This window comes from Cucumis melo, chromosome 12 (assembly GCF_025177605.1).
Source record: "Cucumis melo cultivar AY chromosome 12, USDA_Cmelo_AY_1.0, whole genome shotgun sequence".
In the NCBI taxonomy this organism is placed as follows: Eukaryota; Viridiplantae; Streptophyta; class Magnoliopsida; order Cucurbitales; family Cucurbitaceae; genus Cucumis; species Cucumis melo.
This window is the reverse complement of record NC_066868.1, coordinates 18,943,968-19,016,056: the sequence shown is the minus strand read 5'-3', so window position 1 is coordinate 19,016,056 and position 72,089 is coordinate 18,943,968. Positions and strand designations below refer to the sequence as shown.

At 35.9% G+C, this 72,089-nt stretch overlaps 2 protein-coding genes across 5 annotated transcripts; both read left to right on the top strand.

Moving 5' to 3' along the window:
- The first annotated feature begins 19,970 nt into the window (after positions 1-19,970).
- Positions 19,971-59,623, top strand: LOC103498281 (uncharacterized). Of its 4 annotated transcripts, none has more exons than XR_007816286.1 (17): positions 19,982-20,344; positions 20,554-20,598; positions 20,683-20,723; positions 20,811-20,892; positions 29,725-29,769; positions 30,577-30,633; positions 38,082-38,141; positions 38,231-38,358; positions 39,298-39,562; positions 39,650-39,716; positions 41,099-41,169; positions 41,249-41,338; positions 41,665-41,773; positions 44,122-44,213; positions 52,283-52,340; positions 52,802-52,872; positions 53,511-53,620. XR_007816286.1 is itself a non-coding variant. In XM_008460836.3 (16 exons), exons 1-16 carry the CDS (start codon positions 20,216-20,218, stop codon positions 59,319-59,321), a joined length of 1,482 nt encoding a protein of 493 aa, XP_008459058.1. In that variant the 5' UTR covers positions 19,971-20,215; the 3' UTR covers positions 59,322-59,623. The 4 variants fall into 4 exon arrangements, 1 of the variants encoding a protein (XP_008459058.1); XR_007816287.1 differs by having other exon boundaries at positions 52,665-52,872; XM_008460836.3 differs by lacking the exons at positions 52,283-52,340; positions 52,802-52,872 and adding an exon at positions 59,227-59,623 and having other exon boundaries at positions 19,971-20,344; positions 53,511-53,616.
- Positions 59,624-62,408: 2,785 nt separating this feature from the next.
- On the top strand, positions 62,409-70,442 carry LOC103498280 (exocyst complex component EXO84C). The gene is made up of 7 exons (XM_008460835.3): positions 62,409-62,990; positions 64,119-64,213; positions 65,299-66,337; positions 67,291-67,812; positions 68,606-68,794; positions 69,561-69,697; positions 69,837-70,442. The coding sequence occupies exons 1-7, from the start codon at positions 62,895-62,897 to the stop codon at positions 70,078-70,080; spliced, it is 2,322 nt and encodes a 773-aa protein (XP_008459057.1). The 5' UTR covers positions 62,409-62,894; the 3' UTR covers positions 70,081-70,442.
- The last annotated feature ends 1,647 nt before the right edge of the window (positions 70,443-72,089 follow it).

Genomic DNA, 72,089 nt, shown 5'->3' with positions numbered 1-72,089 from the left:
AGCATGCTCCTTAAAAATTAGATAGAATTATAGAGAAGAACATTGAAAAGGAAGAACTTAAATTCATTGACAACTCTGGTTCTACATCACCAAATTTGGAGACACTATCACTTGGAAACCTCTACATTCTCAGCAAGGTTTTGGTTGGTGGAAACCAAATTTGTAGCCCGTACCTTACCTCCCTCCTAGAAGAGGGAGTTAGAGAAATTATGGGATATGTGGAAAACCACACATATTCTCTAAATAACTCCCTTACTTAAGGGACTTCTTAATTTAACTTAATCAAAATAAATTAAAATAAAATGTTTTTTAAAAAATATAACAAAGCGGAAAAATATTTACCTATATAGAACAATTTCGAAAACGAAAAAAACCTATAATGAAAAATACAAAAAATGGCTAATCAACCCTGCTATCAACCACACGCATAATATATTTTGTTCACAATTGTTTTTCAAGATTCTATGTACACGATCGTTTAGATTTGGTACACGATCATTTAGATTTGGACCCAAATCTAAACGATTTTTTCAAAATTCTTTAGTACACGATCATTTAGATTTGACTTAACGATTTTTTCAAGATTTTTTTGGTACATGATCGTTTATTTTTTTTGTACACCCAAATCTAAACGAATTTTTAAAGATTTTTTGGTATGCGATCGTTTAGATTTGGGTATATATTTACTACACGATCGTTTAGATTTGGGTATATATTTAGTTAAATATGATAACGATGTTTTCAAGATCTTTTATATTTACTACACGATCTTGAACAACCAGATAACAGTTCGAAAAAAAATTTAAAAAATAGGTATTTTACATTTGATACACGATCTTGAACCAAATAACAATTTGAAAAAAAAAAAAGAAAAAAGAGGAAGAGAAGAAAGACGATGGAAAAAATCGCACATGGGAAGAAGAGAAAAAAAAACGATAAAAGAAAATGACAAATATGGAATATTTAAAAAAATGACCAATTTCATTGGTGTTTTTCATTTTGTTACACATACCGTAAATATTTTACCCGTTTGTTATGTTATGAAAATTTCCCTTAAATAATTAATTAAATTAATTTAAATAATTAAATTAAAAATTAATTAAATCATATTTAACTAATATTTTGTTTAAATCATATTTAAATGAATATCTCTCACGTATCTTATAGTTTTAATTTAATTAACTAAACTATTAATTAATTCTCCAATTTAATATTTAATTTAATACAAATTTAAATTATATTCAAATACAAATTTCTCTCATAAAATATAGTTTTAATGTGTATCATATACACGTTAAACTTTAACTTATAGTTTTAATATCAATCAAGTTCACATTAAATTAATATTTGAACTCATTCAAATATTTTATTCTCTCATAAATTAATTTTGAATCATATCCAAAATTAAATTTATATAATAAAATTTAATTAAAATATAAACTTTATATTATATTGTATCATCATACATTATATTAATTCCCAAAGTAAAGTTGAACATCGTAAATTACAACCAATATCAATAAATCTCATTACCTTTTACGAGCTAGGAAAGGGACCTTATGGACACTCCACTAAATACTCCATACAGAAGCTACAACTAATTGGTTAAACTCATTAACCACATTAATCAATATTTGTTAACTGTGTGTACGCTTCACTAAAGACTTACAACTGAACTCTTCCCACTGTAGATATATTTCTGTGTGCACGGATAGAGACCATTAACAATAAGTTAGTATTTCACAAGTGTTCATAAAACCAACTTGACCAAATTACCATTTTACCTCTAGGTTACTGACTACCAGTACTCCTCTAGTGAACAACATGTTTATGATTCAACTAATAAATATAAACCCCTCTCGTACCATAAAGAGGGTAGGACCCTTTGTTCAAGTCTCGAAGACACCATTTAAGGGAACACTCATCTACTTACCCTAAAGTTGGGAATAAGTGAATTCCATCTTGTGTGATTATGTTCCTAGCTCCTCACTCGATCTTGTTCCTAAAATTATAAGCATATTGAGTCATGGTCACTCTCACTTGTACAAATCAAAAGACAATCACTCATGAGCAGGAGTTCATAATACATTGAGGATTAAGACTAAGTTACCTAATTAATCATAATGAAATAGAAACCTAACTAGTTAACGGAGTTACGTCTAGTGGTTACTATTTTGTGGTCCGATCTTATGCAAACTCGTTGCATAGGATACCCTCACTCGCATCTCACCTACATGAACACGTTGGATCATTGCGTTTGTATCAAATACAAAGTGAGTCGTATCCATAATGTTACCAAGATAAGGTACCTAGCCTTATCCCTATACTAGCAAAAATTGATCTTAGCTATATTGTTCTTCGAGATGAATTGATATGTATATCATAATGAAATTAAAAGTAATCGTAACAACATTTACAAGATGATATGAATGTCTATAAAAAAGCACAATGTAGTTTTAGTTACAAATTCATAAATGTTGCATGTAATTTACTATTCATTGTCTGCAAGTCGAGCTCAACATGTAGTCCGATTGTGACCAATAGCCTTGCAACGGGAACAACGATGAGTGTTTTTTTTTTTTAATTTCACCATTTAATGGGCTTCAAACCGTTTAACGATGACCAACCTAACCAGCTATTCGTGGGTGTAGGATTACTTTATTGACGAATCCTTCTGTAGTCTTTTATTCCAAATCATTGCAGATCTGAAAGATATGTTCGACATAACTGACCAACTAAGAAGTGTCAGTGTATGGACCGGAGCATAAGGTGTGTAGGTTGATGTTTCTGACCCTACAATTAACCAGAGCATAGGAACACGGGATTTCATAGTACCCAAACTCTCCGCACATGCAAGTTCTCTCGTGTAAATTAACTCAAGGATTTAGATGACCATCTACAATCTCCAACTCATGGGGATCAATTAGACGCTCTACGTATATTTTGAACTTCATATCAACAGGTTTCATTAGTGACTCCCTAAGGTCAGACAATACTGATTCTCCCATTGACGCAATTTCTTTACGCTCGGAGAACCATTCTTGGTGCATACATCTAACGTGGTCCAAGAAATAAGTGATGGGCAATACACGTGCGTCTTTTAACACTGCATTGATGCACTATGTGATATGAGTCGCCATTTGATGGGAAAAAATGTGTGCAAAAATTAATGCTCAACAAGGTTGTTTTTGAAGGGATAAAAACCCTTTACATAGCGGAAGAATTAATAGAGACCATAACTCAATTTAATTGGAACCTACAAAATACCAATACATTGGCAAAAGAAATTAAAAAAACTAATTTCTAAGGCTAAGCATGCTTTCAAGAAAATACAGAGAATAAGTACTTGCGCTCGTTGACGACTCTGAATCTACCAAACACCAATTTGGAGCACCTCCACTTGGAAACCTTCTTATTCTCTGGTTGAGATGGTTTGTGGGAACCAAATTGGATTGAGAGAATTTTTTTTCAGAGAGAAAATTTTTCTAAAGAGAATGCGATGTACGAACAAATTCACAAAACTCGCTTCTATTTTGTTACGCATAGAATTCCCTCTTCTTCAAACAGAAGAAGTGGGAAGTTGAGAGAATAAATGGGAATGTGGAAAAACCACCCACGTCCCTTATTAATTTAATATTTATTAAATTAATATATATTAAACTAATTAATTAATTTAAAAATATTAATTAAATATATTTAAATCATATTTAAATGAATATCTCTCGCATAACCTATAGTTTTAATTTAATTAAATCAAATTAAACTAAACTATTAATTAATTCTCCAATTAATTAATTTATAAATTAAATATCTTATATTTAATTTAATCCAAAATTTGAATCATATTCAAATATAAATTTCTCTCATAACCTATAGTTTTAATATGTATCACGTACACATTAAATTTTAACCTATAGTTTTAATATGAATCTAATTCACATTAAACTAATATTTGATTTAGTGTTCCCTTAAATAGTGTCTCCGAGACTTGAACAAAGGGCCCAACCCTTTGTTCTCTCATAATTTAATTTTGAATCATATCCAAAATTAAATTTATATAATAAAGTTTAATTAAAATATAAACTTTATATTATATTGTATTAATATACATTATATTAATTCCCAAAGTAAATTTGAACATTTCATATTACAACCAATATAAATAAATCTCATTACTCTTTATGAGCTAGGAAGGGGACCTAATGGATCTACATATCAGAAGCTACAACGATATGAGATTAATTAGTTAAACTCATTAACCACATTAATCAATATTCGTTAACTGTGCGTACACTCTACTAAAGACTTAAAGCTGAACTCTTCTCACTGTAGATATATTTCTGTGTCCACGGATATAGACCAATACCAGTAAGTTAGTCCTTCACAAGTGTTCGTACCACCAGCTGAGTCAAATTACCGTTTTACTCCTAGGTTACTTCTAGTCCTTAAATATCAGTGCTCCTGTAATAAACAACTTGTTTTTTGTCCAACCACTAAACAGAAACCCCTCTCGTGCCATTGAGAGGGTAGGACCCTTTGTTCAAGTCCCAGAGATACTATTTAAGGGAACACTTATCTACTTACCCTAAAGGTGGGAAAAAGTGAATTCCATCTTGTGTGATTATGTTCTCAGCTCCCCACTCGGTCTTGCCCCCAAAATGATAAGCATATTGAGTCGGAAATCTGGCCACTTTCACCCGTACAAATCAAAGGACAATCCCTCGCAAACAGGAGTTCATAATACACTCAGGATTAAGATTAAGTTACCTAGGTTATCCTAATGAAATAGAAACCCAACTAGTTAACGGAGTTACATCTAGTGATTATTGTTTCGTGGTCCGGTCTTATGCAAACTCATTGTATAGGATACCCTCACTCGCATGTCGCATACATGAACGCATTGGATCAATGTGTTTGTATCAAATACAAAGTGAGCCGTATCCATCGTGTTAACAAGATTAGGTACCCAACCTTAACCATATATTATAGACCCTTTAAGTTGATCTTGAACATTGATCCCCGTATGTCTCTACATATTGTTCAAAACCCATCAAACAACTTAGGATGTTAGTTTATTGGATTTAGGTTATGAAGACAAAACTAATAATATAATCAATAATTATTGAAATTATAATAATAAAACACTTTATTAATAACGGTCAATGGATTATATTTACTATCTACGAGTTTTAGGACATAAAACCCAACAGTTTTATGACAAGAAATTGCAACTAAATGAAATTTATACTAACAAGAGTGAATTATTGTTACAAACAAATAAGATTGAAAAATAGGGAATTCTTACCGTTTTCGCCTAAAACAATTATTTATAATTATCCATACTCAATGTGTTTTATCGTAGTATATGTTGGAATTTATGTCCTAAAACTCGTAGTTTGTAGTTAAAACTATATTCTATTCAATAAAGTGGTTATTATGATTTATTAGTGAAGATAGAATACAATAATCTTAAATCCAATTAACTAAAGGTCCCGAGGCTATCTATTGTACACTTGATCTTTATGTAGAGACATAAACATGAATCAATTAGTTTGAGTTTATAGACCAAACGGTCTATAGTGTATGAATAAGGTTGGACGCCTTATTCTGGAAACGCTATGGATGCGGCTCGCTTTGTAATTAGTACAAACGTAGTGATCCTAAATCGTTCATGTAGAGACATAGAAGTGGGGGCATCCTATGTAAAAAGTTTACATAAGACTGAAACTAAGAAATAGTCACTTTTAAGTTATAACACCGTTGACTATATAACTAACTATTTCCATTACGATGAGCTAGGTAACTTAATCTTAATCATGAGCTAACTATGAACTTCTGCTCGAACGATATTATCTTTAGATCTGCATGGGTGAGGAAAATTCAATGTCGCTGGCCCAACAAGCCTCCCATTTCAGGGGTAAGACCAGGTGGATGACTAGGGATATAGGGTGTAGGATGGAATTCGCTCTTACCCGCTTAAAGGTTAATAGATAGGTTGGTTACTTAAGGACTGAATCCAATTCTTGAACAAGGGATCTTGCCCTCTCATTGGCTTGAGAGAGATTCGGTTTATAGGTTGGACCTTAAACCAAATGTTCAGTAGTGGATCAGTAAAACTTAAGAAATAATATGTAGTCTCGGGGGTAAAACGATATTTTAACTGAATCGAGGTTACGAACTAAAACGGTATTTTGACCCAGTCGAGGTTACGAACAACCTGTGAATGATTAACTTACTGATCACGGTTATCCCAAATGGACACAAATATATCTATAGTGAGGGGAGTGCAACTATCGGACTCTAGTGAAATGACCTGTTAGTTAACGATTGTTGATTAGCTCGGTCTAAAAGGGTTTAGCCAGTTAATCTCGGATCGTTGGAGCCCACGATCTATAGGTCGATTAGGTTCCCCTGTTAGTTCATACGGATTTAACTTAGAATAATATGTTGGAACAATTCGAATTGTTCGAATTAGGTAGAGAGAGAAACTGACGAATATATGTGATATATGCATCGATTATAGAGCTTTAAGTTTAAATATGATTTAAATATTAAAAATATGAATACAGGTTCATATTCAAAGCTCAGAATTGATGAAAAAGGTCAAAGTTGTTTTGACTTTGAGAAGTTAAACTTTGACCAGCTTTATATTCAAATGTGATTTGAATTTTAGAAAAATGAACGCGAATTCATGCTCAGGAGGTCGGAATTAGTCAAAACGGACAAAATGGTAAAAAGTCAAAATGTCAAAATGTTGACTTTTGACTTAAAAAAGTCAAAGTTTGATTTTGACTAGAATGGTCAAATGACCATTTTGCCCCTTGACTAAAGTTAGTGGAAAAATCCATTGTTGGATAATCCAACTAACTCTTAGTGAGCTATGTGGAAGTTTACGGTGATGACACCAAGCCCACTAAGAGAGATAATGTAATGGTGATTAATTCCACTAAATGTTAGTGGAATGCTAGCTGTTGAGATTTGATAAACTAATTACATGCAAATAAACTAATTACATGCAATTTTGCATGTAATTAGTCTATTTAAGGGGCATATTTCAACATGGAAAAAGATTTTTGCAACTTTTGTAATTTTGAATTACAAACAAACCTATGCTCTCAAATCTCAAATTTGTTTTTCCACCTCCAATTTCCATCTCTTTCTCTAATTCTTTCACTTAACGGGTCCTACAACTCGATTATTAGTTCGGAGAATAGCGTGTTAACACTAATGGTGGTTCCAGTTCGTGATCGTGATTAGAGAAGTCGGGAGAAGCTACAAAAGTATGGTTTTTTTCTAAACCCTAATCAGTGTAATTAGGGCCTTTTGTCTTAAGCATGTTAACATCTAAATTAGTTTAGATGCAACTACGGTAAATTTTTGATCCTTAATTTCGTTGTGTTAGTATGCTATCCATCAGTATATGGAGTAAGGGTCGGACCCAAAGGAGTGCTCGATGGATACCAAACTTTCTTGAAATCAAGACTAATGAAAAAATTGTTAGTAGACAGCAGAAATTATCAAAAGGTGATACTAGAATTTAAAGAACAATTGTTGGACAAAAATCAAGAGAAAATTCAAGGAAATTTTATTCAACTCAACAAAGCTAGATTTAAACTTCTCAAAGAAAGAAAAGAGTCAAGACATTGGATTTGGGTGCAATCTCTATCATGGGGTAAGAAAACAAACAAAGAAAAGTTGAGATAAAATGATTCTTGGTCAAATTGTTTAAGAGTTCAACTTGCTTAAATTATCCAACAATTTATACAAGATTCTAGATCTTTAATGATGAGAAATGGACAATTATGCATTTGTGGAACTTGCTTCTTTAAACACACAATTATTCACAAAATTAATAGGAAATGAATCTTTTCACAAGAATATGAATTGGAAAAATTTAACAATCACAAAATTCAAATTAAATGTTAGAATAATACAAGGAATCAAGTGTGAGATTCTTGGAAAGTAATTTTGCAATCAATTCTTGGCTTCATTTTCACAAAAATTTTACATTGCATACTTGAAAGAAATGGTAAATTGAATTCAATCAATTAAAGTTGGCCAATAACGTGATGAGATCAAATTCAACTATGCATAAAAATGAAACAATTCTAACAAGATCTCAAATCAAACTCATGTTTCAAGAATTGTCATTAAAATTTTAGCAAGAATTGTGAAGGCAATTCGACAAAACTCAACATTAATTTCTCAAAGAAATGTATATTGCATACAAAGAGGCACAAGATGCTTCAAGAATCAAATTAAATCAATTAGTTTGCAAACAAAAATATAGAAAAATTGAATCAAAATTCTTGAAAGAAATTAAAGGAATTTCTACAACAATTCCTGACAAAATTGATGAAAATCCCTCAAAAGATTAAATATTCCAATACCCCTTACCTCATAAAGAGTTTACCCATCCATTTGGATAAAGAAATCTACTGGATTTTAAAAGAAAAACTGTAGAATGCAAAAGAATTTCTAAGTAAAATTTATTTATTGAGAGAATTTTGACACATTTGAGAATTATAGTGAAAAATGAAGTTGAATTATTTGAAAATTGGAGGGAAAATATGGTATTTGTATAAGAGAAATGAAATAACCACTTGGGAAGCTTTAAACTATCACCTTGGAAATGCCCGCATGCGGATGAAAGGTGGAAAAACGGAGCTTTACGAAAAGTTGCAAAATATTTACAATTTTGCCATTGTAGAAACTCGTCAAAAAATATTTTGCAGGGGTGAAGGTTCGAACGCACAACGTTGAGGACACACGCAACACAAATGAGCAACACATGGTAGGCAGAAGATAATCACGGGGATGAAAACTTTTGGATTGAAAATGCGAAATTATTTTTGCAGTGGGTGAGGCTCGAAGCTTGATAATGGGGTGGGGTGCATGGATGGATGGATGACCCACGTCATGGTAAGTTTATTATATTTATGAAAATGGCATTCGAGAAAATGCTGAGGAATTCATTTTACAGCTTTTGAGTTTCAAACACGCGACGTGGGACTCGAAATTGCGAAAACGATTGTGTGGTTGGGATTCAAACTTGTGAGCTTGAAGTTGCATACGGATGGATGGACGACACATGGCAGCAGACAATGCAATCTTTTGGAATTTCTTCCATTTAATTACCATTTTGTCCTCGAACTTCATTTTGCTTGTTTTCCTTCGTTTGAACTCTGTTTAAGGTTATTTTTGTTGCGTTGGGTTAGTTATGGAGCCTAGTTTTATAATTTGCTTTAAAATATAAAGGAAACAAATATATGCATGCTATGGTAAAGAAATTAGACATATAAAATAGGGTTAAGTTTTGCCCCCAACACCATCTAATCGTATTGCATTCCACTTGGATATACATAGGCCTACCTTGACAACCCTACTTTTGTAAGACACCTTTGAACCCTTTTATATGAAGCCAACTTGTTCTAGTAATACTAAAATATAGACTCCTGATATGCTTTGACTGCTAACATAAAATTCATACACACGTCATTGTTGAAGAACTTCGTCATCAAGTTCATGCTCAGATGATGGATACAAATTGCATGAAAATTATCTAAATAGACTAACATAATGAATTTGACAATACTTTTGCGGTGGTCAGATACAAACACTAGTCCATTCACATGGCCAATAGTTGTTTCTAATCTTCTCAAGAACCACATCCATGATTCATCATTCTCTTTATCACCTAACCCAAAAACTACAAGATATATTTGTTTATTAGCATCGATAGACATCACTACAAGCATGATATCCTTATACTTTCCCTTACAATTTGCAGAATCAACCATGTACTAGCCGATGCAGTTTAAAAAAACTTCAATAGATGCTTCAAGTGCCATATACACGTACTTAAAATAACCATTAGATTCAGTCTTCTAATCATATTGAGTATGAGGGTTAGAATTCTGAAACCCTTTTTCCATAACGAGCTAACAAACTGTGAGACGATTCTCTTCGGGACCCTCTTATCATGGACAATGCAGCTTCTCGAGTCCTCCACGACGTCTCAGGAGTAGTGTCTACCTCATACTCCTTTAAAAAAATCTTGAATTAATTACTTCAGTTTATAACCCTGACTAACATCTTGGTACTTCGATTGAATTAATTAGGCTATAACTCAACTCTTAGCTTGCTTATGATCTTGTTTTATAACATCTTTTGGCATGTGTGAGTATTAACATACTTAGAAACCCTAAACATATCATAATCCCTAATTCTAATAGCTGTGAGTTTTCACAAACAACCTGAACTAACACATCTTAGGACATATAACTTCTTGTTCGATTTATCGACACAGTATTGGAAATACTTTGACTGAATTACAAACAGTTTCTTCGGTAAATCTTTCTTACTTAAAAATAAATAATCAACCTGAAAATCTTCAAGATATTATTCAGCCCGAGATGACAATGGTGTGAGCCATCAATTTTTCAATACGCTTCCGCTTTTCAACACTTACTAATTGTTCGTCGTCACTGTACATTGAACCCTCCAACTGACCATCACAAGTTGGGTTACTAGATCTCATTTCTTAACTTGATTCTACGCTAAATATACATTCTACATCAGTTACCATCGGTATATGATCATTTATCAATTCAGTATGACGTGCAAGATGAGTACGAACATTCGCTTTAGATACCTCAAATGCCTCCATATTTACGTCAACATAATTGGATGACATCTTCATGCCAAATGCATTGTCATTATCGTTAAAATCATCGTCTAATGACTCTACATGTACCATGCTAACCAATTCTTTTGTATCGTCTTCGAGCTTTAACGGACACATGTTAGTGGTCAATGGACTCAAATCTTGGACGTCATTCAAGACACCATTATACACGAGGATTAGTTGAAGATTGTGCTCATGTGATGACATTTTGGTTTATTATGTGGATAAGAAAGTCACGTAGAGCATTCGAGAATCGTGCTATAGACACTACGTGATGACTAGCTTTGCGCTAAGTTCAATAAGTGCGAGTTTTGGTTAGATCGATTAGTGTTCTTAGGACACGTGTTCATAAAAAAAGGGGTTAGTATGGCTCTGCAGAAGCCGAAGTCATTGTGAGTTAGGAGAAATCGACTAGTACGATCGAAGTATGTAATTTCCTCGGTTTAGCAAGATAATATAGTTGGTTTGTTGAGGATTTCTCTAGAATAACATTATATACCCTTGTCATCATTGACTAGAAAAAGCGCCAAGTTCGTTTGGTTAGAAAAGTGTGAACAAAGTTTTCAAGAGTTGAAGAAGAGGTTAGTCACAACATCCATGATCTTGACACTTGGGAAAAGATTTCACGGTGTATTGTGATGCTTCAAGACAAAGTCTAGGGTGTGTGCTTATGTAAGAAGAAAAGGTAATAGCTTATGCTTCGAGATAGTTGAAAAAGCATGAGTGTAATTACCCTACTCACAACCTTGAGTTAGTGACAGTAGTTTTGGTTGTGAAAATATGGAGACATTATCTATTTGGTGAGAAGTGCCATATTTTCATAAACCAAAAGAGTTTGAGATATATTTTTTATTAGAAGGAACTTAACTTGAGGCAAAGAAGATGGCTAGAGCTGATTAAGGATTGCGATTGCACCATTAAATACCACCTAGGTAAGACTAATGTCGTGGAAGATTCTTTAAGTAAGAAGTCTGGACTTTTGAAGAGTGCCTTGTGTGGTGTTCGAGTAGCTTTGCTATGAGAGCTAAAGAGTTCTAAGGTAGTGGTCTCTGCAAAGAATTCAGGGAGCTTGTTAGCTTAGTTTCATGTTAGATCTTCTCTAGTGGCTGAGATTATGAGGAGACAGTTAGAAGACGACCAACTTTATAAAAGGCTTGGAAAGTCCAAGAGGCTAAGTTTCCATTGAGGTCAGATGGAGCTATAATTAAGAAGGGCAGACTTTTTTTTTCCAAGTGTTAGAGAGTTGAAGGATGCTATTTTAGAGGAAACTCACAATTCAACATATGTTATGCATCCAGACAGTACCAAGATGTATAGGACTTTGAAGAAAACATGTTGGTGGCCTAGAATGATGCGAGAGAAAGCTATACTAGAGTATGTTGATAGATGTCTGATCTGTCAGTAAGTTAAGCCAGTATGATAGAGGCTAGGAGGACTACTCAATCCACTATCAGTGCTAGAGTGGAAGTGGGATCACATAACCACGAGTTTTCTCTTTTGATTTACCTCATTCCTCTAGTGAACACAATGGCGTTTGGGTGATCATTGATAAACTCATAAAGACAACCCAGTTTATACCAATCAGAGCGACGATTACGTTAGATCAGCTAGCTAAGCTTTGTGTCGATAAGATAGTGATTCAAATGCCAGTCTCCATAGTTTCATATAAAGATTCGAGGTTTACCTCTAAGTTTTGGCCTAGTTTGCAGAATGCTTTGGGGACTAAGTTGAAGTTCAGTATTGCTTTTCACCCCCAAACAGATGGTCAGTGAGAGAGGACCATCGAGACTCTAGAAGACATGTTGAGGGCGTGTATCTTTTAGTTTGAAGGAAGTTGAGATATCCACTTATCACTTATGGAGTTTGCCTACAACAACAACTAACATTCTAGTATTATAATGACAAAAAAGTTGTGGAGTTAGCCGATATTCTTGAATGTAAGACTTTAAAATGCGTTTAAGGGAGGGGAAAGAGTTATGGGGTGGATTATAATAATTCTAGGATTATGATAATACTAGTGTTATGATAATATGTATTTGGAAGAAAAGTTATTATTGGTAGTGTTATGGTAATATGTGTTTGGGGGAATGAATATGAAAGGTAGTGTTATGATAGTATGTGTTTGAGGGAGAGATTATGATAGTAGTGTTATAATACTATGTGTTTGGGGAAAGAGTTATGATTATAGTAATTTAAAAAACAATAAATAGAATTTGAATTGGGTTATTTGGCTAGGGTAATGTAGGGTCGTAAGAAAAGAAAAGAGAGGACAAGATAGGGTTATTTGGGGATTAGGATAACCCTAATCCCTATTTATCATAACCCTTGGGCTAAACACGATTTGGCCCAATTTCCTAACCCTTTTCTCCCTAAAACCCCACCCCAAACACTCCCTTAGAGACTAGAATATGCTACCAACTGAGATGATTATTCTTTTGTCTTCTGTTCTTTGTTGACGTCTCCCAATTCCCAATTTTCAACATTTCTTATTGAAACTCTTTGATGTACGTACATTATCAAAATTAAACAATTGAAAAGAATAATGAAGCAATGTTCTATGTTTTTTTCCAACAAAAAAAGCATGAACATGTTATCTGTCTTCATGATGGACATGACGAAGAAAAAGACAAAAATTGACTCCCACTAGGTATCGTATACAAGCAAAAAAAAAAAAAAAAACCGACGGTAATTGTGATGGGTCTAATTAATAATTTAACTAGGAAAATGGCTAATTTTGGAGTCGTTGTTGATGCTTCCGTTATTGTATTATTAGTGGTATTGGTGTAGCTATTATTGTTGGGATAGGTTCTGTCGATAATGGAGGAGGCTGCGAAGACGAGTGCGACGATGAAATTGGGATCAACAATGATAACAATCGTTGCAACACTCAACATGTTAGCAAAAGAAGCACCACAAGGTATGGTAGACCTTATCACTTTTGACGCTTTGTGTGGTAGACCTTGTAGAACTTCGGTGTGTTGGAATGAAGGGTAATGTTAGTTAGTCGGCCTATAGATGGTGCAAGCTTCAATTATGAATGTTAATTTGATTAGAGAGAATCTTAAGATAGCTCAAGATAGACAAAAAAGCTATGCAGATAAGAGGTGAAAGGACCTTGAGTTTGAAGTAGAAGATCAAGTCTTCTTGAAGCTATCTTCTTGGAGGGGTTTCCTTCGTTTTGGTAAGAAGGGTAAGCTAAGCCCTAGATATATTGGTCCTTATGTGATAGTAGGACGAGTTGGGCCAGCAACTTGCAGTCTTGAGTTGCTCGGATAGATGATTTGTTCCATATCCATGCTAAGAAAGTATAATTCGAATCCTTCTCATGTTTTGTAAGAGCAGCTAGTAGAGTTGATAGAAGATCTGAGTTATGAGGAAAAGTTTGTTCAGATTCTCGATAGGAAAGAGCAATTGCTAAGAAACAAGATCATCCCATTAGTGAAGGTCCTTTAGAGACATCATGGGGTGGAAGAAGCAACTTGAGAAATAGAAGATAAGACAAGGAGCAAGTATCCCTCACTCTTCATGTAAGCATTTAAATTTCGAGGACGAAATATTCAAAAGGAGAGGTGAGTTGTAATACCCATATCGTTTTATCCCATTTGCTTGCAAATTTAAGAAGAGGCTAAGAGTTTTACTCAAGAGTCTCAGGCTAAGTCAAGGATCTCGGGATAGCATCTCGAAGCGATTTGAAACAAAGTAAGTACCTAAAGTGGAATCTCAAGAAAAAGGTGCTAAGACTTGGTTCTATTCAACCGAGAGGAAAGATAGTAAGCATTAAAGTGAGAAGGATGAGATAAAAAAACAGAGAGTTAATCCTAGAGCTAAGGTAAGAGCATCTCGGTGCTTGCCGATCGAGTTTAAAGATAGAAAGTTTAGGAGATATGTTCTCGAACCATCTTGAGATCGTAAAAGTAGAAAAGAAGAATATTAGGGTTCTTGAGCATGGTTTCGAGCATGTTTGGTCAAGAAGACTACAAATCTTGAAGGATCTCGGATCGTTCTCGATTGAGATCATTAAAGGAGGAACGAAACAGATAGATTTTCAGAATTTTTAAATTCCCAAAGACATTCACTTCTCTCATTTTACACCATTTTCACTTTAAGAGAAAGACAGAGAGAAGGGTTTATAGAAGTTGAGCTTTCTCGAGAGCTTAGGGAGCTAAGCAAAAAGGATTGTTCGGCCAAGTTTCATTATGAGTTTCTTGTCAAGAAGCTACCCAAGATTTGGAGTTTTCAACGAGTTTTCTCGTCTCTTAGGCTAAAAGTAGGTAGTATGGGAGGAGGCGAGACAATTTCTTTTAATAAACAAGGTTTCATCAACACTTCCTCTAGCATATCCATTTGTTGTAAAGAAGGCTACTAACTGATCATATCAAGCTCGTGGACCTTGTTTGAGACCACACAAGGCTTTATGAAGTTCTTAGGCATGATTTGGATGTGAGGATCAATAAATCCCTTTAGTTGAGCAACAAAAAAACTTCCTTATTCAAGTAGCCATTTCAAGAAGGCACTTATAACATCCATTTGAAACAACTTGAATTTTAGAAGACAAGAAGACCCAATAGTAATCGTATAGCCTCTAGTCGAGCAACAGAAGTAAACGTCTCATCAAAGTCCATTCCTTCAATTTGTGCATACCCTTGAGCAGCTAGTCTTGCCTTGTTACGAGTAACAATACCATCTTCATTTGTCTTGTTTTTGAACACATACTTTATTCCTATGATATTTGCATTCGTAGGACGAGGAACGAGAGACCACACTTTATTTATTTCAAATTGAATTAGTTTTTCTTACATTGCACTAATCCAAAATTTATCTTTTAAGGCTTTAGACACATTAGTTGGTTCAATAGAGGGAGTGAATTCACTATATTCTTGGCAAAGTAAATTTTATCTTTCTTTCGAGTGGTCACTTTTGAATTCATATTACCAATGGTGTTACTCTGAGGATGATTATTTTGAACTCTGATAGATGGAGAAGGATCAGCTACATGAACCTCGTCATTGTAAGCAACACTGCAATTAGGACTACTTATGGCCACAGAGTCATCGCTAATCTTGTTGGAATCGTGACCAACAGTAGCATCATTTTCTACACCAGAAGCTTCATTAAGAGAAGAAATTATAAAGGTAAAAACATGCTTATTGACCTTGTCATATGGAAAGAGAATGTCTTCCTCATCATCAACACTAGGGCTTGTTTTAGAGTGATCATTCGCAACAACGACTCCATGAATTTCTTTGTTTGATTGTTAAACTCGATTAGATCTGCTATTTGATGAATACCCCAGAAAATAAAAACATGCCTTCATTTAACTTACAATCTTATTTTCTATTCTCGGCTCGCGATCTGAAAGAATAAAACAAGGACTACTAAACACATGAAAATACTTTATATTTTTTTTCCTAACTTTCTATAGTTGATAGTTTGTAACAATTGGCCTCGATCGTAGTGACACCTTATTATGTATATGACATGTTATATTCAGAGCATCAACTCAATACTGAATAGAGATTATTCTTTTTGCATAAAGCATAACTCAAGCCATCTCCAAAAGTGTTTTATTCTTTCTTTCAACCACTTCATTTTGCTGAGAAGTGATAAGGATAAAAAATTCATGAAGAATTCTCTTTGAAGAATAAAATTCCTCAAATAAAGCATTATCAAACTCTTTTCCATGATCAGTACAAATATGAACGATGTTTTTCTTTTGCTCTTGTTGAATCTAGAGATACAGAGTTTGACACCTTCTAAAGGTTTCAAACTTTTCCCTTATAAATTGCATCCAAGTAAACCTTGAAAATTCATCAACATAGACAAACACATATTTTTTTTCTCCTAAGCTTTCAACTTGCATTGGCCTCAACAAAACCATATGAAGTAGCTCCAAAACTCTGTTGGTTTTACAATGACTAACTCTTTTGTGAGATGCTTTGATTTGCTTGCCAATCTGACATTCACCATAAAAACTATCTACTTCAACATGCAAAGGTGGTATTCCGAGTATGGCTTCCTTAGAAATAGCCTTCTAGATTGAGCGCAAATTGATATGCCTCAAACATCTTTGCCATACCTCAACCATGCCTTGTTCATTTCACCAAGCATTTATTCTTAGAGAAGCTTAATTGATAACCTTGATCACAAAGCTGACTGACTCTGATTAGATTTACAAACAAGCTTTCAACTAATCTGATATCATGTAGAAGAGGAAGACGTGTTTGTATTATATGACCTTTTCTAAAGACAATTCCTTTCACTCCATCTTCAAAAGTTACATGACTTAAGTTGCATTCTTTTAGGTCAGATGTAAAAACCATAACACGTGTTATATCATGTGAACACCCACTAGCAAAGTACCAGAACACCCACTAGCAAAGTACCAATCATCTTTAGAAGATGAGTGGGTATAGGTAAGAGCAACATTACATTGGACATTGTCTTGAGGTTGACTTTTAGCACGACATACAGATTTTGATGCAGATGATGTGTGATCAAACCGATACTTTGGTCTCGCTCTACATTCAACTAGTATAATCTGACTTCTACCATGAAGCTTAAAACAAAAAGGACAAATATGATCGGGCTTACAACAGAAATGACACACTCATCATTAAAAAAATTATGGATCCTGGAGTTTGACATTGAATCCAACATTATTCTGTTTGAAGTAGGAACAAACACAATTCAAGTTGGTGCAACAACACCTTCTTTTTCCTTTTCATTATTAAACCCAACTCCTTGTCTATCTCCAGGTAGTTTATAAGAATTCATAATTCTACTTAGATCATTTGTATTTGAATTGAACATACGAACAAATTTAGACATAAAGTAAAGTTATGATCTTGAGGCCTTTAGTTCTTTCTTAAAATCAGATATGATTTGAAGCAAACAATGATTATCTACAATTAAGTTCAGAATCTTGTCTTTCTGTTGATCAAGTATTAAAAGATCTGCTTGCCACTTCTCAAGAAGATCTTCACCTTTTAATTGTATATCATGAGATGAATCTGCAATATCAACCTTGTCAAACTCCACTTCTTCATTAGTCTTGACATTTGATCCCTCTCCTTCTTCTATCGATAAACAATTGACTAACTCTCAGATTTTATCATCTTAATCAATGCTAGTTTCTAAATCCTCATATGACGGTGTTACTGCAAAGCCTTTCTTTTGTCTTCTTAGAAAGTTAGGTCACTGCTTGATAATGACCAAAACCATCACACTCCCTACATGTAGATTCGTTCATTTTTATTATAAAAGCTCTCAACATTTCTGTGACTTTCTCTTCTTCCCTTTGGCAGTAAAGAACTCCTCGTCATATTAGCATTGTTATAGCTATTAACATCTAGAGAAAAAGAAGTTCCATAATTTTTAGGACATTTATTTAAGTGTTTTACAACTCTAGTAAATTTTTTTATGAGAAAAGTAAGAGACTCAACTAAACTTTCATTAGCATTCTTGTCTGTATAGTAATGAGATCATTCACAGGCTATACTTTGTAATGCTAGTTCTTTATCTTTCAGATCAGTTCTCTCATCCAAAGTTAATTCAAATGTCTGTAGAAAATAAAAAAGCTCATCCAATTTCATTTTGGAGATGCCATTGGCTTCTTCTATAGATGTAACCTTCATGTTGAAACGTTTGGGCAAAGATTGAAGCACGTTTCTCACAAGTTTTTCATTAGACAATTTCTTACCAAGATAAAAAGATTGGTTTGCAATGTCAAGAAATTACTCATTATAATCAACAATAGATTGATCCTCCATCATTTTTAGGGATTCAAATTGAGAAGTTAAGATTTGGAGATGAGACATTTTTACTTTGGCGGTCCCTTCATAGGGAACTTCTAAGATCTTCTAGGCCTCTTTTGTTCAAATACAAGTGCTTAAAAGTTCTAAAATATTCTTGTCAACTACATTAAATAAAGTATTTAGAGCATGAAAATTTTTAAGAGCAACTTCATCTTCAACATCTGTTCAATCCTTTTCTGGTTTTAGAGATTCAACATCTTCCTCATTAGTTATAGAACGGTGAGACCATCTGAAATACAAAAACTTTCCAAGTCTTGCTATTAATAGATTTGAAAAGAAAAAAAAAATCAGTCTAGCTTTCTAATATGCATAGTTTGTTTCATCTAACACATGAGGTCTAGTAGCCGATCCACTTTCTCTAATTGCATCCATAATCGATACACACATACCTACTCTAATACTAATTGAAAAAACAATTGGGGTTGACTAATAGAACAATGTTGGATCTAATGTTATAACAAGACATTTCACATAGTAAAGATAGAGTAAAGGGATAATAACATCAGACACTTGGTAACCCAGTTCAGTGTAATGCACCAATGTCTAGGGAGACTACACACAATTGAAAATATATGTTCACTAGAGTATGAATGGATTACAAGTATACAACTTATCTTTTGATAGACTATCTTGAAATGCAACAAGATTACTCTAAAAGACTAGTTAGACTCCTCCTAAGTAATAGATACTTGGTTGATCATCCTTGCAAAAATCATGCTCCCCTGATGAATTAACTCTAGTAATATAGTCTGATTAGGTTTCCCTAAGTGTTATATTTCTCAATTAATGTTGAACAACATGTTCGTAGTTAACGGTCATCATGAACACGAGCATCAATCTTTCTTCACAACCCATAAACTTCTTTCACAGACACAAAGAACATTCAACTGCAACACACTTGCTAAATCAAAATAACCATAAAATAATAAGAGAAGATTTTACCACCAACTAAAAGCATTAACAGAGACGAATTAAATAAGAGAAAAAATTTTTTCAAACCCACTCCTTTTGTCTACCTTTTTTTTTTTGGAAAATTGCATTAAATGACAAAAAGAATTTTAGAAAAAAGCAGCTCATGACATCTATTTTTTGCATATTGCAAATATGAAGTCTATTAGAAGGCTATCCGCTTCTAAATTTGTCTTTTTGCAATTTAGAAAAGAGACGTTCACAAAAATAGCAAAAAAATTTATGATAATAGGATATATGTCACTATATTTTTTAAATTGCAAAAGTAACAAATTTAAAATCGAATAGACTTCTGATAGCCTTTCATTTTTAATAGTATAACGCTCTCTGATAACACTACGATATATCTAATTACTTGTCATATTTGTAATATGCAAAAAGTGGTGTTTTTTCTAAATTGTTTTTTGTTATCTCGTGGACCCTATTATCATAATTCTTTTTTGTTATTATTGGGAATGCCTTTATTTTATTTATTATTAAAACAACAATATTGTTCTCACCTATCCGGTGTCACACACTACAAAATTTTAACCTTCAGTTTGTTCTTATGAAACAAATAAAGTCCCGGCAAAGACGAGGGAGGGGGAGCCGCAAGAACATTCGAGCTTCTTCTTGAAAACTTTTTGCGCCTCCATAACATAACAGCACCCGAAGAGCCGAAGCCCCCCGGCCGTCGAACTCATAGAAACCGAAGTAAACCCTCCCGCCACCAAGACGAGTGGAGGAATCCCTCCGGTTGATAGTGATGGCCGCAAAAGATGCAGAGGAAGTCTTGGACGTGCAGTCGGTCGTTGAAGCTGTAGTTGCAAATGAAGACGCTGCTGACGTTCCTAGCTACGAAGTAGAAAGCCTCTGCATGCGTTGCGGTGAAAACGTACTCACTTCATTCTCTGCTCTTCATCTTCTACAATTACGAATTTCTCTCTCTGTTTTCCGCCGCATTTTTATTTGTGACTGCCTGGTTTTTAGTTAGGAGACGCAAGTTTGAGAATCTTCTACTTCATTACATTAAAACTGAAGATGTTTGTGAGTTTTAGTGTCGTTTTGATGTTCAGTTATTGTTTCTCTGCATTGCATTTGCAGGGGATAACAAGATTTTTGTTAACTTTAATTCCGCACTTCAGAAAGGTAATATTCTAATTTTTACACCGTTTTCAATTAGTCATTAGTTTTCTTTCGTGAAGCCTTAATGAGCCATGAATCTTGCTACAGATTTTGTTGTCAGCCTTTGAATGTCCACATTGTGGTGAGAGGTAATTACTTATGAAATTCTCTCCGGGAATATGGTGGATTCATCATTATCTGATAATTGATTTTGAATTGCCTTGGATTTCTTTCAGGAACAATGAAGTTCAGTTTGCTGGTGAGATCCAGCCACGAGGCTGTTGCTACTGTTTGGAGGTTCATGCAAGCGACCAGAAGGTTATTTTGATGAAACTAAATCATGTTTGAGATTTATTTGCTTTTCACTTTATATGTTCCCTTGACAAGAAGCAGCTACAGCCTGATAGTTTAAGCATTAATGATATATGTATATGTATGTACGTAGGTATGCATATATATCAATGGTTTCTTCTGGTTGTTATTTTGGTTCATAAGATTTTTTTAAAGTGATATTCTAATCCTAAAGTATTTGGCTCACAAGGTTAAGGATTTTGATCTACCGGTCTATCACTGTGTCTATAATATTCTCACTAAAGTCCTAGTTGACTGTTTGAAAAGACTGCTCCTGTCAGTGATTTCTGAGTTGCAAGGGGGTTTTTTTGTGGGGTGATAGATTTTGAACCATACCCTTATAGCTAATGAAGCGAATGAAGATTATAGAATAAAAAAGGAGTGATTTTTATAATAGATTTTGAGAAAAGTTTATGATTATGTGGATTGGAATTTTCTAGGTAAGGTTTTGGATAAGAAGGGCTTTGGGTATAAGTGGAAAATGTGGTATATGGATTTTTTTTCAGCATTAACGAAAGCCCTAGGGGTAAAGTTTTAGCCACAGAGGTCTTGGGCAAGGTGATTCTTTATCCCCCTTTTGTTCTTACTTATGGTGGATGCTCTAAGCTGGATTGCTTCTAAATGTCTTGATGATAAAATCCTTTAGCCCTTCGAGTTTGGAGAAGAGAGGGTGACTTTTTCCAGCCTTAATTTGCGGTTGACACTCTGCTTTTTTCTTTCCCAGCGTTGTTTGAAGGGATATTGAGGCTGAGGATTAAAAGAATGCTAGATAATGGGCTCATTTGCGATGATAAAAACTAGAAGGTGGCCTGTTATGGTGGGTTGTAAAGTTGATTCTCTTCTTATCTTGGTTTGACTCCCAAATCTTTAATTTTTTGAGGTCTCGTGGTGGGTAAAGTTAGGGAAAAACTTGTCTCTTGGATAAAAGGCTTCTTTGTGGAAGCAGGAATGTTGATTCGTTCAACAATTTATTTTGGGAAGGGATTGAAGAAGGAAGAGGGAAAAAGACGTGCTTGGTCAGATATGAGATCATTGGGAAGCCGATTACCTAGGGGTTAGAAATTGGAAATCTAAGGTATTGTCAAAGCTTTGTTAGCCAGATGGCTTTGGCCCTTGTTTCTGGAGGATTGGGGTGGGGGATAAGCCCCTATATTCTATGTTTCTTTGTCTCTAGCAGTTGTCTTCTTTTAAAAATTGGTTGGTGTCTTCCGACTGGAAATCTTTTCTGCAATCACCTTTGGGTGCTTGGGGTCTCTCCATATTTCATTTACCAATGAATTTCTTATCTAGAAAAAGATTGGTTGGTGTCTTATTTTCTTGTTTGGTTGGCTAGATCCTCTCTCTCTATCTCTTCTTCCAAGGTTTAGTTGTTCTTTATCCTACATTGAAGCGACAGAATGTCGTGGCTCTTTTGTTTTGATTTGAGTAGTAGGATATGTTGGTGTGTAGTCCTAATCCTCCAGAGGGATTCGCATGTAAATTGAATCTTTTTTTTTTCTTTTCTTTTCATGATTTGGTAGGTTTAGGGTTTAGGGGTTTAGACCTTTCTCCCGTAGGTGAGTTGGGTTTTCTTTTCTTCTTCTTCTTTTTCTTTTTTCCTTGGAGAATGATCTTGAAAAAAGTGAAGTTTTATCCTAGCAAGATTTACGAGGCTGTGTTAACTCGACGGATCGACTTGCATGGAAATGCCTTTTGCTAATTAGGTCGTTTTGTGTAATTTTTTTTGGAAAGAATACTTGGACTATATTTTTTGGAGATCCATTTCGAACAACTTCTTTAACATGTTTGAGTTTTTACCTATTCGACATTGGGACACCAATGATATGTTCGGTGAGTTCCTCCTCTATTCACCCCTTAGAGACAAGGGTGGTTTTTTATTTGTAGTTGGGGTGTGTGCTATTTTATGGTATCTTTGGGGTGAATGGAATAACAAAGTGTTTAGAGGGTTGGGAAAGGATCCTAGTGATGTGTTAGGAACCCAAAAAGAACACTAAGAACCCAACTTAAATGGCAAGAAAAACAGAGTATTCTCTGTATGTTTATTTATTTATATTGCCAAAATACAGTCATAAGCTTTAACCATGAAAGAACTTTCAAAGATAAGAAATAACAAATAACATACCAACATGTAGCCAACTCTAGGGTAACCTTGGCTGCAGCAGCCGCCCTCCCAAGTTTCTTATCAAAATAAAATCTACCTACCCAATCCCAAAAGGTGCTATATATAAGCTTTTTCTCTCCCTGGGTCCCACACGCACGATCCCTCACTTTTTCCCTTTTTCCTCATTCCTGTCCAGCTGAATTACTTTTCTGTCCCTCCTCTTATATGTATGCAATATGGGAGGTCTTACAATACCCCTCGGTTCCACATTCACCTTGTCCTCAAGGTGGAAAGAAGGAAATTGTTGGTTCATTTGATAAACCGATTCCCACGTAGCATCACTCTCCGGTAGGCCTTACCATTTGATTAACCATTCGTTAGCCCCTAACTCCTTATTCCAACGGATCCCAAGGACATTTTCTGGCCATAGCTGTAATTCAAAATTTTCTGTCAACATGGGGTGCTAGTGCTGGACTACTTGCTGTGCCCCTAGCTTGGGTTTGAGCTGCGAAATATGGAAGACATTGTGTATTGCTGCCTCTGGGGGAATGTCCAGCCGGTAAGCCACTGCTCCCATTTCTTCAATGATCTTATAAGGCCCATAATATCTTGGAGCCAATTTTTCTGATTTCTTCCGTGCCAAGGAGCGTTGTCTATAAGGTTTAAGTTTGAGATACACCTCCTCTCCCACCTTTAGCTTAAGTTCCCTTCTCTTTATATCAACAAACTTCTTCATGCGGTTTTGAGCTAAGATTAAATTTTCCTTTAAGGCATTAAGAGCTGAATCACGTTCTTTCAACATTAATTCCACTTCATTGTTAGTGGTTTTCTTATCCCCGTAGGATAGCAAAGGGGGCGGGGAACGACCATAAACTGCCTCAAAAGGAGTAATTTTTGTAGATGCGTGGAAGGTAGTGTTGTACCATAATTCAACCCACGGTATGAACTGATCCCACTTGTGCGGCTGCTCATTACAAAAACATCTCAAGTAAGTCTCTAAGCATTGATTCACTCTTTCAGTTTGTCCATCCGTCTGTGGGTGGAATGCTGTACTTCTTTTCAGTAAGGTCCCCATGGATGCGAATAGTTCCCTCCAAAAATTGCTGAGGAAGATCTTGTCTCTATCAGATATGATAGAGTTTGGAGTCCCATGTCGTCTAACTATCTTGTCAATGAAGGTTAGAGCTACCTGTTTCGCCGAGAAGGGGTGTTTAAGAGTGATGAAGTAGGCGTACTTAGTTAAGCGGTCCACCACTACCATGATTACATTCATGCCACCTGCCTTAGGTAATCCTTCAATAAAGTCCATCGTCCAATCTTCCAAGATTTTGTCTGGAATGGGTAGAGGTTGAAGAACACCAGCCGGTTTAGTAGCTTCATATTTGTTCCGCTGACAGACTTCACACTGATCCACATACCTTTTGATATCATTCTTCATCCCCTGCCAATAAAGTTCCCCACTCATCCTCTTGTACGTTCGTAGGAACCCAGAATGGCCTCCTAGCACTGAATCATGAAAGGTGTGCAGCAATCTAGGAATGAGGGAAGAAGTCCGTGGTAGTACAAGTCTTCCTTTGTAGAGTAATCTACCATTCTTCCACTCGAATTTTCCTCCCACTTCCTGTTCCTTCTTCAGCTTTGCCACAATTTTCTGGAGCTCTTCATCTTTGTCAACTTCCTCACACACAACACTGATGTCGACAATACCAGAAGTTGTCATCTCATGAAGCTCTATCCTCGGTTCAACTCTTGAGAGAGCATCTGCTGCTTTGTTGAGCAAGCCCGGTTGGTAGAGTATTTCAAAATCATACCCTAGGAGTTTGGTTAGCCATTTCTGGAATTGGGGCTGCACTTCCCTTTGTTCTAACAGAAACTTCAAAGCCTTCTGATCCGATAGGATAGAAAAACTTCCTTCCCAATAGATAATGCCTCCACCTTTGTACAGACAATACCACAGCCATCAATTCTCTTTCATATATCGACTTTGCCTGGGCCCTTTGCGAAAGCTTCTGATTATAAAAGGCTATGGGATGCCCTCTTTGTGATAAAACTGCTCCCAAGCCGCTGCCTGAAGCGTCAGTTTCTATGGTAAAGGGCAGACTCCAATCTGGTAGTGCCAAGACCAGTATAGTTGTCATCGCCACCTTCAGCTTAACGAATGCTGTTTCAGCTTCCTCATTCCATTTAAAGGCATTCTTCTGGAGTAGCTTAGTGAGGGGGGTCGCAATGTTGCTGTAACCCTTAACAAACTGTCGGTAATAACCAGTCAGCCCCAGAAATCCTCTTAGTTCTGTCACATCTGAAGGTCTTGGCCAATTTACCATACTTCTAATTTTGTCATCATCCGCCTCTACCCCTGCCTTGGATATTTGGTGTCCCAAATATTGGATTCTAGAATGAGCAAATACACATTTCTTGTGATTGGCATAAAGTTGATTATCCCTTAGCACAGCAAAAACCATTCCTAGGTGTTTCTCATGTTCAGTTATGTCACTGCTATATACTAAGATATCGTCAAAAAATACCAAAACACATCGTCTAAGGAAGGGTTTGAAAACCTGATTCATCAATGATTGAAACGTTGCTGGTGCATTTGTGAGACCGAAAGGCATCACCAAGAATTCATAATGGCCTTCATGGGTGCGGAACGCTGTCTTTTCTATATCCTCCTCCTTCATTCTAATTTGGTGGTAACCCGATTTGAGGTCCAATTTAGAGAATACCGCAGCTCCATATAGTTCATCCAATAGTTCTTCAATCACCGGGATGGGAAACTTATTTGAAACTGTAGCTTGATTCAACTTCCGGTAATCAACACAAAACCGCCACCCCCCATCTTTCTTTTTAACCAGTAGGACAGGGCTGGAATACGGGCTTCAGCTTGGACGGATGATTCCATCTTGCAGCATTTCAGCCACTAAATTCTCTATCTCCCCTTTTTGGACATGTCCATATTTATACGGTCTTACATTGATCGGCCTTTGGTTGGGCAGTGTCAAGATCCTGCGGTCGATATCTCTTTTTGGAGGGAGGCCCTTTGGTGTAGTAAAGATATCGGTGTACTGTTGTAGTAAGAACCGAATCATAGGGATATCAGCTTCATCTCCTTTCTCTTTCTTATCGGTCTTGTAGATTTCCTCAGCTTCTACTTCCATGTTTGCCCATTCCAACAGAAATCCTTGATCATCCTCTTGCCATGTCTTTTCTAATGTCCTTAACGAACATTCTGCCTTGACGAGGGAAGGATCTCCTTTCAATATGATCTGTCTACCTTCGTTCCAAAAGCTCATCGTCAAGGAAGGCCAGTGGATCTTCATAGTACCTGTGGTGTCCAGCCACTGCATTCCTAAGACTGCATCGACCGAGCCCAATTCTACCGCCAGGAAATCTGCTATGATGGTAATTTCTTCAAGTTTTACTTCCACTCTTCGGCATATCCCTTTTCCCTTACAGTGTGTTCCATTTCCAATGGTGTAACCGAACTGAGTGTGTTGTTCCAATCCCAGATTTAAGTCTACTGCTAAGGATTGATGGATAAAATTATGGGTTGCCCCGCTATCAATTAGTATCACTATCTCCTTCTGCCTTATCCATCCCTTAAGTTTCATCGTTCCCTTTGAGGAAAAACGAGTCATGGTCTTAAGTTCAATTGCAATATCTTCGGTGAGTTCCAAAGTTTTTAGCTCTACGGTTCCCTCGGTTACTTCCTCATGGCTGTCTCCTTCATTCTCTTCTTCTTCATTCATGATGAAGAACATTAGTTCTCTTTTCTCCTTGGTTTTGCATCGGTGTCCAGGAGAATACTTGTCATTGCATCTGAAACACAATCCACGGTCTAGTCTTGCTCTAAATTCTGCATCCGACAGCCTCTTCATCGGTGGTTCCCCTTTCTTGAAGTTACCTTTAATAGTTATGGTGATTTGTTTCATTTGGAAATCGGTCTTCCGTGGTGGTGGCTTGTCCGCATCTCCCAGCTTCTTGACTTTAGATGATCCTCCTTCCTCCCACTCTGTCATTCCTAGTTCCATCTTAGACAATTTTAATGCTAGATTTCGGTCATTCACTAGCTGTGCTTCCTTCATACAATCCTCCAGTGTTTGAGGATGTCTACTGATGACCTCTGCTTGTAGGGAAGGTTCCAAACCGGTAACAAACGCATCAACCAACACACTTTCTGCCATGTAGGGTAGTGGGGCTGAATAGGTCACGAATTTTTTGACATACTCATTATAGGATCCGTCTTGTTGAATTCTAATCAATCTTGCTCCTAAACTCTTTTGTCCCGAGTCTGAAAAAACTCAAACATCCTACTCTTCAGATCTTCCCATGACTCCACCTTCTTCCTGTTGTGACTCCAGCGGTACCAATCCACTTCGTCCTGGCCAAAACTTACCACAGCTACCTTGACTTTTTCACTCTCAGGCAGATTGTTTATCTCAAAAAAATGTTCAGCCCTGTACACCCATGACTCAGGGTTTTCTCCAAGGAACATCGGCATCTCCAGTTTTTTGTACTTGCTCCGGTCAGTTACTGTTCCATTGGTCTCAGTCATCGGTTCGGTCTCGTCCATCTTTCCCTTTAACTTCATCACTGAACCGTCTGATGTGGTACCTGATTCTTTTTTTTTTTTTGTAACTATGATTTTCCTTCATTTCGTCAGCCAATCGTTCTACAGCCTTCTTCATTTCAAGCAGCATATCTTTCAAACTCAGGAGTTCCTTTTCAGTTCCCTCGACTCTTTCTTCCATCTGTCGTTGAGCCATTTGTCTCGTGATCACCCCCAGTTTCTAGAGGCTCTGATACCAATTTGTTAGGTTACCCAAAAAGAACACTAAGAACCCAACTTAAATGGCAAGAAAAACAGAGTATTCTCTGTATGTTTATTTATTTATATTGCCAAAATACAGTCATAAGCTTTAACCATGAAAGAACTTTCAAAGATAAGAAATAACAAGTAACATACCAACATGTAGCCTACTCTAGGGTAACCTTGGCTGCAGCAGCCGCCCTCCCAAGTTTCTTATCAAAATAAAACCTACCTACCCAATCCCAAAAGGTGCTATATATAAGCTTTTTCCCACATTCTCTCTCCCTGGGTCCCACACGCACGATCCCTCACTTTTTCCCTTTTTCCTCATTCCTGTCCAGCTGAATTACTTTTCTGTCCCTCCTCTTATATGTATGCAATATGGGAGGTCTTACATGATGCTTAGTAGGTTTCAATTTCAAAGGCACTAATGACGTAGTCTCAATATCTAACTAAGAGGTCATGGGTTCAATCCATGGTTCTGCCTACCTAGGAATTAATTTCCTACGAGTTTCCTTAACTCCCAAATGTTGACAGTCAAGGTGCATGTAAGCTGCCCTGGACACTCACAGATATCAAAAATAAAAAGTTTCGAAGGCACTAATCACTATCTTGCATGGCTGAACTTCCTCTAGTTGGGCTTCCTTTTTTTATTTTATTTATTTATTTATATTTTCAGTGAGAATTGTTCTTTTATTTGGGGGTGGGGTGGGGGATCTTCTTGACATAACAAAGTACCTTCTCAATCTCAACTACTTGTAAATGTTCGGTTCCATTAATCACAAAATGGATTCTGATTATCTGACTGGTAAGAGTTGTTATATTCTTCTATTTATCACCCCCTTTCTGGTCCTTTTTATTTTTTCCAGTGTATCGTGCGAGTATCAAATAAGTCTTGTGGATTTGCTTGGCACGTCGTAGAAATCAGTTTTCTATGATGGAGAAGGTTCTTTAGAATCCTCCCTTTTGAGAAACGGGAAAGCTTTTGTTTACGTTCACCATCATTGTTATAATGTTATCTTCTGTGTTGTTGTCTTGGATTTGAGAGAAATATGTTAAGCCACCAATACTTTTCAAATATAACCGGAGAAATAAGGGGAAGTGGGCACGTGAGATGAAGGAGGGAAATGCGGGATTAGGGGAACTGAATGGTGGGCCAAGCAGTTAGTTAGGATTGGGGGGAGTTTTAATAGGGAAGATTCAGAGAGAAAAGGGGGGGAATTTGGTGGAGTAAAATCAGGACTAACTCACTCCTTGAGAGATAGGAGGGGTAGTATCAGGCTCCGTCGTTTTGATTTATGGTTTTTTGTAATTATTTTTCTGTTTTTGGATTTGTTTTTGATTGCTGCTTGAAAGTCTTGTGTTCTGGTTAGGGCAGGATTGCTATCCTAGTAGTGTGCTTTGATTTTTCTTTTCATTTCCTATTGTAATTAAGTTTGAATATCAATAAAGTAGAGTCACCATACTGGTGTTCTATCAAAATAGTTGCATTTTTAGAGGGTTGACGGTTGAGAGATCTTAGGAAGAGTGGTAAGATGACATTACATTTGGCACCTCTTCATAGGGGTTAGCCACTTGGGCCTTTTGGAATTATCAAGGATATCTTTTTTAGCTATTTTGGATTGGCTGTATTTTATTTCCCTCAACTTTTTTGTGCCCTTGTATACTATTTCAGTTCTGTCGACAAATTCTTGGTTTCTTTTCCAAACAATTTGGCAGAAATATTCTGAGTGTTGATAATACCTTTTTCTCAATCTTAGGCTTTCTTTTCTTAATCCTTGCTTATTTAGGAGAGTTATGGCTTTTCAATTTTGGATATTATGCTCCATGTTCTAACTTGCACGTTTTCGTGAGTTTACTTAGAGGTCTAATTCGGTCATTATTTATGCAGATGCTCAATCGACAAGTGGTTAAATCTGAATCTGCCATTATTAAGGTACTGCATGCAGAGCTATACCTATCAATGTTGTTACAATGAATTGAAAATGAAATTGATTTTCTTAAGCTGTCTAACTTGCCTGTGCTGGCCACCGTTAAGTAGATATTGCATTCAGCATTCTTTGGACATGTTTCAATTTTTAGGAAAGAAAACCTAATCTTTCAGTAATTTTGTAAAACAACTTTATCTTGTTATAAAATCTGATAAACTTTTCAGAAAGTTATTTCTTGTTTTAATATTTCCACTTTTCTTTTATGTATTAGCTTGTTACATCTATATTCTGTAATTAGTTTATGTTTTAAAGAAGATTTTTTTTTGAGGTCTCTTTATTAATAATAAATGAGACTAATGCTCACAGTACAATGGTATTATACTAAGAGCAAAATAAGAAAAAGACAATATCATCCGAACACTTTGAACAAAGATGAACTCGGGTGATATAAATGTGAAAACGTCTTACAAACGATCACAAAGGAGAAACTTCGAAAGAGCCAAAGCAACAGAGTATTGAATTATTAGTGAAGAGCTTAATACAAAGAAAATATAAACACTTTGACAAAAAATACCTGCTTCAGACTGAGATAGGTTAATGATTGAATTTGAAAAACTACTTTAGAAAACAATCAAAATTACTTTAGAAAACAATCAAAACAATAAAAAAAAATACAATTACAAAGATGTCAAGAGGTTAAAAGATGTTTTAGACAGCGTAGTAGATTGCTCTGACTCGTATAGATACACTCTTGAGCTTTTTAGTAAGAATTTTCAGCTATATGACTGTCATTATACACATTCTATGGGCAGATCCCAGAATTGGATTTTGAGATTCCAGCAGAGGCTCAACGTGGAACTCTATCAACTGTAACTCCTCAAAGTCCCATTTCATATTGGTTATATGTTTTAATATTTGCTCTGTTCTCTGGCTTGTTATGTCTCGTGCATCTGTGTTTGTGGGATGCTTCTCCTTTTGTAGCCTTGGGGTATTCTTTTGCCTGTTTTCGTTATTATAATTTTATGGTACTTCTTATGCTGTATTTGTATGAGGCTATGTAATTGTCTTGTTTTACGTTTTTGTGCTTGTTTGCTGTAATGCGGACATTTTCAGGTGAGTTATGTCTTGCTGTAATGCCCCACATTTTCGAGTAAGTAAAGCAAGTAACTCAAGGTTCATGCAAACCAGTAGCAAGGCTGTTTTGAAACCACAATGGGAAGTCTTAGGGTCAAAGGATTTGAGAAGTCAGCCAGAAAAAGTGGTTTAGTCCCTGGGATTCCCTCCTCAAACACAACTCAAACATTCCACAAAAAAGACCTACATGCTCGTTCCCCACAATAACAATATTATCTTGGTCGTACCATGAGCATAACTTAACTAACATAAACTTGTACTATTAACTTCGAGGTCAAAGGTTGATTTGCCACCTCACATGTTTTTCTTTTGGTCCCCACATGACAAATGTGCACACCCTCATAGTTCAGGCTTCCTCTTTTCCCTTTTTATCCCTCCTATAGTTTTGAGTAATCTTGGGGCCTTACTGATTCTTGGCTAGCTACAACATTGAAAGCTTTTTTGTTTATCTAATAGCCATGCACATGTTTGGGTTAGTTCTCAAGCAACATCGGATGTATGTCTGCATCAGAATCCTAATGAATTTGAGTGGTTGAGTGATCTAGTCTATCCCACTTTCTTCAGTTAAGTGTTCTAGGTCCACCTTATGACTGATTTGGCCCCTGGATTCCACTAAAGTGTTTTCGGTCAAATCTCTTATGAGTGAAGTTCATACTATTGGCTCTAATTCAAACAACCGATGTTCGGTGATGTGGAAGGTCACTTACAGTCAATTGCTTAGGGAGGAGAATGCCTCGTTTCACTCTTTCTTTATCTTGTTCTTCGATATGTTTTTCACACACCCGATGTCTGCAATTTTTTTCTCCACTATACTCTTATTGTTATTGCAAAACAGTGGTAGCTTCTTTTGGTTGGTTTGTGGTTTTTCCAAATAACATCTTTAATATTCTAGCTTAAGTTATTGTGGGCCATCCTTCTGGGGTACGAAGAATATTTTTTGGTTGGCTATAAACCGAGTTTCTTTTGATGGCTTTGAAGTGAAAGGAATGCATGGGTTTTCATGTTTTGGTATTGGTAAATGGGAGGCTGGTAGACTACAAGCTCCTGCCATTTCATTCATCAATGATATTCCCTTAAAAAAAACAGACTCTAGGAATATGTTGTGACAGACAAACCTCTTTTTTTCTTTGTTTTCTTCTAGATTGTATTGAAGCCTTCTTCCAATTAATTAATTTATATTGCATTGTACTGTAAACTTTTCTCTAAAAAATGTGAGAAAACCTTAAAGGGATGGGAAAGGTTAAGATAGATTGGAAGGATTTCCTGGTGGGGTTAGCAACTAAGGTTAGGAAAATCTATATTGAGGATAGAAATAGTAGGAAATTTGGTAAACTGGAATTGGACTTCAGGATTTTAGCTTGGATTGGGGATTGTCTAATAAGTGCTGCTGTTGCCAATAACCCTAGGGGTTTTTGGTGCAGAAGAAGTTTGGAGTTCGGCATTATTTTCTTCTAGGTTTTGGAAAATGCAAGAGGTAGGTTTCTTATTCTATCCCTAGAATCTTTTAAAGGAAGGAAAACGAGAGTCTTCATACGGGAAGGGAGAAAAGGAAAGGGTTGGAGAATTTTGGCAAGAGAGATTTTAGTTTTGCTTTTGCGGTCTACAAGGACCGATTAGAAGTTAGGTCCAGTGACTTAACCAACTAAGGCTCAGTTGAAGAAAGGGAAAGAAGGGTTTCAACCGCCGACAATGTTGCTCAAGGAAAATAAGGGACTGAAGAGCCTTGATTGGAGAAGCACACAAAAGGATTGGGATGTTGGGAAGAAGATGATAGATGAAAGGGAAAGGAGGTGGAATTTGCATTTGATGGCAATCGACGGTCATAAATAAGAAGTAAGAGCAGCATCAGGTTGAGGGGTTCCAGAATGTACCCCTTATCAGAATCTAAATAGGAGAGGAAATTCATACCAAAAAATGGTGTTTCATCAAATTGGTATCAGAGCGGTGAATCTTGGGAAGGAAATCAACAATGGAGCAAATGCAAATTGAAGAAAAACTGGAAGCCTTTGAACAAGAAGTGATTGGGATGAAGAAAGAATTAAGTAAAATTCCGGCAATCGAAGAAAATCTAAGATCCTTATCAAGGAGCCTCTAGCTGTTAAGAATTCAAGCTGAAAAAAATCAACAATTGTTGTTACAATGCGTTGAAACCATGGTGAAAGAAAAATCGATAGTGAGTGAACAAACAGTGAGTGAAAGAATCACAATGAATCTACCAGTGATGAAGAGTATAGTTGAAGGAGGAAGTACACCTATGAAAAGAATCAAGACCGAAGAACAAAGGAAGGAAATCGAAACTGAAGAGAAGGTGGGCGAAGAACAAACAAAGAAGATAGGGATTGAAGAAGATATAAGTGATCGAAACAAATTCAAGAAGGTAGAGTTACAGAGGTTTAGCGGCAAGAAGTTCGATTCATTTATTTTTTGGATCAAACGGAATTTCCAAAAATATGAACCGATCGATTTCTGAGAGAGTAAATGTTGCTGTAATCAGATTCGATGGAACCACATTAGATTGGTCTCGGTCGAAGGATGAACACGATGCATTCAAGGATTGGTTGAGATTAAAACAGAGATTGTTACTTCCTTTTAAATCAGTGAGGGAAGAACTTAGCCGAGGGCGATTTTTAGCAAACAAACCGGAAATCGTGGAAGATTGGCAAGAATTACCGGCGAGATCCAAAACGAAGATCCAAGTGAAGAAAAAGTTGCAGTTCGGAGATGCTGGAAGTGACTGGTTTCGATGGAAAAAGAAGACGCCGGAAGTTGACTGGTTTCGATGGAAAAAGAAGACGACAGCAGTTGTGTGGATGAGAAGGAGGAAGAAAACGCCGGCAAATGGTGGTTGTCCGAGAAGACGATACAGAAAGCGGGAGAGTTGCGTAAAGAAGGAGATGTTGCCGTGATGCTGATGACGTGGCAGAAAGGGATAGAAAAGGAGGTTAGAGGAAAGAAAATTAAACCCTAAAATTGTTGATAACTAAAAAAAAAAGGGAAAGAAAGCTGTAAACACACCTTGAGGACAAGGTGAATCTGAAAGGGGGGAGTAATGATAGACCCCCAATTAGATTTGTTTACAGCAGAAGGAAAAGTTAGTTATACCAATTGGAGTTTGTTAGATTAGTTTGTTACATTAGTTTGTTATATTAGTTTGTTATATTAGTTTGTTATATTAGTTGTAATAACACTCACATGTGAGTTAGTTAGAGGCTGACAAGATTAGTATAAATACTAATAGAATTCAGGAGGAAGGATATGAGAATTTTGTAAGAAGATTTACGGTAATTTCTTGAAAGAGAGAAAGACAATAGAGAGAGAAAGGAATTGAGTCCACTCAATTCTAGAATGTACCCCTTATCAGAATCTAAATAGAAGAGGAAATTCATACCAAAAGGTGGTGTTCCATCAACTTGTTTTGGGATGAGTTGGGAGATCTTTTTGGTTATTGTGGGCCGAGATGGTGTGTGGCGAGTGATCTTAATGTCGTGCGTTCCTCGGTTGAGAAAACGTCTGGTGGGAGAATTACTAGATCTATGAGATGCTTTAATTAGTATATTGATGAGTGTGGTTTATTTGACCCACCAATGGTGGAGGCAATTTTACTTGCGCTAACAATAGGGTGACCACGAGAATTGATAGGGTTCTTTTGTCGGAAGCTTGGATGGTAAGGTTTGGGAATCCTAGGCTGCCAAGAGGGTGTAGAGACTAGAATTACTTTGGATTGTTGGCCCATTATCTTAACTAATGGGAGGCTCAAGCGGGGCCTTTACCACTTCTGGTGTGAAAATATGTGGCTTGGCCACCCGTCTTTCAAAGCTAATTTGTTTGTGTGGTGGAATGAGCGGGTTCAGGGAAGGCGGGAAGGCTATTGATTTATGGGAAAGTTGAAATGTTTAAGGGGCGAACTTAAAGTGTGGAACAAAGAGGTCTTTGGAGACATGCGGTTGGGAAACAAGCAAGTGATAGCCAAGAACAATGAGATTGACAATTTGGGGTCGGAAAGTTCCCTTAAAAGAGATCTTAAGGAGGAGAGGGTTAGTTTAAAAGGGCCCCTTGCGGATTTGATCACGAAAGAAAGTGTGAGTTAGAATCAGAAAGGTAAAATCAAATGGGCTAAGGATGGGGACTGTAACATCGGTTTTTTCAATAGAGTGGCTAACTGGAGAAGGAACAAGAATCACATTGATCTTTTGATCCTTGATAATGGTGTTAGTACAAGAGATAGCAAGGAGATTTGAGGAGGAAATTATAGTCTTTCTCCCATCACCTATGTCCTTCCTGTGTCCTGAAGTGAATGTTAAGCCTCTTTTGGAAGGTATTACTTGGAATCTCATTTTGCCTAGGGTAGATGAGGAGCTGGTGAAACCTTTTCCTTAGGGAGAGATTAAAATGGCAGTTTTCAGTTGTGAAGAGGACAAATTTCCCGGGGCGGATGGCTTCTCTATGGCTTTCTACCAAAAGAACTGGAATCTGATCGAAGGGGATTTGGAAGGAGTCCTTAAGGAGTTCTTTAAAAGAGGTATTTTGAGTAGTTTGATGGTGTAAACTTTTGTGTGTCTGATCCTCGTAAAGGATAATGCCAACAAGTTAGGGAGTTTCGGCCTATCAGTCTTATCACCAGTATTTATAAGATTTGGGCTAAGGTTCTTGCTAATTGGTTAAGTGTTTCCCTCGACTATTTCTAAAGCTCAGGGTGCTTTTTTAATAGGAAAACAGATTTTGGATAAAGCTCTTATTGCGAATGAGGCTATAGAGGAGTATAGGTCGAAGAAAAAGGAGAGAAAAGCAAACTTGATTTTGAAAAAGCATATGATCATGTGGATTGGGGTTTTTGGACAGAGTAACGAGGAAAAAGGGCTTTGGTTATAAATGGAGATTGTGGTATGTGGGGGTGTATTAGAAATGTGAAATACTTGATTCTCATTAATGGATTCCCAAAAGGGTTGATTCAAGCTTCTATATGGGTTTAAGACAAGGGGACCCTTTGTCCCCTTTTTGTTCTTACTTATGGTGGATGTCTTGAGCCGTCTTATTAGTAAAGGGGTCGACGGGAATATTATTGACCCTTTTAGGATTTGCGAAAATGAAGTTACCTTATTGCATCTACAATTTGTGAACGATACTCTATTGTTCTCTTATGGGAAAGAAGAGTCATTCTTCACTCTTAATTAGATGGTTGCTTTGTTTGAGGAGTTGTCTGGTTTGAAAATTAATAGAAGCAAATGCACCATTCTGGGTATTAATACGAACGCTCTTAAGCTTCAGAGATGGGTGGAGGTGTTTGATTGTGAGGTTGGTTTTTTCCCTTCGATGTATCTTGGTCTCCCTTTGGGGGATAATCCGAGGGCTATGTCTTTTTGGGATTCCGTTTGTGAGAAAATTTGAAAGAGGTTGGCGTGATGGAAGAAAGGGTTTTTTCCTCAAAAGGGGGATCAACTCTGATAAGATGTGTATGAGTGGAATATCGGTGTATTACATGTCTCTTTTTAGGATACCTAGTTCGGTTTGTAAAGGTACGGAGAAGTACATGAGAGATTTTCTTGGGAGGGGGTTGATGAAGGTCATGGGTCCCATTTGTTAAGTTGGGAGCTGGTGGGGCGTCCTGTGAACCAAGGGGGTTAAAGATTGGCAATCTTAGAATCCCCAATAGTGTATTGTTGGCTAAGTGGCTCTAACACTTTCTCTTGAATCCAATTCTTTATGGCATAGGATTATTTTGAGTAAGCATGGCACCCATCCAATTGAATGGACATCGAAAGGGGTTAAAGGCACACACTAAAATCCCTAGAAGGATATTTCCATTGAGCTTCCCGCTTTCTCTCGATTCACTTGTTGTGTTGTCGGGGATGGTAAGGATACGTATTTTTGGGAGGATCATTGGATGGGGGAGAGTTCTCTTTGTTCTTTATTTCCTCATCTTTATCATTTATCCTATTTAAAAAACAATATGTTCTCGGATTGTTTGGTTAGCTTGGAGAATCCTGCTTCTTTTTCCTGTGGGTTCTGTTGTAATTTGACCAATAGGGAAGCGACGAAGGTGGCCTCTCTTCTTTCCTTGCTTGAGGGGTGCATTTTTAGGGAGGGGAGAAGGGATGTTCGTGTTTGGAGTCCTAATCCTAGTAAATCCTTGTTTAGTCTTTTGTTAGATCCTTCTCCCTACTCTGAGTCGGTCTTTGATGTGGTCTGGAGGGCTAAGGTTCCAAAGAAAGTTAGGTTCTTTATCTGGTAAGTCTAGCTTGGGCGCGTTGACACTGTGGATAGGCTTGTTAGGAAGAGGACGTTGCTTGTCAGCCCTTTTTGTTATATGCTTTGTTGGAAAGCGGAGGAAGATCTTGATCATCTTTTTTGGAACTGCCATTATGCGAGGGCAGTGTGGAGCTCTTTCTTGCTAGAGTTGGTTTTAGTTTTGCTAGATCTAGGAGTATTAGAGCGACGATCGAGGAGTTCCTCCTCCATCTATCCTTTGAAGATAAAGGGGGCTTTCGTTGGGTGGCCAGGGTGTGTGCTATTATTTGGGACATTTGGGGCAAGAGGAATGAGCGGGTCTTTAGGGGTAGGGAGAGGGAGCATAATGAGATCTGGTCTTTGGCTAGATTTCATATTTCCCTTTGGGCTTCGATTTCAAAGCTTTTTTGTTATTATTTCATAGGTAGCATTTTACTTAGTTGGTCCCCTTCTGCCAGTTGGGGTGCTTTGGTTGGCTGGTTTTTTTATATGCCTGTGTATTCTTTCATTTATTCTGAGACGGTTGTTTTATAAAAAGTTTGATTTATAATGCATTAATGCATGATTAATTTCTTAGGATATCAATAAAGGCAGCGATATGTGCTTACCAGTGCATGATTTTGGATGTCTGTTGAATTTTCTGATGTTTATTTTCGACCTCTCATGTTCAAACTAATGATATTTTTCAGTCGGCCATTACACGTTATTTACAACATATCTGTTTCAACATTTTAGTCTTTTTGTCTTTTACTATAATTTTGCAATTTATTAGTTTATGGCTCCTATACTATGCATGCCTATATGGGATTGGGATTCTAATGAACACTGAAGTTATATAGAGTTATTTTTTTTATAGCCATATCTTAGTTTACAATGTCCTTTACCTCTCCTCTCTTCAGGACAGAAAATCTTCAGTAAAAATTGTTTAACCAATTTTTATGTGTGATCATTATTTTAGGTGGAAGGTATATTGGTACGAGCTGTAGACGGATTGGAAGCCCTTCAAGAGGAACGTAGGGTTTGTAATCGTGCTTTATTCCTTTGATTGTCAATTTGTCATATGTATGGGTGTCTTTATATTTATGTTGCATCTTCTGGGTACTGTAGAAGGTGGATCCTCAGACTGCTGAAGCAATAGACCATTTTCTTCTGAAACTGAAAGCTTGTGCTAAGGGAGATTCATCTTTCTCCTTCATCTTGGATGATCCAGCTGGAAACAGCTTCATCGAGAACCCGTAAGTGATGGACTTGAGCTATAATTTCCGATTTTAAGGTCAAGCGTTTTGAGCTATGACTTTCATTCTTCCACTGCTATTTTTAGTTTTTTGCATTACACATTATACTTTTAGTTTGTTTCACCTTATAAGTTGTAAGAAAGCAATTGAATCAGATTTCATCAACTTAGTTACTGAAGCTATATAATAGAAAATTAATATATTATAAGTTTATCATAGTTTTATGTGTTGTATAAGTCAATAATTCCTTATTGTAATCATTTAACAGTTAATCAAACAAAAGTTGCTATCAAAGCCTCAAATGTAAATTAGTCAAGGATTTAATATCTGCATTGCATCTGACTACAAATTTGTTAACTTGCTACTTTGATTCAAAAGGCTCACATTTCTATGTGACAAGTTCTGCTGGAAATCAGAGTAGGTATCTTCTTTGAAAGAAAATACATTCTTAGTTTATCTCTATAACGTAGCTACAAAAGGTTTTTTCACATCATTTAGATATCTATGACTAACTGATGTTTTTCAATATCATCATCAGTTCAACTTCAAATGTACCCTATTCTTAATCCTTCAAAAAAGGCTGTATGCCCTACTCCTGACTTCCTAACTACATTATTTAAAAGTGGTCTAATGCTACTAGTGGGTACTAAAAATATCATTTCATTTTTTTTTAATATATACATAAAGATTTGTCCATAATTTTCAACACTTGGTAACAACAGCAGCTTAACCAATCTTAATAATAAACCAACTAAATGACAATGTTCTAATGTTCAGAGATATAGTTATTTAAACCAACTAGCATTTCTTTTCAATTTGAAAATTAGACAAAGGGTCAATAATAGTTGTTGCATATTCCTTCTTTTTAATATATTCTAAACTTTATTTCAAAGAATTTCAGCATGCGTATCTTATGGATCTGAGGTTGATTACTTTTAGATTTGCACCATCCAAAGATCCATCATTAAGTATCAAGTTTTATGAGCGGACTCCAGAACAACAAGCATCGTTGGGATATTATGTTGAACCATCACAACCAGCAGAAGCTCAGGGTGGAGCATCAACAGGTGGAGTTGATGCTTCTAATCAAGTTAGAGGACAGGCACATGGATCTGTAGGAGCACAGGCTGGCCATCGGGCAATAGCTCAAAGTAACAGTGCAGAGATTGCTGAGGCCTTGTTTCGTTACACTGCACCAGAAGAAGTAATGGAATTGTTTAAGTTTTTTGTTTTGAAGCTCTTTAGTAGCTTTTGAAGTTCTACACCCATGATAATACTTGATGTGTGATAGGTGATGACATTCCCATCAACATGTGGAGCTTGTGCAGTTAGGTGTGAGACTCGAATGTTCGTAACCAGTATCCTTATCATTCTTGAATTTTGATCAGTTGATGGAACTAAATTAACTCATTAATTCTTGGAACTCTAAATTAACTCATTAATTCTTGGAACTAAGGATGACAATCAAGTTTTTATGCATGAACTTTTTAATTTCATGATATTTACTATAATATGCTAACTGTTAGTAACTTTTTTGAATTTTGATGATTTCTCATGAATATGATCTTGAAACCTTTTATTATTATTATTATTATTATTATTACTACTACTACTACTATTATTATTATTATTTAGTTTGTTTGCAAATTTAAATTGTGCTTGTAAGAAATTTGAAGTCCTCCTAGCCTATTCATCCCGCAAAATATGAGATGAAGCAATGCTAACATTGTAATTTTGACAAGTATACAACAGAATCCTGGAGTTTCCAACTTCAACTCCAAGTTATTATCCTCTAATGCATTTGCTATAGGATCTCAATTGTACTGGGAAAGGCATGCTTGGGTACTATACTGTGGGATTTTGTTATTTTCTTTTCGAAGGAACATGTTTGAGAAGTCTGACATGGTTTTTTGTTAAAAAATATTTTTATTATTATTTTTTAAAAGAAAGAAACTACGCAAATATTGAGAAAAATGAAAGAATAGACAAGGAGATGCAATAAACTATCCCACAGAAAGAGGCTGCACTGGCTACAAGAATGGACTCCTATCCAAAAACAATTACACCTAGCTGAAAATTACAAAAGTCCGGTTAACGGAAGCCCATAAGGACACATCAATTTCACCTCCTCCTAAACATACTCCACGTACTTCTCTAACACTCTAAAAGTTTTACTATTCGGCCCAAGCCATACTCCCCACAAAATAACACAGAAGTAAGAATGCCACTCGACCTTCTGTTATCATGAAAGGGAGAACTCATCTGACCTGATAGATTGAGTAGTTTTCTGGTTTAGGCTAGATGTTATGATTCAATTGAGGGGCCAGACAAAGACAATCCATGCTCAAGTATAACTGTATAATTTAGAGCCTGAAATTGAACATGTATCTGATATATTGTTGAGCTTCACCAATGAAGACATCTAAAAAAGTTTTGCCACTGAACGTTAGTTTTTTTTTTTTTTTTTTTGCAATTACATTTGATTGAAGAATTGAGGCAGTAGCGTCCATTAATTGCGGTTTCTTAGTTCTTGCCTTATTCTTCACATATAGAATTGAAAGTATAGGATTTTTAATTGTTATTGCCATCCTTTTTTCTCTATTATTTTTTAAATGGTTGATCTACTATGAGTATCCAGCTTAACTATGGGAGAATCTTTTGGTTTCTTCCAACTTCTTGTGTAGCTTTTATTTGATTGAGAGGCTCCTACACAAAAACATTTAGACTTAACAAACCACAGAAATTCCATACTTCCAAGAAGTGATTGTCATGGCAACTACCTGTGATGCTTGTGGTTACCGTAGTTCTGAGGTATGTCTTGTCTTGCCAGTATTGTACCCTTTCACCTGCATGTCTTAGTTGTGATGATTATTATGATCTTGTTATGCAGCTGAAGCCTGGTGGGCGAATCCCTGAAAAAGGAAAGATAATTAGTCTATGTGTGAAGAATGTTAGAGATCTCAGTCGAGATGTAATAAAGGTTTGTTAACTGTTTGCGAAATGGTTTCTGGTTGGAATGCCTTCGCAGATTTCTGTATTATGCTTCTCAGTTTTGTAATTGGTATGGTTTATTTTTGGGGGCATTTCCTTGTTATGCTCTTTTTAGGAGTTCCATAGTTTGTAACTCTCCAAATATCAATATAAATTAAGTTCTTTGTTTTGTTTTTCAACATTTCATTGTATCAATGAAGTTGTGTTTCTTTAAAAGATAAGAAAAAAGAAAAGAAAACAAAAGGCAAGAGGTAACCAGTGCTTGTATCATGTAAGTTGGAACGTATAGTTTGACGACGTTATGTTTTTTACCAGTCAGATACTGCAAGTGTAAAAGTTCCAGATCTTGAGTTGGAGCTGACTAGTGGTACTCTTGGGGGAATTGTTACAACTGTTGAAGGCTTAATCACAAAGATAAGTGAAAGTGAGTATATTTAATGTGCTGTATTGTATATATTTGCGTGATTTCACATTTACTGCCTCCAAGTGTCAGTTATAGAATCTCAAATGACAACAAAGTGCCTTTGAATTTCTAATCGATCTCTAAGCCTTCATTTCTTTAACTTTCACTCTTATTGTTTTTGTTACTGTAACCTTTTGTATTTTGTACTTTTATTTTATTTTTATTGCGCAGTTCAAAAAAAAAAAAAAAAAAAACGAAAACCTTGCCTCTTATCTTTTTTTCCCCCCACTTTTTCCTGAAGTTTGGGAGGGGTATTTTGTGTCTGTGTGCTCCAAAATTCAAAAGCCATTGGAGTTAACTGAACTGTGGAAAAAATCAAGCATAGTAATTAAGGAAGGAAGAAAAAGTTCCAGGAAATAGAAATTTAATGAAGTAATTAGTTTGGAGGGGAAAGGGGTAGTAGATACCACCATTTAAGCTATGGAAAAGAGGCAAACAGAAAGAAGGAAATGGGTATAACTAGCCGAAGTCATTGATATTCATCAGGGACTAGGAAAGAAAAGTTGTAGGAGTTTTCAGAGTAAATAGAGCTTGGAGCATGCGCCTTGGGGAGCCTTTGAAGGAAGGTACCTTTTACTCAAAGAAGATGAAAATCTCATAGAAAAAGTTTATACTAGATAAACCAATGGTGATGTAAGAGGACTAAGGGTTAATTGGGTAATTAGGTAATATTCTAGGTTAATTCCTTTTTTATTCCCAATTGTAATAGAACTCTATAAATAGGATTCTTCTCCTCTTGTATCAAGCACATTATTCATTCTAATAAAAGATCCACAATCTTGGTTTGAGGAGGATTTCTCCATGAGGTTATTTAGGCTACATCAGTTATACAATGAACAATTAAAGAACTAGGGATCAGTAGATGCACCTGGACATCTCAACTAGGTTGGCACCTCCTTAGCGTCCTCATCCTAGCCAAAAAATAGAGAAGTGAAATGACATAGAGCTATCATTAACAAAACATAATACCTTTACATCAGCAACTTATCATTAACAAAAGATTAAAAAACGAATCTAAACCGGCAAAAAACAGGGCCCTTGTCCAACTCTCCTTAGATGGACTCAAAATGACTAAACAATAAAAGCATGCTTGTTGAGATGAATGTCCTGTGTGAAAGTAATCCTGATATCCTTTGACCACGGAGCACCATGATGAAGCATTTAAATGAGTATACTCAAATCAATCGGACCATACTGAAGCCGTATTGTGGAAAACACATCGATTTCTTTCAAACCATATTTCTACTAATAAGGCCTTGACTGCATTGCACCATAAAATTAATGAGGTTTTCTTTAAATTTGGTCAAGAGAGAATTTGCAGCATGTTACCACTACTGCCATAAAAAAATCATCTGAAATTAAAAAATTTCAGCTGGCTACACCAACAATTCACTCACTGCATAAGGACACTCGAGCACTCGAAAAAAAGGTGCCGAAGGTCTTCTTGATGCATACAACAGAGGTGGCACATATGTGGAAATAGGCAATGGGAGGGAAGCTTTTTTTTGCCGTGAAGAGGCATATTAAAAAATGGAAACAGGCCTCTTCATTAAAATAATGAAATGACTTGTTTTGGTTTAAAAAAGAAAAACAAATATTCGTTGCAGGAATAGCCATGATGCATAATCCACACTCTTGAAACTTGAAGCTAGAGCGACCATATGAGGCATTAGATTGAAAGGAGCAATGTTCGAACTTCGAAGGTGGTGGAGGGTTAAAATCAATAGGTTCAGATAATGTAGATTGTGTTGGAGAAACAAGGGGGTTTGGTAGGGGGCAGGATAAAATATTGTCAGTGTCCACATCTGAAGGTAATAGAATGATGGAAGTAAAGTGTGTAGTACCAGGGATAAATGTGGTTGGTTTATGGTTAATGGCGATTTTTTGGGGATGGAGGATGGGGTTGGGATATCAGATTGGGGAGAGAAATATATGGATTTGAGGTGGAGGGTTCCTAGTCTTTGCCAATTAGAGGAATTTTAGATCAATAACGTCATCTTCAAATGTTACAAGTACTAATACAAAAAAACATATATCGACACACACACACATACACACACAAACAAACAAAAACGTAGTGTCTGCACCCATAAATAGATTTACAGCCTACCCTTGCCTTGTAAATGACAGGAAAACCACTTAGAAACGTGTTTTTATAGTTTCTGGAAGCCGCTTTTAACTTAATATTTTTTTATCCAGTAGAAAGTTCTCAGTCAAGAGTAAATGATTGAAAGACGAACTAACTTTATATTTATACTTGGAGCCTTTTAAATCAAATATGGACTTACAACTGGATCTTCATCATGCAGGTCTTGAGAGAGTACACGGTTTTACTTTTGGAGACAGTCTTGATGAAAATAAAAGAAACAAGTGGTTGGACTTCAAAACAAGACTAACCAAGGTACATGATCATGATTTTTGTCCAATCTTGTGGATGAAGTCGGTGTATGTAGCACACAGTTTTTATTTTATTTTGAATGCCATCTCTTCTTACCTCAGAGAGGAGACATTTGTTTGATTTGGTTAGAAATAAGAGTATTATCACTGTGCCAATTTTTTCACAATATTTATATTGAACTGAATATCAATTTTCAGATTGATTTAGCACTGGAAGTCTTAGACAAAAAAGTTGTGGGTAATAATTTTTTAAGATTTTACTTAAATAAAAGAAATTTTGAAAAAAAAAACATAATAGACAATGTTTTATAAAACTCTAGGTTCACTAAATTACTAGTCTTTGGGGTAAAAAAAAGTTCATATATTTTAGGAGCACTATATATAAAAATACTGTATGAAGAAGAAAATAGTTGAAGAGGGAAAGCCTAGGAATCACCGACACTTCTGCTGAAACTCTAATTTCTTTGCTGTAATTTCTCTTTATTTAGGAAGAATTTCTAATACAATCAGGAAGAATTGAGAACTCAATTCTTTTCTCTCACTATTGCCCTTCTATCTTTCAAGAAGTTACAATAACCACTCTAACAGAATTTGCATGCCTTTCCCGCCTAAACAGAAAACTATTTATACTAACCCTTTTACCGACTTACTTATTTCACACGTGTATAATGTGTGATACAATATATTTTTTTCTCCTACCCTAAACATACTTAATAGGGGGTCTAACGTTACTCCCCCCTTCCAAATTCACTTTGTCCTCAAGGTGAAGAGCTAGGTATGAACAATGCATTTCCTCATAGGACTCCCAAGTAGCTTCATGCTGTGGTAATCCTTCGTATCTGATCAATACTTCCCACTGCCCAGCCACAGTCTTTCGATAGGCAATAGCTTCTTCAGGAACAGATTTCCACTCATAATTCTCATTAACATACTGAATAGTAGGCTGTAAATTCTTGTGCTGACCAACTAATTTCCTCAGTTGCGACACATGGAACAGAGGATGAATTGTAGTGTTGGCTGGTAGCTCAAGTCTGTAAGCCACATATCCTACTTTCTCCAAGACTTTATAAGGATCGAAAAATCTGGGGGAAAGTTTCTCATTACGTTTTCTTCCCAAGGTGACTTGCCTATAAGGACGAATCCTCAAGAACACATAATCGCCCACTCAATATTCTACATCTCTCCTCTTACGATCGACATATATTTTCATATGCTCTTGTGCTAATTGTAAATGATCACACAAAGTACTCAAAATATTATCCCTTTCCTTTAGCATCTCCTCCACTGTTGAGTTCTTAGATTGTGCTCTTCCATAGGACAATAGAGCTGGGGTTGCCTTCCATAAACGACCTGAAAAGGAGACATCCCAAGGCCCCTTTGGAATGTAGTGTTATACCAGTATTCTGTCCAAGGAAGCCATTTCACCCACTCTTTTGGTTTTTCACTACAAAAACACCGTAGGTAAGTTTCAACTCCCTTGTTCACAACCTCTGTTTGTCCATCAGATTGAGGATGGTAAACAGTGCTTTTATTTAGTTTAGTGCCAGATAATCGAAAAAGCTCCGTCCAGAAAAGACTAAGAAAAATTTTATCCCTATCCGACACAATTGACAAGGGAAAACCGTGCAGCCTCACAACTTCCTTCACAAAAATTTCCGCCACCAGATTAACTGTAAAAGGGTGTTTGAGAGGGAGGAAATGACCGTACTTACTCAACCAATCCACCACCACCAAAATAACTTCAAAACCACCAACTTTTGGGAGACCTTCCACAAAATCCATGGAAATGTCACTCCATATGGCTTGAGGAATTTCCAACGGCACCAACAATCCGGCTGGGGACAAAGCTAACGTCTTATTCCTCTGGCAAATTAAACACTCTTCATAGTGTTTTTTAATACTTGCTTTCATTCCATCCCAATACAACTCATTGGATACCCTCTTGTAGGTTCTTAAAAACCCTGAATGTCTTCCCACAACAGAATTATGAAAGGTATCCAAAATAGCTGGAATTAAAGAAGAACTTTTAGTGATAACTAACCGCTCCTTGTACTTCAACATCTCATTCTGTAAGGAGTATTTACTTTTGGTCGGATTATCAAGCCGCTTCAATTCAACTATTATTTTCTGGAACTTTGGATCTTGATTAACTTCTTTCTTAATCACCTCCAAGTCCACTATTACCGGAATAGATAGACCGTACAGCTGTATTTCAGCCGGTTTTCTTGAGAGAGCATCTGCTGCTCTGTTTTCTGCTCCTGGTTTGTAGACTACTTCGAACGAATGCCCCAAAAGTTTTGCTATCCACTTTTGATATTGAGGTTGAATAACTCTCTGGTCCAGCAAAAATTTCAGCATCTTCTGATCAATTTTAAATTTGCCTACCAATAGATAGGGTCTCCATCGTTGAACAACCAACACAACAACCATTAATTCCCTCTCATACACTGGGCGGGCTCTATCTCTCAAAGCCAATGTATGGCTGCAATATGTGACCGGCCTCTTGCCTTGTATTAACATTGCACCAACACCATAGCCTCAGTTTCAATTTCAAATGGCTGATTAAAATCTGGTAGTGCTAACACCGGGAGAGACATCATAGCATTATTTAGCTGATCAAAGGCTGTGGCTGCGTCATCATTCCATTTATATCCTCCCTTCTTCAACAACTGAGTTAAAGGTGCAGCAATAGCTCCATAATTTCGCACAAAACGTCTATAATACCCAGTCAACCCCAAAAATCCCCTAACTTTTTTAATATTTGTGGGTTTTGGCCATTCAGCTATAGCTTTAATCTTTTCAAGATCAACTTCCACCCTTCTCTTGATATAACATCGCCTAGATACTCTATTTTATGCTTAGCAAAACTGCATTTCTTCTGATTTGCATATAACTCATGCTTCCTCGAAATTGACAATACCTTTCCCATGTGCATCACATGATCAGCCTCATTCTTACTATATATTAGTATATCATCAAAGAATACTAACACAAATTTTCTTAAGAATGACTTAAAAATTGTATTCATCAACGCTTGGAAAGTAGCCGGTGCATTAGTTAACCCGAAAGGCATAATTAAGAAATCATAGTGACCTTCATGAGTTCTAAAAGCAATTTTTTCGATATCCTCATCAGCCATTCTGATTTGATGATACCCGAACTGTAAATCAATTTTTGAGAACAAGGACGCATCACAGAGTTCATCAAATAATTATTCTACTACTGGAATTGGGAACTTGTCCAGAATAGTTGCACTATTCATCGCTCTATAATCAAACAAAAAAATGCCAACTACCATCCTTTTTCTTAACCAATAAAACAGGGCTAGAAAAAGGACTAGTGCTGGGTTTTATTACTCCCGACTCAAGCATTTCTTTCACCAATTTTTCCATCTCTTCTTTTTGGTGAAATCCATAACGATAAGGCCGCACATTGATGGGATTGGTTCCCTCCTTCAAATGTATCTGATGCTCTATTTTTCTTCTTGGGGCAGTTTTTCTGGCCATTTAAATACATCCTCATACTGTTTTATAATTGTACTAACTGGACTGCTTTTCACAGCCTCCACGTTCCTCATACAATAACCATTGCTCTTTAGAACTCCGACTTCTATTGCTCGGCATTCAATGAGAAACCCTGCACCCTTCTCTCCCCATCTTTTGATCATGTTTTTAAGACTTATCCTTGCTTTAGTTAAACTAGGATCTCCCTTGATATTTATTAATTATCCTTCGGAAGAAAGGGTCAGTGACAAATTTTTCCAGTCCATTATAGTTACTCCTAAGGAGTAAAGCCATTGCATACCCAAAATAACATCAACACCGTCGAGTTCCAACGGTAAAAAATCTTCTCTAACATTCCAGTTCTTCAGTTGGACTTCTAGTTTTTTCACAATTTCCTTTTCCTTGTACAGCAGCTCCTGAACCCATAGTTACACTATAGTGTGACGTTTCTTTTACAGGTATGAGAAGCTTCTTAACTAGTTTTCTGAGACGAAGTTATAAGTTGCTCCGCAATCAATTAAAATAATCACATCCTCGTCAAGAAGCTTGCCTCTCACCTTCATCGTACCAGGGTCATTTAATCCTACTACTGAGTTGATTGATAGTTCAACATAGCAGTAATATCCTCCTTGACCTCTAATCAGTTCAAATCCTTTTTCTCCTCCTTCTCTTCTTTTTGACAATTTCGAACACTTCTTTGTCATTTACCACCACGAGCATCCTTAATTCACGATGCTTCTTCATTTTACATTTATGATCTGCAAAATACTTCTCATTGCATCGGAAACACAGACCTTTTTCCTTCCTAGCTTGAAACTCTGCGTCTGGGAGACACTTATATGCCCCTTCCCTTTGATTCTCATTGGAATTGGAACTCCTCAAAGTGATGGTTCTAATAGGAAACGTGGTATTTCCTTTATTATCCCCCGTCGTATAATCGGAAACATTCTTGCTATTTCCAGTAGTTTGAACGGAATTTTTCCCACCAGAAAATCTGTTTAAATTGGCCTCATTTCTAAGGATTTCTCTGTTTTCTACCAACTGCGATACCTCTATTATCTCAGCCCGCCCTTTCGGCCTACAGAATGCGACTTCCGCTCTAATGCATGGTAACAGGCCATTCATGAAAGTGTCTTCTACTACTCTTTCTTGCAAATCAGATAGTGGTGCTATCAGTTTATCTAATAAATTCCTATATTCTTCTACCGTGGATTCTTGTTTAATTCTTAAAAATTGTCCATAGATCGTTCCATCTTTGCTTGATCTAAATCGTACTGACAACCTCTCTTTCAAATTCGCCCAGCTAGTAAATTTATCTCTCTCTTCTTGTGATCTATACCAGTTTAACGCAGGACCATTGAAACTGACAGTAGATACTAGCATTTTCTCAGACTCGGTCAACTTATGTATTTGAAAATACCTTTTGGTGCGAAATAACCAGGAATCCGGATCTTCACCAGTAAACACCGACATCTTGACCTTTTTAAACTTATTCCGATTGTTGTAGCTTTCGTTGGCATCGTTCTTCCTTTCGTTTCGGTCGTTCTCGAAATTTCGGTCCGAATCTGTAAATTTACTCGATGTTGCTTCGTTTTCTTTTCCTTTAGCTTTCTCATAATCACGTGCAGCTGATTTCATTATTCGTTCACTCATCGCTGACCGTTCTCTCGCACTCGTCTCCATCATCGTAAAAAGCAATTGCTGCTGTTTCTCAGAGTGAAGTTGCATCAGATCGATGCTCTTTGCGATTTCGCTCAAGCTTAATTCTATCACCAGCATCTTACTCATTTCTTTCTTCATTCCAGCAATCTTCTGGTCGATAAGTTCCAGTCGCTCCTCAACGCGAGTTTGAACCATTTCGTTTCCGATACTTTGGATTGTAGCTCTGATACCAAAATTGATGAAACTCTAATTTCTTTGCTGTAATTTCTTTTTATTTAGGAAGAATTTCTAATACAATCCGGAAGAATTGAGAACTCAATTTTTTTCTCTCACTATTGCCCTTTTCAAGAAGTTACAATAACCACTCCAACAGAATTTGCTGCCTTTCCCGCCTAAACAGAAAACTATTTATACTAACTCTTTTACTGACTTACTTATTTCACACGTGTATCGATACAATTTATTTTTTTCTCCTCTTATAAACATACTTAATAAGGGGTCTAACAACTTCATATTTGATGGAAGGTCCATGTTTGACATGTGTCCTACATCAACACGCTTGGAAATGTGTCGGCACACAATTTTGTTATTTGTTTTGTTTTTCTAGTCATAATCGAACCAGAGATGCTTGAGCACACTAAAGACAACCTCCATATTCTATTCCCTTCTATTCTCTCTTTTCTTTCACCAGACAACCGCGATTGTATCACCAGACAATGGAGAGTCTGGCTGGCATTGGCGTTGGTGGACTAGTGGTCAAGGGAGGGAGATTGAATGAAATTGTGGAGAGTAGAATAAGGGAAGAGATATTTTTTGCTGAATATTGGGTCCTATTTCTTCTCTGAACAATTGATGCCAAAGCATTGTTTTCGCTATTGTGGGTTGAAAGATTTCTTCGAGTTATTTAGGGCAAAGGAAGATAGTTTAAAAAGCAGCTGGTTGCCTCTTCTTGGTGTTCTCTTTCTCCTTTTTATCTTAAGAATTGAGCATGCAAGATTTCATATTTGATTGAGCTCTCTTGAGAGAGCATTCAAGTTTTTCTTTGTATTTAGCTTTCTACTGATGCCTCGAATTTCAGTTGCTTTGGTTAGCTCTTTTTTTTGTTTGTGATCGTTTTAGGTTATCGTGTTTATGTTGTTTGGGTTTAACTTTTGTTCTTGTTTCAGTTTTAGCCTGGATTGTCCTTAGTCTTGTTTACTCTTATTATAATACTCTTATACTTGGAGCATTAGTCTCATTTATGTAGGGGAAGAGAGAGGAGAACAAAACTGAGGAGTTGGGGTGGGGGAAAGAAGAGTGGGTGGCTGAAACATGATGGGAGAATGAGAGGCTAGGTTTTATTTTATTATTTTATTATTTATTTTTAGAAAAAAGGTTGGGTGTTAGGCCTTCTAATGAGTTGTGGGGCTTTGTTTTTATTTAATTTTAATGGGTTGGGTTTTATGTACCATTATTTTTTTTCCCCATTTGAAGCAACTTAATAAACTGCGTTTTTGTAGTTACTTTTCATTCACCATTACTTTTATAAAAATGAAACTAAAGAACCATCCTAGGTTGGCCTAGTGATAGTGAGAACATAAAAAAAGGTTAAAAAGCTAAGGGGTCATGGGTTCAGTCCATTGTGGTCACCTACCTAGGTCTAGGATTTAATATCTTACGAGTTTCCTTGACCCCCAAATGTTGTAGGTTTGGACAGGTTATCTTGGGAGATTGGTCAAGGTGAGCGTAAGTTGACGTGGACACTCACGGATATAAAGGAAGAAAAAGTTATAGTATTTTGGATTTTATCTTTTAATATATATATATATTTGAAACGGAAACAAGCCTCTTTATTAATGATAATGAGACCAGAGCTCAAAGTACAATAGTATTATACTAAGAGCAAAAGAACCAAGGGAACCTACAAGCTGAAACTAAACAAAGACTATATTCGGGCAACATGAATATGATGGAAACCTAAAAACGAACCTGCACATAAAATAAACGAGCTAATCAAAACCACTCAAAGACAATACATTAGTAGAAAAGAAAGCTAAATACAGAGCAATACTTGAACTTTCTCTCAAAATTATCCCACTCAAATCTAAAATCTTGCACACCCAAATCTTCGAGATGAAAGGAGACTGAGAAAGCCAGGAAGATGCAAACAGCTCCCTCAAAATTGTCTTGCCAATGAATTCTGATACCCAGTGGAACTCGAAGTAGTCTTCCAATCCACAAAATCTTGCCAGCGCTGCCTTCAACGCATTACTCTAGTTGTCAAAGAGAAATCTGCTTTAGCAATGTTAGTCTCTGAAAAAGCCTTCATCCCACCTTGTACGAATGCCCCCGGAACTTCTTAAAGCTTCCAACGAAAGTCCAACCAACATCTTTTGAGCTCTAAATGCCTCTTTATGAGTTTTTTATCGAAGCTGTCTCTTCTAGATTCTTGAATTAGTACAATGTCCAGATTAATTTCTTTAGAAAATTTCTAAGAATCAGCCACATTGATTTTTGTCCAAATCCTCGCATAACTCAATAGCTAATCTTCATTTTTAAACCCTGAAGGATATCCACGAAACGACTTGTTTTCCTTTGGATTAGGCTAAGGAGGTTTCACAGGCTTCCAATATGAAATGCAATTTTTGAGGTATGTCTGAGGTATGCCTTTCTTTTCTAGTGGAGTAAAGGGGAAGCTTTCCTTAATGGAATGTAATTGAACCTCTTTAGTTGGACTAAAATACCTAAAGCCTTCTTCATATCCTCCGACATTTCATCTATATTTTTTAATATCCTCATCATCTTCTCTTTCTAGTTCTTGACTGCTTACACTTGCCAATGACTCTTCATTGAAGTCTTTCGGAGCCTTACGAGATGTTGTCTGAAAAGTGCAATGTATTCCTTGCACAGAAGAATTGAAGGAATACAGAAGAATTGAAGGACTCTTGGGAATTACACCCGGAACGGGAACTGGTTTATTCATAGAGGTAAAGAAGCTGACCTGTTTTGTTCTAGTCCAGGGTCTTTGGGTCTTGACACAACACGTCTCAATCAAGTCGGGGTTTGTTCATTCTTTGTTATAGCAGGAAAATACTAAAAATTATTATTATTGATCTTCAATTGATGTTTATGGAGGTTCAAGGTAACCTGGGGAGAATGTTCGTTGCTGGAATCCTTATTCTTTGAAAGGATTCTTGAGTAAATCCTTGTCCCTTTGTTTAGTGAACCCCTTTTTCCTTGGGTGACACTCGACCTTTGCCTTGTTATGGAGGGTGAAAATTTCATATATGGTTAACTTTTTGGTCTGGTAGATTCTCCATGGAAGAGAAATAACACCTTGGATAGGAGTTTGAGGCTACTCGACTTTTTGGGCTTTTGTGTTGCATTCTTTGCAAAGGCGGTGGAGGATCTTGATGATATGCTTTGGGCTTGTGACTTGTTTGTGCAGTTTGGAGGCGGTTTTTTTGAAGAGTTTGGTTTCGTTTGGCTAGTCTTAGAGGTGCTTGTGAGATGACTGAGGTGCTCTTTCTCTATCCTTCTTTTCTTTCTTGAGAATGATGGTTTTTGTGACAAGCTGGTATATATGTCAGGATTGGGACTTTGAGAAGAAAGGACTACTAAGAAATCTAGAGGGTTTAGGACCCCTCTGGATAAGGTGTAGAGTATTAGGTTCAAAGTGTTCCTTTGGGCATCTGTGACCTTTTTTTTTTATTGTTATTATTATTATTTTATTTTATTTATGTTTGTTATTTTCAAGGTGCTCCCCTTCTCTTTCTCAGAAAAGTGTGGGTTATCAAAGGTGTCCATGGCTGGGGTTGGGATGGGGTGTTTTTTTGGGTTAGTTGGGTTGGCCATTCCAATGATCTGAACAAGGTTTCTAACCTAACCCTTAGATATTGGTTGGGTTGGGTTGGGTTATTTATTTTTGCTTTTATTTTTTTAGTACATTTTTTATCAATCTAAAATACTTGAATTTGTCCGAAGCTTTCATGCACATAATACAATGAAAACCAGTTCTAGAGATATAATATGAGCCATAATCTGCAGTATTTATTTTAGCAAATTTAACTACTAAGCTACATTATTTCCCATGTTTTGGGTATATTCACTATTAACTAATCTTCTGGGTCTTTTTCTGCTAATTTTTCTTATTGTAGCTCTTGAGTTTGGAGCAGCCTTGGACTCTAATCCTTGATGATGCCTTAGCAAATTCGTTTATTGCACCAGTGACCGATGATATGAAAGATGACCATCAGTTAACATGTAAGTAACTTTCCCTGCCTTTTTCCTTTTTCAAATTCCGATTCAGAATAACAACTAGAAAGTACTAAATTACTAATATATTTTTTAAGCATCCTACCTAATAATGAATCTAAGGGAACTCCATTTGTAACTTTGCCCGTGGTGCAAAGTATTTCAACTGATAAATGTCAGACGGTTTATAGGTTCCCTTAACTCTTGCCGTTATAATTTTTGGTTTACAAGACATACAGTATCATCCCATGTTTTGATATCTCTTGGGTCCACTTGGCCTTGGGTGGGTGTGGATGCCCCAGGTATAGGAGAGCAAAGTGTATATATATATGGCCTTGGGTGGGTGTAGATGCCCCAGTTATAGGAGAGAAAGCATCAGACTCCTGGTTATCATAAATATATATAAGTGTGTATAATTATTGTTAAAAACGGTAAAGAAAATAAATGCTGAATTATGTTGAAATCTGAATATTGGAAAAAAAACTACTATCTAACGTTTTTATTAATTTCTCATATTTGTAAAAGATACAAAGGGGAAAATAAATAGACAACAAGCTTATGATAAAAAAGGGAAGGAAATCAGGGTAAATCCTTCCTTGGACCAAGCCCACTAATACTAACACTCCTCGTCAAGTTGGGACGTAGATATCAATGAGACCCAACTTGCTGACGAATGAGTCAAAGCTTTGTCTGAAAAGCCCCTTGGTGAGAACATCAACAACCTGTTGGCTCGAGGGGATGTAAGGAATGCATATGCTACCATTGTCCAGTTTTTCTTTAATAAAATGTCGATCAATCTTCATGTGTTTTATTTTATCATGTTGAACTGGATTGTTGGCAATGCTAATAATTGTCTTATTATCACAGAATAATTTCATTGGTACCTCACAGTCCTAATGAAGGTTAGATAAAACTTTTTGAAGCCAAATTTCCTCACATATCTCCAAACTCATAACCCTGTACTCAGCTTCACATTGCTTCTGGCCACAACCCCCTTGCTTCTTACTCCTCTAGGTTATGAGATTGCCTCATACAAAGGTATAATAGCCGGAGGTGGATTTCCTGTCAACAACAGATTTTGCGTAGCCAGAATTAGTATAGGCCTCAATGGCTCCCCTGTCAGTCTTCTTGAACATCAACCCTTTGCCAGGAGTTGTTTTTAAGTACCTCAGGATTCTGTTAACTGCCTCCATGTGTCCCTCGTAGGGAACCTGCATGAACTGACTAACGGTACTCACATCATAGGAGATATCCAGTCTAGTATGAGACGAGTAAATCAACTTTCTCACAATGCGCTGATATTCTTCTTTCTCAACTAGAACTTTATCGCCTAAGTTTTCCAGTTTATAGCTGAATTCCATAGGCTTATTAGCAGGACAACATCCCAACATATCTGTCTCAATCAACAAATCAAGGGTATACTTACTCTGAGATATAGAGATACCTTCTTTTGATCTAGCTACCTCCATCCCAAGGAAATACTTCAAATTCCCCAAGTCTTTAATTTCACTTATCATCCATCTTCTTTTTCAGTTGAATGATTTTAGTGGTGTCATCCCCAGATAAAACAATGTCATCAACATAAACGAAACAACAATCTTCTCAGTCTTTGAGACTTTTGTAAACAACACAACAATCTTCTCACGAGCATGCTTGTCCAAGGCGTTGTTTGCCCATGGCTGCAAGCCCGAACATTCTCAAACCATCTTATCTTTATGTTTTGTACTTAGTTTAGGTTATTGCTTTCATTCTGTTGTCGTCGACTTAGGGTGTGACATTTCGGCATTTTCATATGCAAGCCTGTCAAAGTTAAAATTGTTGACAATGTACAATGCGGGAAATATAGTAGTTGAATCCCCGACCAAGCCTTGTTGTACTCTTTGCAATCTAAGCTTTCTTTGTAATTGACAATCTTCAATGTTTTCTTTAACGATGTTTTCGATGCTTTTCTTTCTCTCTCACGTTTTATAAAACCATTTTCTCTCAAAATGTGAAGAAGGCTACATCATACTCCGAGTTTGTTCGCGACTTTTGGATTTTAGACGGCTGACTTGTTCATCGAGTTAGAACAAGTGTCGTTCAATCCCCTGTCCTGTGTTAGAAAAGTAGCGATTGTGACACTTGATAGCGGTGGTGAGTGGGCGGACAGCTAAGACGCATGCGGTTGGTTTCCTCCACTCGGCTGCGTGGCTGACTCCGAGGGTGGGCCTGTTGTGATCGTCGGTGTATTCTGAAGCTGGTGGAGCAACTTCTTCATGGCGGCGGTGGTGATGGCACATCCATGGTGGAGTTGGGCGGTAGAGGTCTTGTCTGTCTCTTGTTGGGTTTCATATATAATCGTGTCTAGGGTTTTGCATCCATGGTGGAGTTGGGCGGTAGAGGTCTTGTCTGTCTCTTGTTGGGTTTCATATATAATCGTGTCTAGGGTTTTGTCTTTACCTCGCTCTGATACCATGTTAAAAGCGGTAAAGAAAATAGACACCGAGTTATGTGGAAACCTGAGTATAGAGAGAAAAACAACAATATGACGTTCTTATTAATTTCTCATATTACTCATATTAGCGAAAGATATAAAAGGGAAAATAAATGGAGAACCAGTAAAGGAAATTAGGGAAAATCTTTTATTGGGTCAAGCCCACTAATTCTAATCGTGATATATTTTGATTAGAACATTTTAGAGTAGAGAGTGACTAGTGTATGACAAAAGAGTATTAGATTTGATTTTAGTTTTCTTGTTGTGGATACTTACTCTTTGGGTCTATTCTCAGTCGAGGAGTACGAGCGATTGTGGGAATAGAACGAGGAACTCGATTTGAACGACATGGACACCTTGACTGCTAATATTGCTTATGAGTGTAACTAATAAAAAAAATGCTTCTGCATTAGAGAAGATAGAAAGCGTTGAACACTTGGAGAGTTTTCAAGCATTATTCTAACATAGGTTGTACACCCAAACACACAAAGAGGAACCTCAAAAGTAAGGCGGGAAGGATACAACTTCTTGAGACAACCTAAGGGAGTTTAGGGTGTAGTGGCATCCTATTGATGAGATAAACTGTAATAAGAACATCTCCCCACAGATAAGAAGGAAGGGAAGTGGACAACATAAGGGAACATGCTACTTTCAAGAGGTGATGGTTTTCTCGCTCAACAACCCCATTTTGTTGAGGAGTGTAAGCATACGAGCTTTGGTGAACAATCCCTTTGGAAGACAAGAACTCACCAAGGGTATAGTTTTGAAACTTTTGACTATTATACTTCGAAGAATTGCGATTTTGCACTTAACTGCATTTCTATGGTGTGATAGAAGTTTTGAAAAAGAGAGGAAACCTCGAATTTATCAATGATAAGGATAACTCGAGTAAGATGGGTATGATCATCAGTATGGTTGTGAGGGGAAGGAAATCTAATGTTGTTTGGCCTAAATACGCACATCACAAGATAACGAGAAGACTTCAATTTTAGAGAGGAGATGAGAAAATAAATACTTCATATATTTAAAGTTTGGGTGGTCCAACTGGTAATGCCACAACATACAATCTTTTTTGGAAATAGTAAAATATAAGACAATAAACTAGCCCTAGAGCTACTACTAGCAGAGGTATCATCGTCAAGAAGACAGAGTTTGTTGTTATGTCGGGCGGTGCCAATCATCTCCTTAAACTCAAGTCTTGAAAGAAACAAAATCAGGTAAGAAAGTAGCTTTGTTGTTTAGCTCATGAGTAATTTTTCTTATAGATGGCAAATTATAAGAAATCTTAGGCACATGCAACACATTCTGGAAGAATAGCTCTTCAAAGGGAAAAATTTGCCCCTTTCCAGCAATTGGAGTTGAAGAACCATAAGTTATTTTGATCTTTTCATTACCAACACACAGAATATAAGAAACAAAATTCTTAGAAGAACTTATCAAGTGATTTGTGGCACCCGAGTCTAGGATTCAGGGATTCTTCCTATCCACACTAATAAGGCTAAGGGACTAAGGCATACCTAATCGAGCAATGACTCCTAGAATGGTGGTGGATTGGGACCATTCTGGTTTACGGTAGGTTCAGATGGTTAAGAGGTTCCAGTAGGCTTACTTATATACGCTCTAAATTTTGTTTATTATTTGAGAAACGTTTCTTACCTTTTGGAGGATGACCATGAAATTTTCTAACACTGATCCTTAGTGTGCCACTGTTTTTTGCGATGCTTACAAATCGAGATCGGTTTCCTATTGTTTTTCTCATTATCATGGGTTGAGGATCTAGCACTAAAGGCAACGGAGTTAGTAACAGGTGTAGTTAGAACACTCCTGGCATTCGTATAGTCTTCTATAAGATGGACTTTATAACACACTTCCATTAAGGAGGAAAGGGGTCTTTGGCCAAGTATATGGCCACAAACAATGTCAAACTTGGGATTGAGATCCGTAAGCAAGTCATAAATTTGATCAGCTTCTTCAAGTCTAGTATACTGTATACCATCATTCGGAGTGTCCCATACTCTCTCTACACAAGTCCATGTCTTGCTAGAGTAGAGAGAGTTCATTGAAGTAGGAGGTTACATCCAGAGTTCCTTGCTTGTAATCGTGGATTTGTTTCCTTAGTGTATACGGACGAGAAGCATCCTGATGCTTTGAATAGAGTTTCCGAGTAGTGTTCCATAGATCCTTCATAGTTTTTGCATAAAAGTAAGGGCTTGCCAATTTGTGGTTCCATACTATTAATCAACATGGACCGAATAAGAGTTCGACCCTCTCCAGAGACGTTACTAGGCATCACCGACGATTAAGGCCAAGAAAAGTAGTTGTGGCCATTAGCTTCTCTCCTGGAAAAACACCTATAGATGGTGCCAGAGAACTAGTTATATGATTTGAGGACAAAGTAGGGAGTGAAGTTATCGGGTTCTTGGAATACATCAGAAAGTCGGTTGGTTTGGATTATGTTGAAGATTCACCAACTTCAAATCTTGATATATTATGTAGTTGATCGATTCAGTACCATGGATGTGCTGCTGCTGTAAAAAATCAGAGGGCAGCGACGCGTGAAACGATGGCCGTCCGTAAATCGAGGGCAGCAGCGGCGTGTGGATGTGCCGCTGACCATGAGTGCGACTGGACATGGGAAAACAAGTGGGAGTAAGCCTGCTAAATAGCGGAGGAGTGGGACGGCAATGCGTGGGGATTGCGCGCCTAGTAGCGGTGGCGAGTGGGCAGACAACTGAGGCGCATGTGGCTGGTTTCCTCCACTCGGCTGCATGGCTGACTCCGAGGGTGGCCCATTGTTGAGCACGGCGGTGGTGGAGACTGTTTTGTTCGTATCTTTTTGGGTTTCATATATAATCGCGTCTAGGGTTTCTTGTTACGCGAAAACTCGAGTATCGGGAGAAAAGCAACGATTTGGCGTTCTTATTAAATTTCTCATATTAGCAAAAGATACGAAGGAAAAAATAAATAGACAACAAGTAAAAGAAATTAGGGAAAGTCTTTCGATGGGCCAAGCCCACTAATTCTAACGATTATATATTTTGATTAGAACCTTTTAAAACAGAGAGCGACCAGTATATGACAAAAGAGAAATAGATTTGATTTTAGTTTTCTTCTTGTGGATACTTACTGTTTGGTTCTATTCTCAGTTGAGGAGTACGAGCGTTCGTGGGAACAAAACGAGGAACTTGGTTTGAACGACATGGACACCTCGGCTGCTGATGCTGCTTATGAGTGCAACTAAAAAATGCTTCTGCATTAGAGAAGATAGAAAGCGTCGAACATGTGGAGAGTTTTCAAGTATCTACAGAGGTTGATTACTGGGTGTAGGTTTTGACTTTGTAAACTTTATAGAAATCAAATGTTTCATCCATTGTTGTATGTTATATTTATTCCTAATGGAAGTGTATCCACAATTTAGGTCAGTTTCAGTGTGTTTTACTCCATAAATGTTTAGAGCTGAATAAACTCAAACTGATGAAAGATTCTCTTTGGCTTGATTTTGAACCATTTATATATTCCTATATTAATTTTAATTTCACATGAGCCTTTGTGTGTGCCTCTCTTTTGCTGTTGCTTGCAGAATAGCTTTCTGTATTAATCATGATGGATCCATCATCGATTGATCATTTACCGACTCTAATTGAATTGTTTTTTTTTTTTTTTTTTAAATTTATAATTTATAATTTTTATCATGTTTATATAAATAAGTAGGTTGCAAATGTAACTTGTTTGCGATTGAGGTTTACTTTGCATAGTCTGGTATTATTGCTCTCTTACAAATTTATAATTTGATAATAAAGTCAAATTTGAATTTGACTCAATAAAATGCAACTTCAAAAAGATTAAATTAATAGAGGAAAAAAGGTTAGAATGGTCTAAAATTATAGGTAAAAGCAATTCAAATGAAAGGTCATTTGTAAATATATGGTTTAAGGAGGATTTTTTTGTGTAAAAATTCTTTGATTAAATTGTATAATGGGATTGTGTTTGTTGATTATATATTTGTTTGTGGCCCACCCATAAACAAAACCAAATATAATGAAGTGGTTAGATTACAATTGATGTACAATGCATTTCTTTAAGTAAACATGTCATAGTTGGATCACTTGTACAAAAGTTCATACGATTTGTAGAACTATTTAGTGAGTCTTCTTCATTGACAAACTGTATATTTTTTTAATCTTTTATTGTGTAAATACGATTGTCTTTTCCAATGATCATTACTGCTCTTAGCATGCCACACACCTTTGGTAAATAATTCAGAATCTTTTTATATTCTAATTATCATAATGCATCTTTGATATGAAAAAAAAAAAAAAAAAAAAAATCAGAAGCACGTATATCTTAAAAAACCAATAATAACAATAAAGGCATATTGCAAAAACCAATATGAAGTATGTCGGTTGTTGTAATTATAGTTGCAAATTTTCAACAATAACAACTTTGCCTTGCATCTTTTAAATGAATTAAAATTAGACTATCTATATCTTACATTAATTATAAAAATTAAAAACACAAATAAAAATTAAATCTTCAACTCATCCTAAAATTTAAAATTTGATTATTCAATTTTAAAATTCAGATAAATTCGAGGGTTTAATTTTTAATTTTTTGATACCAAAATGGAATCATCCTTGGTTTGCTCTTTTGTTCTTTAAAGAAAAGAAAAGGTGAAATGGAATATTTTGAGTAAGCGTGTGAAAAAGTGGGATATGCCATTTTATTTTACTTATTTATTTATATACTTATATATATAAAGTTACACATCTTTATCTTTCTTAAAGATTTCTTATAAATTTAAATTCTTAATTTTATAATTTAACCAATATTTTATTATTTGTAACCATTTCCTACACTATGGAAAACCTAGAAATATATTGGTGGGGGACTAAAAAAATTATGGAAAAAACAAATTACATAAATAAGATTTGAACATTGATTGGAAGGGGTTGTAGTCCGAGTAATCACTAAACTAACAATAAGTATTGAAAAATTAAATAATTTTTTTTATACGTATTATGTAAAGACGATAAAGTTGAAGGGGGTTCGTCCCCGGATCTATATTAAATCCGTCGATGTTTCTACCTAATTTATGTAATTATATATCATCTTTTTCTCTTTTAGAAAAAAAAAACTATCTTGATAAAATAATATACTTTTGCTAATAAATCATATTTTCACTTTTGTAAGAGCAATCTATAGAATCATTAAGAAATAGTAAAATAATTAATTTGATCTCACCACGTTCACATTGTATTCATAAAAATGTCAGTTCTCGTTATATCATATAAAGTGTTACGAGAGCTTGTTGTAAGTAACTTTGGTTGATAACCACACGATATAGTTGTAAATATAATAATTAGATTCAATATAATGATATAGGTAGCAATATTTTTTAAAAAAGTTCAAATATAACAAAATCTATCAATGATGGAGTCTACTATTAATATACCATCTTGTAAATATTATTTTATCATCGACACACCATATTGAGTCCATAAAATCTACTGAAGCTATATTTATAATTTTTAAAAAATATTGTTATATATTTAATTTGTTGTTACTAAAATCTTCACATGTTATAATTATTAACTCAATGCCTCTCCTTAAAACTCAGATGAAGATCGTACAAATTATTAACTTATAGAAACTATTTAGTGTGTGAATAATTGTATATAAAAGAAATAAAAATTGGTGTAACAATTTTCAACTGCTTAAAAAATTATATTATTTATAAATTAATTTTTAGGAGTGTTTTCAAAAATAGATAAATTACTAGTCTATTTACACGATCAAAGCCACTAAAAAACAAAATTCACTATGTTAAAAGTTCTATTTTTAACCATTTCTTTTATTTTTATCTTATCTCTCCTCCTGTCTTTCCAAAGATTAAGAAAAAAAGAAGGAAAAAGAAGGAAAAAAAAGAAAAAAAAAAACACTGTGATGAAAGACATGAATTCTTTTATTCATATTTTCCTATTCTTTCGACTTAAAAAAAATGTTAAGCTATTATGGTTAATATAAAAATATGAAAATTGAAGTAAAAAACATGAAAATATTTTTGACAGTATTAAGGGTAGATATGAAGGTATATACTGAAACAATAAACCATAAAGCTAAAACTTATACTTTACATAATTTTTTTTATATGAAAACATCGAATAGTATGAAGTATTTGTGAGATGATTTCCATGTTTATGCGTATTAGCCATTCCATCAATTTTCATTTCAAATTCAAAAGTGAATAGTTTGTTCATAATTTTTGAAGGACAATATTTAGGTATAAGAGATTGAATTTCTCACTTATTACTAATTAGCGCTTAGGTAAGCTGGGTTTGGTGTTTGAAAGATGGTGAGTTGTTTGGTGAGTTATGCTCCAAATAATCAATCACGAAATTAAGGAAAACGCTGTGTGTGTCGTTTCATAAAGTATGGAAACACAGTTTGTATTTTTCTTTAACAAAGATACAAACTTTTTCTGAATACACTAACGGAGAATGATCCTTCATCAAATTTCGTGATTCCCGAGACCCAATTTTCCAAATCAATTCCCAAAAGTGTAAGCATTAACTAAGAAATCGCCACTCAAAGAGAATCTGCAACTTCTCCTCTCAACCCTTTCATCATTTTCCAATCTTCTGTCCAAATATCGGTACACACCACACTCTTCAATCAGTCAGCTATAAGCGGAAGCCATTTTATATATTTTTTTTCCATTTACTTAGCTTCGTCTTCGGAGATTTGAGGCTTTTTCAGCATTTTCGAATCCAGTTTCACTTGGGGAGGGTTTTGAAGAATAGTTTGGGTACCCAGAATGGAGAGCAGCGAAGAGGAAGATGATTTTCCGTCTATCGAGAGCATCATTCCGCAGTCTAAGGTTGATTCTCTCTACCAATCCCACACTGAACAGGTTTGTTCTTTTGTTTCTTCCTTCTTTTTTCATTTCGTTTCTTCTGCCAGCTTACCGATATAATGCTGGAAAACAAAATGTTGTTGTTTTTATTGTTTTTACCCCTTTTTTCTAATTACTGCAGATTTAAGAATTTGGGTCATTTTTGTTTTCTTATACTCATTTCCGTTTCTATTCATATTCTGTATTCATGTTATTACCGTACTGATCTTAATGTGTTTAGTTTAGCCGTTTATTATGATTTCGTCATTGATGAGTTGTGATGGTTTTAGAAGTTTTTCTTGGGTCTTCCTTATCTGATCTGTTTGTGCAGATAATTTTGGTGGTAAATGTAAATCTCTTCTAGAACTAGAAGTGACCGATTACCTCACTACTAGCTTAGGGAGGAAAGCTTAGCTGTTTCTTAAGCTTACCTCAATCCTCCATTTCCCTACCTAAAAATGGTCTTCTGAGATTGATGCTTGCCACCACTGATTTCACAAGGTTAATTAAGACCAGAGACTGGCCTCAGAGGTTTATATGAGGTTCAGAAATGTTCAAAGAATTTTCAAGTCTTCCACTACTGAAAAGTTTAGATAAAGAAACTAGAGATCTCTTGTCTAAATCCCATGAGATCCAATAGAAAACCACGAATGAAAAATTGAAAATGGAAAGGGGAGAGGAATTTCCCTTGCCTATGCCCTCCAAGACACTTTAAACTTCCTCCTTGTTACTCATTTATAATCACACCATAGAAGACAGGAGAGATACAAAGTCCGTTCAATTTCTCCATTGAAGTCCAATTTTTTTTCTAGAAAATAAATAAACAAATGAAAAACCAAGTTTTCTTTGATAAACAAGAAAGAATAGGAACAAACGTTCGAAAAGAAAAAAGTCCTGCACAAAAGGAGTAACAAAAACAGACATATGTGATTGATTCGTAACACTAAAAGGTCTTCAATTCCCAGGGATAAGGTTTAGAGCTACTCAGTACTTAATCCTTGACAGTTAATGGTATGTTCATAGCAACCATACCACCAAAACACTAATTTGAACTGTGTATTTATGTATTACAAATTGTACTTTTGCCTCTTTTGTTCTTTTTTTAGTCCGTACTTGATTTGATGCAAGAAAATGATGCCTATGTAGGGAATTAGAAGACTATGCTGTGAACTCATGGATTTGAAGGATGCGGTGGAGAACTTATGTGGCAATATGAAGACCAAGTATCTGGCTTTTCTAAGGTAACAAACTGACCACCAAGTATATGTGCAAATTATAGAGTGGCTTCTTTGAAGTAATTATCTGTCATTTTGGCATTATGTTATGGAACTAGTTTGTTATTTGTTTAAAAATTGTCACCGAAACATGTTTACTTCACCATTTTGAAGCAATTTTGTCTCCATACTTTTGGCTGGTGAAAAGGTAGGCATATGTAGAAAGGAAAATAAATTTTCAGGTTCAGTATTGGAAAACAAGCATTGATTATGACATTTACTGAAAATCCTAATACACTTCCATAGTTTTGGGTTTATTGCATTCCAACATTTTCTTAAAAAGAAATTCATAGAGCCTAAGTAATCTGCAAGTGATCAGATTGTTAACACTTAACAAAACCTCGTTAGTTCCTGAGGTTCCAATCTACGTGCTTCCTCTACATCATAAACCTATGGGGAAACAAACTAAGTCTAGGGTTTCGTTTCTTTACTAAATTTGATGGCCCCAACAAAGAAATTGAAGATCAAGATATTTATTGGAAACTAAAATCTTACAATTTTAGATTGAGCCTTCAATTTCTAGCATGTGCCAAAATGCAGGTTTATTTTGCTCGTTAGATTTAATTATGGATGCAATCTAACCCCTCTAAATCCTTTGATGTTCGCTAAAAAAGAAAAGAAAAAACGACTTCTAGAACTTCTAGCCAAGTTCAAAACTTCTGATTCTGTGTCCTTTTCTTCGACCCAAACTCCTCATAGCCTCTGTTGGATTTAGAAAATGAGCATTTTCACCATTGTGTTTCTCCTGGCAGACACTATCCTTTGGGATAATTTCAAATCTCATCTCTCTCTTGATGTCATTTGATCTTTCAAGTGTGATACCACCTTTGGCTATTCTTGGTAACAATATCTATTCGCTGGTTTTTAGCAAGTTTTCGTTCCTTCTTCCTTAAGAGGACATCCCTTGTTTTCTTCAAGGCAGTTCACCTTTTTCTCTGATATTCTCAAGTGTCATTGACGTTTAATCCAATTCCAGGGTGCACGTTATTTGATTTTCATTCATTTTTGTCATAGATTTATGAGTGTAGGGCTTAATTTTGGGTGTTATTCAGGATATCTGAAGAGGCTGTGGAGATGGAACATGAGTTGGCTGAGCTGCGAAAACATATTTCATCCCAAAGGATTCTAGTGCAGGATCTAATCACGGGTGTATGTCATGAGTTAGAACAGTGGAACCAATCAGATGACACTGATGAATTTAAGGATGGTGCAAAGAGTTATGACCCTCAAAACTCTTTGTCAAAATTGGAAGATGGTCATGATATGGCATTTCTTGAGAATATTGACATCCTTTTAGCTGAGCATAAAACTGAAGAAGCACTGGAGGCTTTAGATGCAGAAGAGAGAAATTCTCCGGAGCTCAAACCTACTGGGGAAGTTTCATCTGAAGTGTCCTTGTACAAATCTGCATTCTTGAAACGCAAAGCTATGCTGGAGGAACAGTTGATTGAAATTGCCGAACAACCTTTTGTAGACCCTCTTGAGCTTAGAAAGGGCTTAACTGGTTTATTAAGACTCGGTAAAGGTTCTTTGGCTCATCAATTACTGCTCAAGTCATTTGGATCTCGTCTTCAAAGGAGCACCTCTGCTTTTCTTCCTTCATGTGCTGCTTGCCCGAAGACATTTTCAGTTACTTTGAGTAAACTTGTATTTTCTGCAATTTCGTTGGCAACAAAAGAATCTGCTTCAATTTTTGGTGACGATCCTATTTACACGAATAGAGTTGTTCAGTGGGCTGAATGGGAAATTGAATTCTTTGTACGGTTGGTGAAAGAGAATGCACCATCTTCTGAGATAGTGTCTGCTCTGCGTGCAGCTAGCATATGCATACATGCTAGTCTTAATTACTGTTCATTATTGGAAACACAAGGCTTGAAACTGTCAAAACTACTTTTGGTGCTTTTGCGGCCTTTTATGGAAGAAGTTCTGGAGTTGAACTTCCGAAGAGCTAGAAGAGGCATTCTTGACTTGGCTGAACCTGATGACAACTTTGTACTATCATCTCGCTTTGCATCGTCATTGTCTCCATTTTTGACATCCTCAGATAGTCTGCTTGTGGTTAGTGGGATGAAGTTCATGCACATTGTTGATGTAAGTTGGTTATTTTTTTTTTCAAATATTTGTTACCGAAATTTTTGTGCTAGTTCTTTCTTATTTTGTTGCTATTATTTAAAATAATTTTGGATGTTTTGCTAACTTCTGCGGTATGCACCCTCAATTACTGTAACGACATTTAGCGTTGAAAAAATTGTCAGATTTTAATACTATAGGTAGCTGGGTCTCTATGGTGTGCCAAGTGTATGTTGGTTTTGTAGTTTGCCCTTTGTTCTCCAGGCCAGTTACTATTTTAGAATTAATTAGATTATTTCATGCATTACCAATGTAAACATGCCAAGTTATTGGGTTCCCTATAGCTACTCTTTGTATTATCCCTTCCTGAATCTCTCATATTGTGTTTCCAATATAGCAGTAGTGATTATGCCTTGATAGAGATGCAAAATAACTTAATAATACACATAGAAGTAGAACTTTTTTTTTTCTTTTCAATTTTTTTTTTTTTTTATATTTCTATTGAGAAGAAATCACATATCTATTGGTGCATGAAGTATCGCAAAGTAGAGAGGGAAGGGAACGGCCCCAAGAGCCTGAATGGAGTTACAAAATGAACATCCATCTGGCCAAAAGTATGGAAAGACTATATAATACCAAATGGGTAAGATTTACACCTAGACAGAGCCTTTAGGAACATTGCTAAAAGAAGTATCATAAGAAGTTTTGGTCCAACCAATGCTTTGATAAAAATTGCTCTTAACTCCCTTCTGTTCAGGAGGATGATACTTTTTAATGTAGAGAAAGTAGAAGAATTATTCCATATAACTATCATTCCTTATAATAACTACTGAAAAGCATGCTGAAAAGCTGTACACGAAAATAAAATGGAAGAATCTCCTGAAATAACCTTTCCCTTGTTACTTTATTTGGTGAATTGATGCTTTTTTCATTAACTGTCAAGGGGATACTGAAACATGGCAATTTTGTTATAGGAAATATTGGAACAGCTGACATCATCAGCAATTTTTCATTTTGGAGGCAACGTCTTAAATAGAATTTCTCAGTTATTTGATAAATACATGGATGCCCTACGCAAAACACTACCAGGCCCCTCGGATGATGAAAATCTTACAGAATTGAAAGAAGCTACACCCTTTAGAGTTGAAACTGATTCCGAAAAATTAGCAATTCTCGGCATAGCATTTACCATTATGGATGAGCTTTTACCTGATGCTGTGATGACCATCTGGAAACGGCAGGATGAATTAGTCCAGAAGAACGAATCTACTGAAACTGCCGTCTACAATTCTGGAAGTTCTGTTGAACTGAAAGATTGGAAGCGCCATCTTCAAGTATCATTTGACAAGCTTAGAGATCACTTCTGCCTGCAATATGTGTTGAGTTTCATATATTCAAGAGAAGGCAAAACAAGATTAGATGCATGGATTTATATAACTGGGGATGGAGAGGATCTTCATTGGGGTTCTGATCCTCGTCCATCACTTCCATTTCAGGTAACATCCCTTTATGTTTGAATATTTATGTTTTTAAGGTGTATATACAATAATTGAAATTCATCTTTTACTAATATCCAATATTCCACCCAATTTATTACATTCTCAGAATTTGCTTCTTTTTTATTTCTCAAAAGCAAGCACTCTCTTGGTGTTGTGGGTTCCCAGGACTATTTTAAATGTGTTGAACAAATTATTACGAAATGGCATATATACATCTTCTTTTTGTGTGTGATGATCATTTAAGATGACAAGATCTAGGATCTGGGATTGGTAATCGTAGATGTGGAAAAACATTTTGGGTGAGCTATTATCACGTTTATAGTTTTAGACTTAGTGCTCTATAGCTTGGCATTTTGGGCTTAAACCACATAATCAAGTCTCTAAATCTGTGCTTCCATAAGCTTCTTGAATTGCAACTCATGAGCCATCAAAGTTACAGTTTATGGTACATAGTCTAGAAAATTCAAGATTAGCGCTACTAATATAGGCACACAAGTTTCCAGGAACTAAATTGTGTAAAATTATAAGAAGAAACCAAAGTTTTGGCCAACTTGACAAGAGATAAAGTAGCATTATTCTCTGATCCAGTATGATGACCAGGGACTTAATTATCAACAACAGGATTAAGCCATTCCGCTAGCTTCTTCCTGTTTTAAACTCTTTATTAATTTATTGATTTGTTTTTATTATTTTTATTATTTATTTTTGTGTGTGTGTGTAGAAAAGTTTTCTTGCTTACTGCATATCTGTTTCCATGGTAATAATAGCATGACTTCTGGCATTATTGTAGGCCCTATTTGCAAAATTGCAACAATTAGCAACTGTTGCAGGAGATGTCTTGCTTGGGAAAGAGAAAATACAAAAAATTTTGCTTGCTAGGCTGACAGAGACCTTCCTTATCTGGTTGTCTGATGACCAGGAGTTTTGGGGCGTTTTTGAAGATAATTCAGTTGATCTCCTGCCTTTCGGTTTGCAGCAGGTATGTGTCATCTGTCATTCGTAAAGTTTCAAACTGAAACAATTTGTTGGTCGATATATGGAGTGTTGTTCAGCAGTTGTGATTCATTAACGGAATGAATTTCTGCCTCATAGTTCGTTTGGTTAAAGAGGGTGGAAAAAGTACGATTATCAACGCTTTGGGGGGGGAAATCAACTTAAATGGATAATGTTTTGAAGTTAATATGACAAAAAAGAAATAAAGGAAACAAGAATAAAAAAAATTCAATTCTCTTCAATTATATTTGAGTAATCTGTGCATTGGATCCTTTTTATTGAGCGTTTAAAATCTGTTTGGATTGAATAGTGAAAAAAGTTTTTTCAAAAAATGCATTTTTTAATAAAAACCGTTTAAAATACTTTTTAAGGTTCATAATCTATTTTAGTGGTTACCAAACACTCTAATTTTTTCAAGATGACTTATTTTCAAATTAAAAACTTGAAAAGTTAAACCAGACATGCTCTTACTTTCTCCTCTCGTTAGTTTTATAGATTTTATTTTGAAAGCTATGTATTTACGGGTATACAGGTATGTCTCCCTTGAAGGACTATAGTCTTTTTGGACATAAGTTTTAACCGACGTTGTGTGGAAGAGATTCTTTTTATTTTGTAACTTCATTCATCAACAATGAAATAAAGAATTTTTCTTTATTTCTTCATTCTTCTAAAAAAAAATAAGAAAAAAAAATGCAAGTTTGCTTCACATATGCGCTGTGCTGAGCAAGAGCATGATATCTTTCTCTTGGCAGTTAATTCTTGATATGCACTTCACTGTTGAAATAGCACGTTTTGCTGGCTACCCGTCTCGCCAAATCCATCAGATTGCGTCTGCCATTATTGCTCGTGCAATCAGGACATTTTCTGCTAGAGGCATTGATCCACAAAGGTCTCTCTCTCTCTCTCTCTCTCTCTCTCTCTCTCTCTCACTCATAGGCACACACATGCACACACGAACATGCACCATATGTTTTTCTTTTGCTGCATTTTTAATCGAAAAGAAAAACTGATCTACTGTGCCTGATTAGTGCACTTCCTGAGGATGAATGGTTTGTTGAAACTGCCAAGTCTGCAATCAACAAACTTCTAGGAGCTGATGGGTCTGATGGTTCCGAGATCGATGATGATCACATTATTCTACATGACGACGACGTCTCGGATTCAGATGATACTACATCCTCTCTTTCAACACTGGAATCTACAGAGTCTTTTGCCTCTGCAAGTATGGGAGAACTCGAGAGTCCATCTGATCTCACCGATTCTGAGAACTAGTTTAAAAAAGATGGAACAGAAAAGCTGGGCCTTGCATGTATAGCAATTATCAACCTTCAGAAATCGCTTTCGATAAAGTCCTGATCCAGATTTTGAGCTATGAGATTGTAGAATACAAGGCTTGTAGTAGTGTTAATTGTAGATTTGGTGTAGCTTATGCTTAATGCTGTGATTAATAAACTATTAATGTATTTCATGCTGTATTAATCAATGATCACATCTTTCCCAGAAACGAAAAGGATGATCGTCCACAGTTCTCATATATGCTTGAATGATAGGTCAAGCATATCATAATTTAACATAGTTTGTAGTTTTTTTTGTTTATTGAAGTTGTAGTGGATGGAGTTTACATGTTTTCATAATTATCTTTTATTTATTTATTTTTACTGAATACACTTTTAGTCCATGAAATTTGAAGTTGGTACTTATTTCGTTTGTGAAGTTTCAAAATGAACGTTTTAGTCCATCAAGTAATAAAAATAGTTATAAATAGCCTTAGAAAAATCTTTGGCAATTAGTTGAGGATCACAAATACTTCTTCTTCTTCAAAAAATTCAAACGCGCAAAATACAATAATAAATTTCCGAACATCACCGCAAGAGTCTTCCTTGTTATTTTGAAGGATAAAAGTTAAGGAGTCTTGATAAGAGTTAAGGAGAGCGGTGAGATATCTTCGTCAACTTTGATGAAAATGGAAGAGTTGTATTTCTTTTAGAGAAGGTCTAGAGAATGAATATGAATTATAAAGAAAGGAACTCGGAATCACACAATTGTCATACACATTTCCAACTCCTTTGCAACTTAATATATGAGAGAGAGGGAGTTATGAATAACTCCTTACTAACACGAATTAATTCTTCACTCACATAAAATAACTCCTAATAGGAGTTATGATTAACTGAATTTTGAATTCTTCACTAACGTGAAATAACCCCAATTTAATGTGAATCATACGAAAATTTATATATGAATATGATTTAAATTTGAATTAAATTAAATATAAGATATTTAATTTAGTCAATGAAAAATTAATTAATAGTCTAATTTAATTATATTTAATTCAATTTGATTAAAGTAAATTAATTAAAATAAAACTATAAGAGAGATATTTATTTAAAAATGATTTAAATGAAATTGTTAAATTGATTATTAAATAAAAGATAAAGTAACTCCCAATCCCCATTCTCCAGCCCTCTCTATCTCTTTCTTATAACAATTTGCAAGGTATTATAGAATGAGCATGAGACACTTCTTGGTTCGCTCACAAGTCAAGAATCCCAATTGCTCAAAGAATAGAAAGACTCTAAGCAGTGGTGGCTCTAAATTTGGGGTTTTGTAGAAATTAGAGATGAAATTGAAAATAAATTTTAATTTTTATGTACTTTTATGTTTTTAATTTAAAGGCATGTTTAGTCATTAATTTATTTCAGAGTAGGTATGTTTTTATATAATTTTCAATGTATTAGTATTTCCAAATTTCTCAATTAATTTGAGAAAAGATCATGTACCATCTCCGGCTAAGTAAGGACTTTATTCTCTCACTTAATTCATAATTTCAAACCCACCAATTTCAAACTCAACCTTTTTTAAAATCTATTATAAATTCTCTAAGCCTCCTATTTTGAATCTTTCTTTTAAATAATGTGTTTTTTAAAAAATAATGTAAAAAATATGGTAGAAGATAAACTATTGATAAAAATAGGATAATTACGTACACGACTTCTTGAAAGTCATAAACGGGTCCACAACTTCAATGCATAAACCCGCACTTTCTTCTTTTTTTAAATATTTAATATATTTAATATATATATATATATATATATATATATATATATATATATATATATATATATTAAATATTTAAATTTCTAAATTTCAATTTCAAAAAGTATATTTCTTATTAATTTTTTTTTCAAATTCCAAATTACAGTTTTCAAAAATACATTTTCTTATTAAATATATTTTCAAATTTCAAATTTCAACCTCCAATTTTTTTAAAATATATATAT

What these genes read in the sequence shown, in the direction of transcription:
- LOC103498280 (XM_008460835.3), top strand. Translation starts at nt 62,895, where the DNA reads ATGGAGAGCAGCGAAGAGGAAGATGATTTTCCGTCTATCGAGAGCATC. An exon ending in AGTTCATGCACATTGTTGAT is followed by an intron (nt 66,338 to 67,290) that starts GTAAGTTGGTTA and finishes ATTTTGTTATAG; the next exon opens with GAAATATTGGAACAGCTGAC. An exon ending in GTCCATCACTTCCATTTCAG is followed by an intron (nt 67,813 to 68,605) that starts GTAACATCCCTT and finishes GCATTATTGTAG; the next exon opens with GCCCTATTTGCAAAATTGCA.
- LOC103498281 (XM_008460836.3), top strand. Translation starts at nt 20,216, where the DNA reads ATGGCCGCAAAAGATGCAGAGGAAGTCTTGGACGTGCAGTCGGTCGTT. An exon ending in TGTCCACATTGTGGTGAGAG is followed by an intron (nt 20,724 to 20,810) that starts GTAATTACTTAT and finishes GATTTCTTTCAG; the next exon opens with GAACAATGAAGTTCAGTTTG. An exon ending in AACAGCTTCATCGAGAACCC is followed by an intron (nt 38,359 to 39,297) that starts GTAAGTGATGGA and finishes GATTACTTTTAG; the next exon opens with ATTTGCACCATCCAAAGATC.